We start from the raw sequence: 60,948 nt of genomic DNA, 5'->3' as shown, positions 1-60,948 counted from the left end.
AATTTTGAATTTTAATTAAGTGAAATTTTATCTCCCCAAAACAATTCCATTCCTTTTAGTAAACTTGCCTTACAAAAAATTATACGCTATTAATATTATATTTTGAATTTCATCAATGAAAAAAATTTGGAAATTTGTTTTCTTATTATATAATCACCTGCAAAATATCCCCAATTTTGCCTCTTGATTTGCAAAGCCTAAAATATCTTCTATCTGGCTTCTTATAGAAAAAATTTGCTGACCCTTGTTCCAGGCAAAGCTTGAAGACCTTGAATTACTGAACAATTGCTATGGGTATTAAAAGAAATTTTCTCACAGGAGTTTCTTACACCAATAAAACCACAGGTTTTTTTGGGGGAGGGAAAATCAGTTTCTTACTTCTTTTAAGACTTTACTCAGGCATTTAATATAATATTTGCTCTCAATTAATGTTTACTGACTAAATTAGCCTTTATTGTTATAAGAGCATCATCAATGCAAACTACATCTATTACCTCATTCTGGGAGAGCAAATCCAAAACAACTTCTAGCAAAAGACTTTACCTATGAGATATATCTTATATTTAATTTCTACAGTATATATGATTTGGGGGTGGCATAGTGGATAGAATGCCAGACATGGAGTCAGGAAAACTCATTTTCCTGAGTTAAAGTCTGGCCTAAGACAAGTACTAGCTATATGACCTTGGTAAGTCACTTAACCCTGTTTGTTTCAATTTCCTCATCTGTCAAATGAAATGGAAAAGGAAATGGCAAATCACTCTCCAGTATCTTTGCCAAGAAAATCCTCAATGGGATCATTAAGAAAAAGGAGGAAAAGAAGATACAAATCAGAAGTAGTAATGGTGATGGATCTTGTTAGCTTCAAGACACAAGGTAGGTAGATAGGTTTCTATCCACCTGTCACCTATTTCAGCAACTATTCTGCTCTTGTAGACAACCTATGAGAGAGCATAGTCAGGAGATCTGAGCTGAAGTCCTATCCCTGACACTATTGTGTATGACTTTGCAAAAAAAACACTCAAACTCCCTGGGCTTCAGTTAAAAATATTTGATACACTGGTAGAGTTGGAAGACAGATTGAAAAGTAAAAGTTTCCAAACTTTATGTAATGACACCTTTATGTAATGACATCTTGTTTTAGCTCATAATTTATTCAAATAATAGTAATGCTTTATTACCACTTTTATAACACAAACAACTTTAATATAACAATAAGAATAGCATATATATAATGCTCAGGGGCACCCACCAACTTGCAGGTTGAATGTCCTACTGGACAACTTACCTGAGATTCATAGTTCTGTGTGAATTTGAAGACCTTCCAGTGGTTTATTTAGACTGCTCTATTAAAAAAAATCCATTGAAAATTTAGATTTCAGGGAGAAATTTTCATCGTAAAATAAATTAGCTTCACCTTTGTTATTATCACCAAGAAAAAATGACAATTCTTCTAACTCAAACACGCATCCATATCCTTTGGCATGAAAAAAATTGTGTGCTTTACCATAATATAGTTGTGACACCATTCTGGGGTACCCTGCCATACCCATTTAAAGTAGCTGATTGCGTCATCAAGGACTCTATATGTCCACACTCCTAATACCATGTGTTCACAAGTTTCTACCTATATATTTACCTTTATTTCAAGTGTCAGTTAAAATTCTACCTTCTACAAGAAACCTCTCAGTTCCTCTTAATGTCAATGCTTTTCCTTTTAAGACTGCTGGCCATTTACACTGTATATATTTTGTAATTACATAGTTGTTTACATGCTATCTTCCCCAATACATTGTAAGTTCCTTTTTTTTTTTTTTTTGTCTTTAGACGGTTTTTGTCTTTACATCTCTACTGCTTACCACACTGCCTGACATGTTATAAGTGCTTAACACTAGAAATTCCTGAGTCTCAATTGATATGAAAATGTTATTGTAATTTTGTTTGAAATATTTTTCATGCTATCTCCTTTTTTTTTTTTTTTAGCTTATGGAGTAAAAAAAAAATTATGTGCTGCATCAATCAACACATCTTGGTCTTTCCAAATACTTAGATTTGGATCCTTCTTAACAAATGTTTGTTGACTTGAGTCTCGTCAGCCATAGGACCAATTGCTCAAGACAAAATAATTTATTGAAATGGTATAATAACCATTACAACATTTAATGTACCTGATGAGCACTTCTAACAAATATTCAAGGTATCAATGGAAACAGGAAATACTAACAGAGTTCATAAGTACATGCAAAGGGAATATAGGTCAACAAGATATATTCAAAGTGGGGACTCTGGTGGGGGTGGGGGTGGGGATGATGGGAACATTGATGATTGATATCCTCCAACTCCTCCTATTAACCTTGTTTCCCAGGCTCTGCCAGAATCTGATTCATTGACTATCACTGCCTCTAACTTTAGGATATGATAACATTTTGCTCTAAGGTATTATGGTGCATTTTTATTTTTTTAATAGTAACTTTTTATTTTCAAAATACATGCAAAGATAGTTTTCCATATTTACAAAATCTTGTGTTCCAAAATTTTCTCTCTCTCTTCCTCCCATCTCTTTCCCTAGACAAGTAATCCAAAATGAATTAAACATGCAGTTTTAAACATTTCTACATTTATATGATGCATGTTTAGAAGAAAATGGAGACCCAAATGGAAGACCAGAAAGAGTGCCATTTCTGGGGGCTGCTGTCTCCTGAATGGAATCTCTTTCCTAAGCAGTTAACTCTTGATTTCCCTCCTTGATATGCTTAGCTAGGTTCTGCTGGACTCCCTTCTGCCCTGGACACTGGCATGTTTCCTTTTCAAGTTGCCATTACTGTGGGGAGAGGATATACCTTTCTTACCTATCTACTGCTATTTTATAATGGGAGCAAAGGCAAAGGTAAAGAGCCTTTTCTGAAGCTGAGTTTTTCCTTCATGGTTGTTTCTCTTATTGACTGTTACAGCTGGCTAATTTACTTTATAAATAGTTTCAAAGGTCAGAACCAATATTTTCAGTATACTGGACTTTGAAATCAGTTCATTCAATGACTCATACTCATGCTAGAAATAAAACCCTACCAGGCTAATTGATCAACTTTTCCCTATATCCTAAAGGAGTAACTATCTCACCTAGGTCTACACCTAGGAGTATTCTATCCAGATCCCATATCATCAGGCAATTTTGTAAAGAGATTTCCTTTTAATTGGAAAATGAATGGATGCCCATCAATTGGAGAATGGTTGGGTAAATTACGGTATATGAATGTTATGGAATATTATTGCTCTGTAAGAAATGACCAGCAGGAGGAATACAGAGAGGCCTGGAGAGACTTAAATCAACTGATGCTGAGTGAAATGAGCAGAACCAGAAGATCACTATACACCTCAACAACGATACAGTATGAAGACATATTCTGATTGAAGTGGATATCTTCAACATAAAGAAGATCCAACTCACTTCCAGCTGATCAATGATGGACAGAAACAACTACACCCAGAGAAGGAATACTGGGAATTGAGTGTAAAATGTTTGCAGTATTGTCTTTCTACACAGGTTACTTATACCTTCGGAATCCAATTCTTACCAGGCAACAAGAAATTTGGTTTTACACACACATATATTATATTAAGGATATACTGTAACACATTAAATATGTATGGGATTGCCTGTCACCTAGGGGAGGGAATAGAGGGAGGGAGGAGAAAATTTGGAAAAGTGAATATAAGGGATAATCTTATAAAAAAAATTACCCATGCATATGTACTGTCAAAAAATTATAATTAAAAAATTAATTAAAAAAACAAAGAAAAAAAGATTTCCTTTTAATGAAATTTAAAATTAATTACAAGTTAAATAATACTTTTAGAAATTGTTTCATAGTCCCATCTCAGAAAGGATATCCCTTAAAGTCTGGCAAAGAGATAGGGTTTTGCAGAGACAAGAAACATAGGGGATTCTAGCTAGGACTTGAAGTTTTGACTCAATTCTACATTACTCTCTTTGTTCTCCTTATCCCACTTTCCATTCCTTTATGATACATATATGTATACACACCATATGACATCTATCTATCTATCTATCTATCTATCTATCTATCTATCTATCTATCTATCTATCTATCTATCTATTTATCTATCTATCTATCTAATCTACCATCTATACACACACACACCATAGAGGCAATGTGGCTTTATGACAGCCAACCTTCACTACAAGGAAGAATCACATTCTGATTCGTTCTGACACGTACTAGCTATATATATGACTCTGGGAAAGTCACTTCATCTCTTAGTGTTCTAGGTGACATTTCTTCTGCCTTACCCCCTTTCTCCATATCCCCAGGGTAAAGCAAGTATCTAATAAATACTTTTGACTTGGTAGCTATAAATTGCAGAAAATAGGTTGCCTTACAATTACAGATAGTTTCCTCTGCAAGAATTTTCTATGTCCGTGTATAGATAATAGAATCATAAATTCAGGACAGGAATGGACCTAGCCCAATTCTTGATTTTACAGGCTTATTTAGACATTTTAAAAATAATATTTTAGAGATACAGTGTGAGAAACAAACTAGGGTTAAGTTTTCACAGAACAGTTGAAATTCAATTCCTTAGAAACCTTGAACAGACAATGAAAAATAATGAAAAGTTAAATTTTCACAGAATGTTGTAAGTTTCAAGGTAATGTAAGATAATAAGTATCTCTGACCAATGAGCTTTCAGAAGAAGAGGCTAACTTGGCTACATATTTTTGATAAAGGGGTCTAGGCTAGAAACTAGCTTAAACCAGCTAGGGTCAATGACCAGGAGAAGGCTTTTCTTTATTGAGCTTGCTTAATAAAGCTCATGAATAATATCTTCTCCGACCAGGGGAGAGCAATAATACAAATCTAGACACAAAGGGATGGGCAAGAGGGCGTTCCTAGGCACTGTTCCTCTAGTCAATTAAAGGCTAAGTGGGAGAGGACTAACTAGAAGAGCTTCCACTGGCTTCTGTAACGGGACTCTCTCTCTCAGGGGGATGTGTCCCTTTCTCCCTTTCTCAAGAGAGTCAAAGCTTGCGTCCTTCAATTTCTCTCACTCTTTCAAAAAACATCGCAGCTTTTGAAGCTGAGTCAGAGGTCTCGTTTCTAACAGGAAACCAAGGCTCAAATTACCACTTGACAGTACCGGAGAGTGTTGAAGGGATATGAAACTGCATCCCTCTAATGACCAAGTTAGTGTTCTCTCTACTATAACACAGCTAGTTAGTTGCCTCCTACTCCATCAGGACAGAGAAGATGTCCTTTCTTAGACTGATTTCTATACACCGAAGCAAAGATGAGAAAAGGTCATCTTGACCTGAAGAAAAGTTACCCCGTTCCCTGTTTAAATGGGCTGCCTAGAAACAAACCTCAGAGTACTGGAGGCAGTGAGTTCTGCGTCTGAGCTCAGGGAACTTTTAATCCTGACAGCCCTCACACGACCTGGATGTCATTAAATGAATGGTTTCACCGCTTTGTACCAAGTTTTTGTTTGGTAAAAGGAAGCTAGTTTGTTCTAAGGGCACTTCCAGCTCTAAATTACAAGGGTAACTTGAGGGAATTGGGAAGAGGTTTGGGATGGCAAACGAGTATTAAGATTAGGGAAGGACCTGCTGGTTCAGGTGGAAAGGACTGTCAGAGTTGGTTGGGGTCTCCAGAATCCACTTAGTAGCAATTGATAATGCAACTGAGAAAGGCCGTCTCTTCTTTTCCTAAGACTCCCATTTGGCTGATGTGTCTCTGCCCTTCCTCTTGATATCTTGTGCTGGGGAGAGGTTGTCCCAATGTCGTCCAGCCTATGAAAACATTTTAAAAACCTTCTTCCTCATTAGTTCAACAGGAAATAGTAAGAAACAATATTTCTCCAAACCACAAGTCTTCCAGACTTTCCCCCTTTAGGAAAGTGGGTAGAAAGAACTAAGGTCTTTTGTAGAGGATTATGTTGAGTGACAAGTAAATTTAATTTGTTTTAAAGTAAGAACCTAGCACCCCCACTCAAGTCAAGTAAATGGCACTGTATCTAAGGGTAGTCTCCCCTTTTTCATTCAGGATTAAGGTATTGATGAAGGCAAGGAGGGCAGAGGAGGGGAGGAAGAAGGGAAAGTAGGAAGTAAACTTTTTTAATCTTTGAGAGGTATGGTCTAAGAAGGAACTGAGTAGTGACTATTCTGGAGTGTTAACCCCAAAGTATGTTTTAACATTGTATTCTTGTCCTTGTTCAAAATTCCTATAAATTCTACCTCGTGCCAACTTGTGGTTGAGAAGTGTCAGAGATATGCCAATTGGAACAGCTCTCTCTTTTAAAGTTCTTCATAACTTGGTCCCCCTCCTGTTTTTCAGTTTTCTTTGATTTCATATCCTCCGCATACTATTGGATTTAGTGACACAAGCCTTTTCAATGTCCCTTGCAGCAGATCTTCATTTCCGGGCTGCATTTTCGTAGGCTGTCCCTCCCTCCCCCTCCTCTCATCCCTGGAAAGCTCTTCTTTCCTTTTCTTACCTTTCTTAAAGTTCAAATCTTACCTTCTGCAAGAAGCCTTTACCACTCTTCCTTAATGTTAATGTTTTCTCTTTGTGATTACATATATGTATGTATATAGTGAGACATAAATATATATAGCGTGTGCATATATATATATATATATATATATGCATACATATTTTGCATTAGAATACACGGATTTTTGTGAATTTTTATTTTTATTTTCACCTTTCTGTGTATTCTAGGTGTTTAGTACACTGCCTGGTACATAGTAGGTGTTTAATAAATGTTCGTTAGTTTCGCTAGAGTGTTTTGTTTTTTTTTTATTATTTACAAGATATATGCATGGGTAATTTTTCAGCATTGACAATTGCAAAATCTTTTGTTCCAACTTTTTCTCTCCTTCCCTCCACCCCTTCCCGCAGATGGCAGGTTGACCAATACGTGTTAAATATGTTAAAGTATAAGTTAAATACAATGTATGAATACATGTCCAAACAGTTATTTTGCTGTACAAAAAAGAATCGAACTTACAAAAAGAATCGGACTTAGTTTCGCTAGAGTGCTAAATGAAATATAAATTTTCTGGCTTGTGTTCAAAAGGAGAATATTGATATTTTCCTTTAACAACTCCCAAGGCCATCCCCGCCTTGCCACTCCCTCCCCCACGTGATTTCCCGTAACTCTTCGGTGCCCTCCCCTACAGCTAGTTTCATTTCCCTCTCCTCTGCTACGGTCCTGGAGAGTAAGTTGTCTTCCTCGAAGGCATCTATCTGGTAAGGATCACGATGGCCGGGCTGCAGCCCCTGGCTGATGAACTGACCTGCTCCATCTGCCTGGAAATCTTCCAGGAGCCCGTTACTACTCCGTGCGGACACAACTTTTGCTCGCGCTGCCTGGACGAGACCTGGACGGTCCAGGACTCCCAATTCTTCTGCCCCCAGTGCCGGACTTGCTTCCAGGTGCGGCCACAGCTGAAGAAGAATACGGTGCTGTGCGCAGTAGTGGAGCAGTTGCAGCAAGCCCACAGCGTCTGGGATTTGGGGGCGTCTTACAGAGAGTCTCAAGATGGCGAGTTCTTGGACCCGTCGTCGAGGAAGGGAGGCCAGGCGAAGGAGGTACCCGCAAGGACCGTGGCCTGCGACCATTGCTTGCGGGCTGTTGCCATCAAGACGTGCTTCACCTGCATGGTATCCTTCTGCCCCGAGCACCTGAAGCCGCATCTGGACAACCCTATGTTCCAGGGTCACGAGCTGCAGCCGCCCGTCTGGGACCTGGCCAGCCGCAAGTGCCCGGAGCACAGCCGCCTGAGGGAATTCTTCTGCTCTCAGCACGGCCTCTGCATATGCTGCGTCTGCCTGGTGGGGCACAAAACCTGCTCCCCTGTGACCCTGGACGTGGCCAGGGCCGATTTGAAGGTAGGTAGAGGAGCACCTGGGAGAGGGAGGGCGAAAGAAGTCCTGAGCTGAGCAGTTGTAAGCCTGGACCAGAGTCCCACCCTAAGCCCCCTGCGAGAAGCAGGGAACTACGCCCGACTTAGTTTCAATTTCCCGGTGCCAGACTTAAAAGGTAGGGGGCTTGTAGACCAGGGCGAGAGCGGCTCAAGAATCTCAGGGCACCTATTCTCTGTGTTCCGCGGGTTACGCAAAGGCGTTTGGGTTCCTTTTCTGGGTGAGCATGTCAGTTTCTTGGCCTAGACTTGGTAGGAGAAGAGGCGTCTATCGGTGTGAGAGGACTTGCTTAAAGAATAGGTTTTTTGGGTTCTAACCCTGCCTCCCATACAGCAAAGCTTCTTAAACTATGGACTATGACACCATATGGAATTGCATAACAATGCATAAAAATTTGACTATAGTAAAAGGTATCAGATATTCCGCCAAGATTTCATCTTTATATAAAAATAAACAAGCACATCTATCTCATTAATATACACAATTGTGTATGGTTTTTTTTTTTTTTTTTTTTAGTAAAAGGCAAAATTATATGTATAGCAAGAGATTGTTTTAAAATAAATTGCGATTTATCAGTAAATATTAGATTTGTATATCTATTTTATATACCTGTATATTTGGGGTCACGTAAAAATTTCTCATGTGGGTGGAAAGAGATCTAGAGTGAAAAAAAGTTTAAGAACCTCTGCAGTATAGTAGGACAGAACCACCTCAGTGCCCTACGTAACTTATAGATTGCAGAGTTAATGCTATTTTGCTTTGATAGAGGGATATTCCTTCCCCAGAATTTTCTGAGATACTAGGTGGATCCTGAGATCTTTCCCTATCTATGAGTCATTATTGCTAAGCCTGAGAAATCGAACTTCCCAATATTATTTTAAAATGTCTGATGGGGAAATGAGGTCTTGATTGAAATGACTGCCCTAAAATCATGAAGCTGAGTTGTTTCCTTCGGTCTTCATAGGACCATAGAACTTAAAGAGTTGGGATTTCAAAACCCTTTCATCCGTACTCTTTATAGATGAGAAACCGAAGTCTAGTGACTTGACAAGGGTGACACAAGTAGTAAATATTTGAGGTAGCGTCTGAACCCGGGTTCACTTTAAAGCCAAGGCTCTTTCCCCTGTTGGCTTTCAATTTTCTCACATGTAAAATAAGTGGGTTAGATTAGGTGATTTCTAAAGTTTCTACCAGCTCCAAATCTTATGATCAGGAACTCAGTCAATCTATCCTTCTATAAATCTTTCTGTCTCTGTGTCTCTCTGTCCCTCTGTCTCTAGTCTCTGTCTCTGTCTCCCTCTCTCTGTCTCTATGTGTTATGTGTATGTATATATGTATGCATGTCTTTCTCTTTTTCTGACTCTCTGTGTCTGACTTTCAGACCAAAAATGCCTCAAATTTTCTCTCAGTGTTTTCTTTTTGGAAGTTATTTGTTGTATCTTCCAGTAAAAGGTTAACTCCTTGGCAGCAAGAACAGTTTTTGTGGTTTTTCTTTGTTTATTTAGTACCCAAGAAATAGTATTAAGGATCTAATAAATTCTTGAATTAGACTATAATTAGATCTTTGAAGCTCAGCATTCTTGTAAACATTCTTTAAGTCTTCATGAACTTTATTCACCTTCTTCTCTCCCTTTTTTCATTTCAGACATATTTTAATCTTTTATTTTTTACCATTCATTTTTAAAATTTTGAGTTCTAAAATTTCCTTTTCCTTCTAGCTCCTCCCAAACCCATTGAGAAGGCAAACTAAGATATCCATTATATTTGTGAAGTCATGTGAAACATAACTTTTCTTTTTAATAATGAAAATTGGTTTGTCTACATACATTCCTTTTTTCTTACTCTAAATCTTCCTGGGTTTTGAGGAAGTTTATCATGGCTGCATTAAAAAAAAAAAAAATGTTTTTTCCCAGTTACATGTAAAGACAGCTTTTAACACTCATTAAAAAAAAAAAAGAGTTCCTAATTTTTTTCTCTCCCTTTCTCACCTTTTCCTTCCCTAAAATGGTAAGCAATCTGATATAAATTATACATGTTCAAACCTGCAAAACACATTATCATATTAGTCATGTTGTGAAATAAGATACAGACCAAAAGGAAAAAAAAACCAAAAAACTGCACACACACACACACACACACACACACAGACAAATGTGAAAATTGTATGCTTGCAACTGCCTTCAGAATTAATCAGTTCTTTCTTTGGAGGTGAATACCATTTTTCACATGAGTCCTTTGGGATTGTCTTAAATCACTATACTGCTGACAATAGTCCAGTTATTCACAGTTGAGCATCATGTGATATTGTTGTTACTGTATACTGTGTTCTCCTGGTTCTGCTTATTTCACTTTGCATCAATTCATGTAAGTCTTTTTCTGAAAAATAGGTATGTTCATCATTTCTTATAGCACAGTATATTCATTATAATCATAAGCCATTCATTCATTCAGCCATTTCCTAATTGAGGGCATCTCCTCATTTTCCAATTCTTTGTCATGACAAAAAAGTGGCTGCATTTTAACATTAGTTTTTTTAAAAAACTTGAGTTCCAAATTCCCTCTGTCTTTTATCTTTCCTCTCCCCTCTGAGAGAGGGCAAGCAATTTGATGTAAATTAGATGAGTATAGTCATGCTATTAGTCACTTGCCAAAAAACCCTTACAACATACAAACAACAGTAACAAAAAAAGCAACCTAATCTGTAATATAAAGGAGATTAGGTAGTCTTTAAGATTGCTTCCAGCTCTAATATCCTAATTATGACTTGTTCAAGGTAACACTGCAAGTTAATATCTCTAAGTCCAAGAGTCTATCTTCTGAAGTCCCTGACAAAATAGCCCGAGTTTCCCTCTTGCATCATGGTTCTGTGGTTTACTATTTTGGACCCAGGTTTTATTCAAGAAATGGGGCTTTTTGTTGTTTTTGTTGTTGTTAATCATCTAATATGGCACTGTCTTGTAATTGGGCTTTAAACAGTAGGATTCTCAGTGATCTGCTTTTAGAGTAACTTTATCCTGACCTTATTTTTGTATCATATTTATGTCATCACCTGACTGAAAATTTTGCTTTAAGGTCAGGTTCTGAATTCTGGACTGAGTCAAAAGGGTTGACTGTCAGTCAAACAGGTGAAATGAAGTTCTTCCCTGGGTACCCAAGGGATTATATGCATCCTTATTGACAATAGGTTTATCTCCTTTCCCCTTCCTATTTCTATGTCTATGCTTTGTATGAGCTATGAATTTGCTATGTGACCTTGGACAAGGCACATTAAGAATGTGAGAACTGCAAATAATCTTAGATGTCCTGGAGTTAGAAGACTTAGCCTTTTTTTGTATATACCTCATATATAAGCTTGTGCATACTTTCTCAGAATGTTGTTTTTAGATATAAATAATATATAGGTTTATATATGTATAGATAGAAAGATATAAAATAATAGAATCATTAAAGAAACCAATTATAGAGAAATATAGTTATCAGACTACTAAAAGAATAAGCTTCTCAGACCTTAACACCTAATACATGGGAAAACATTTTTTACATTCAAAGGTTCTGATAAAAGCCTCATTTCTAATAAATATAGGGAATTGACTCAAATTTATAAGAATTCAAGCAATTCTCCAATTGATAAATGATCAAAGGATATGTACAGACAATTTTCAGATGAAGAAATTGAAACTGTTTCTAGTCCTATGAAAAAGTGCTCCAAATCACTATTGATCAGAGCAATGAAAATTAAGACAATTCTGAGATAGCACTACATACCTCTCAGATTGGCTAAGACAACAGGAAAAGATAATGATGAATGTTGGAGGAGATGTGGGAAAATTGGAACACTGATGCCTTGTTGGTGGAGCTGTGAAAGAATCCAGCCAATCTGGAGAGTAATTTGGAACTATATTAAAAAAGTTATCAAACTGTGTATACCCTTTGATCAAGCAGTGTTTCTACTGGGATTATATCCCACGGAGATCTTAAAGGAGGAAAAGGGACCCATATATGCAAAAATGTTTCTGGCAATCCTTTTTGTAATGGCAAGAAACTGGAAACTGAATTGATGCTCGTCAATTGGAGAATGGCTGAATAAGTTATGCTATATGAATGTTATGAAATATTATTGTTCTGTAAGAAATGACCAGGAGGATGAATACAGAGAGACTTGGAAAGGCTTACATGAACTGATGCTAAGTGAACTGATTATACACAGATAATTATACACAACAACAAGAAGATTATACAATGATCAATTCTGATGGATGTGGCTTTCTTCAACAATGAGATGATTCAAACCAGTTCCAATTGTTCAGTGATGAAGAGAGCCATCTACACCCAGAGAGAGGAACTAAATGTGATTCAAAACATAGCATTTTCACTCTTTTCATTGTTGTTTGTTTACATTTTATTTTGCTTCTCTTTTTTTCTTGTGCAGCATGATAATTGTATTAATATGTATACATATATTGGATTTAACATATATTTCTATCATGTTTAACATAAAAAAGTCACCTAATACAGTCTCCCTATTTTGCAAGGAAGACTAACAAGACCCAGAAAATTGAAATGACCTGTCTAAGGTCTTGCAGCAAGTCAGGAATTTGGACTATGTTTCTTCATCTGTAAAATGGGAGAGGTATTCTACACCCAGATCACAAGATTGGGAGATCAAAATGAATTACTTTAAATGAGAGAGGCAAGGCAATGGGAAAGTGTTTTGAAAAAGAATTCTTTTAAAAATTTGATTAAATTTTTTACTAATTTTTCATTCTGAACTTAACCCAAAAAACCACCCTAAAATGATCATATCTATATACATAGAAAAACAGATAAAGAGATTTGGCATTAAAATTAATTCTTTACAAATATATAGTGTTTGGGATATATCAGGGGATTTGTCAACTTATGGAAGCATTTATGGATTGGACTGAAAATCACTGCTGATCAGTCACTCCAATTTCTCTTTTTATTTTTAATTGCAGCTCAAGATGAAGCAAAAGCTGACAACCATATATGACCATATCAATAAGGCTTCAAATGCATTGAAAGATGTAAAATCGAAACAACATGCAATCCAAGTAAGTAAGCAGTGTCTTTACCAATCATTCAAGATTAGATGACTATTTCCCTAATTCCAAGATGTCTTATTTTTAGTGAAGATTTTGACAAATTGGGGAATGCCCAGAGGCTTCCATTCAGGATTACAGAGATCCATACCCCAAATCTTTTAACTCTTAATTTGAGGATTAGTGTTTTCAAATATTTGGAGGTCTATCTGGGGAAGATGGATTAGACTGATTCTGTTTACAAAGAAATGGCAGAACAAGTATTTGGAAGAGACTATTTCAGCTCACTGGCATTCCACTCCACTAATAAAAACTGCCCACCAATTAAAGTCTTCTCTCACTGGAATTGATTGCTTTGTGAAGTAGTAAGCCCCAATACCACTTTTGGAGATTATTGTAGAGTGGATGAGATTGCTTTAAATGACATCTAAGGGCCTTTGAATCCAAAGATTCTATGTTTCTATAGGTCTTATGAGTTATTCTATGTCTCCTGGAGAGCTGAGAATCAAAGTTGAGATTGCAAATCCTAATTACAAGTCAAAGAGCAAATCATTTAAATCATTTTGTAAAAAGGTAGCTTTAGAGACTTGCACCCTCTTCCCTTTCTGCTTGCTAGATAAGGACATTGACAAATTGGGGGACATGTCTAGAGGCTTCCATCTAGGATTAGAGGCACCCATAAATGAATAGTGATTAGAATCTTCAAATATTTGGAAGTTTACTATGGGGAAAATGGATTGATAGGTTGCCCTCAGCTTGTTTTAGGTTATCTAGCACTACTCTGCTAAATGACTCTGATGGTGTAGGGAAATAGTTCTCTAGAAGCATTGAAATTCTCAGGGACTTTTCTATTTTAGTTAAAGCTGCTACAAATCAAAATATTTCTTTGGATCCCTTAGGAAACAGCAGCCAGAAAGATGGAATTGTTGAAACGTGAATATGAAGAAATGAAAATCCTTGTTGAATCAGAGGAGAAAAATTCTCTGCGGAAACTGAAAGAGGAAGAAAAGAGAGTTTTGGACAAATATGATCATGTTCATCAGGTCCTGCTCAAGAAAAAGAGTGAAATTGAATCTATGAAAGAAGATATTGAACTTTTGCTCACAAAAAATGAAGAGATTGACTTTTTGGAGGTGAGTCCTCAGTGGGTCAATCCACAAGAGTTGTACTGAATGCTTGACTTGCCAAAGTCTTGCTGGGCTTACTGCTCCCCACCATTCCACTCTTTTCAGAGTGTCACTGTTGTTCTGGACTTGTGATTTCATCAGTGTAAGGAACTCCCAATGTGGAAATTTCTAATGTAGATGAGTAAGTGATCTATAATTTAGCTTCAGGATTACTCTGAGAAGTATATATCAGAGGAAGGCTGACTCCTTCCCATTGGAATGCAAATTCTTCAAGGGCAGGAATTTTCTTTTTTTTTCTTTTCTTTTTTTTTTTTGTATTCCCAATCATAGTGCCTGGCCTTAAACATCTGTTTGCCTTATTGTACCTCATTGTCTCTCTAGCCATTATAGAGCACAAAAAGTATAGGAAACCATGGAGCCTATCCTTTAAAAAAAATAAAAATAAAAATGTTTTCTTGCCTCTTATATTTAAGGCACCATCATTTCAATACCCTTTCTATTGCTCCAAATTGAACCCTTCCTTGTGACAAAAATCAGTTAGTAAACATACTTTTTATGAACTACTTGTTTTATGAACTATGAATGGATAAAGCATGGGTTGGGAATCAGGAAGACTTATCTTCCTGAATTTAAATCTGGCCTCTGATACTTAATTAGCTGTGTGACCCTGGGCAAGTCACTTAACCTTGTTTGAAAGATAAAGCTCTTATTTATTTTTTAGACTGAGACATCTATTATTTTGGTAGTATGGCATGGTAAAAGGATGATTGAATCTAGAGAAGAAGGAGATCTTCTTAAATCAGATCCAAGACTGCCTCTCTGATTTGGGGCAAATGACAGCCTCTTTGGGCCTCAGTTTCCCTATCTGTTGAGTGATAGAATTGGATCTCTGAGGTCCCTTCAAGCCTTCAAATGTATAAGTCTATGATTTTCTTTTCTTTTTTTTTTCTTTTTTTAAAATTAATTTTATAAATATAACTTTTTTTTGACAGCACATATGCATAGGTAATTTTTTTTTTTTACAACATTATCCCTTGTACTCCCTTCTGTTCCAAATTTTTCCCCTCCTTCCCTCCACCCTCTCCCCTAGATGGCAGGCATTCCCATACATATTAAATATTTTATAGTATATCCTAGGTACAATATATATGTGCAGAACTGAATTTTGTGTTGTTGTTGCTAAGGAAGAATTATATTCAAAAGGTAAAAATAATCTGGGAAAAAAAAATGCTCACAGTTTACACTCATTTCCCAGTGTTCCTTTTCTGGGTGTAGCTGATTCTGTCCATCATTGATCAATTGGAATTTGCTTAGTTCTTCTCTATGTTGAAGATATCCACTTCCATCAGAATACATCCTCATACAGTATCATTGTTGAAGTGTATAATGATCTCCTAGTTCTGCTCGTTTCACTCAGCATCAGTGATGTAAGTCTCTCCAAGCCTCTCTGTATTCCTCCTGTTGGTCACTTCTTACAGAACAATAATATTCCATAACCTTCATATACCATAGTTTACCCAACCATTCTCCAATTGATGGACATCCATTCATTTTCCAGTTTCTAGCTACAACAAAAAGAGCTGCCACAAACATTTTGGCACATACAGGTCCCTTTCCCTTCTTTAGTATTTCCTTGGCATATAAGCCCAGTAGTAGCACTGCTGGGTCAAAGGTATGATTTTCTATGAAAGTAATCAGTTGGTGCACTGGATAGAGCAACTGGTCTGGGGTCAGGAAGACTAATTAATTTTCTTGAGTTCAAATCTAACCTTGGAAACTTAATAGCTTATATGTGACCCTGGAAAGTCATTTAACAATATTTACCCTAGTTCCTCATCAGTAAAACGAGATGGAGAAAGAAATGGCAAATCACTTCAATGTCTTTGCCAAGAAAACCCCACATGGGGTCATGAAGAATCCTATGCAACTGAAAAACAACACGCAAGGGAGGGACCTAACATGGGGACTGCCTCTGGTATATAACTTTCTATCTTAGGAGTCTTCTGCCTCCCATTTTGCTGGGAGGAGGTAGATATATTATCTCTTCTAGCTGATCAGATAGTATAGTAGATAGAACTCTAGCCCTAGAATCAGGAGGACCTGATTTCAAATATAGCTTCAGATACTTGTTAGTTGTATGGCTCTGGGAAATTCATTCAACACCTGTTTGTTTCAGTTTCCTCACTTGTAAAAATTGGGAATGATAATAATAACACCTACTTTCCAGGATTATTGTCAGGATAACTTGAGATAATGTTTTGAAAGTTATTTATAAAACTTAAATCACAATCTAAATGTTAGCTATTATAATATAGTAGTATTATTTTTCAGTCAAAATTCTGCTTCCTTTTAATTTTATTTCCATTTGTATTGTTGTAATCGCTGTGTATGTGTTACTCTTGGTTTCACTTATTTCATTCATTATTAGGTCATAATTAGCTTCCTATGTGTTTTTGAACTCACATTTATCATTTCTTCCTGCACAATAATATTCCACTGCCTTCATGTAGCCTTTCCCCAAACAATGAGCACTTATTTTTGTTTCCCATTTTTTGCTACTAGAAAAAAAGGGCTGCCATGAATATTTTTCTATATATCAGAACTTTGTTTCCAAATTCCTTGGGCTTTTTGCCCAAAGATCTCTGGGTTAAAGGATTTGGATAGTTCAAGCACTTTTCTGGAGTAATTTCAAATTGCTCTCCAAAACAGTTCCACCAACAGCATATCAAAATACTTATCTTCCCACAGCCCCTCTAATATTGATTCTTTTTGGGGTATCATTTTTGCCAATTTGCTTGATGTAAGATGAAACCTCAGTGTTGTTTAAACTTGAATTTTTTTTCTATCTATTGATTTGTAATATATTGTCAAATGATTAGTTACAGTCTGAAGTTCGTCTTTAAAAAAAACAAAACTTTATAGCCTTTGACAATTGGTCTGTTGAGGAGAATGGTTCTTGGCATTATACATTTGTGTCCAAATCCTAGAATATTATTGAATAGTAAGAAGTGATGAAAATAAGGAGTTTGGGAACATATGGGGAAGATCTGCATGAAGATGATGTGGCTGTCCTTTTTCAATATCTGTCTGATAAGTTCTCAAAATCATCTGCCATCTTTCTTATAATAGCCTATATCATAGTCAATTAGAACTTTCCTAGGCAGTAGCAATTCCCCAGCTCCTTACACTCACATGCTCTTCTGCCTGTTTATAATGCAGTTTTGTTTTTTTTTTTTTGATCTGTGTAGTTATGGGGAGGGAGATCCACAGACTGATTTGTTCCAGGTAGCATAGAATTGAGTTCTGCTCTCCCCTACCCTTGCAAATTCCCTAATTACTTCCAGTACAACATTTCCTTTCATCAGGAGTTGTAGGATAGTGGAGGGTTTCTTGAGGTGATTTGGTTTTTACCTGGTTTCCCTATGTGTCTCATGCATGTCCATGAAGATGGAGTTGTGTGAGAGAGAGTGTGGATAGTGGATAAAGAGCTGATTTCAAAGCCAGGAAGATCTGGAGACTCACAAAGGCAACTCTGTGAATCTATAAGTTGCCCAGAAGGTACTGATCTAGTTTGGCAGGGGAATTTTAAGTACTAAATCTCAGGCCTAGCCTCTGTCCTCATCCCTCTTACTCAGGTTCAGGGTATTTGGTACCTATGATATAGCAAAGATACCTAGACCTTAAAGGATGAACTCTGGGATATTAGGCAAGTTGCTTTTTGTTTTTTGTTTTCTGAGTTTCAGCATCCTTGGTAAAATTCAATTCAAGAAATATGTGATACTTGAACACAAAGAATTAATGAAAGGGAAGAGCTTGAGATAAGGCTGAAAAGGAAGGTTGGAGGCAGATTATTTAGTATTTTCTTTCTTTCTCTCTCTCTCTCTCTTCCTTCCTTCCTTCCTTCCTTCCTTCCTTCCTTCCTTCCTTCCTTCCTTCCTTCCTTCCTTCCTTCCTTCCTTTCTTTCTTTCTTTCTTTCTTTCTTTCTTTCTTTCTTTCTTTCTTTCTTTCTTTCTTTCTTTCTTGCTTGCTTCCTTGCTTGCTTTATAGCTGTATAGCTTTATATGCATAAGTAAAAAGATATATGCATAGGTCATTTTTCAGCATTGACAATTGCAAAACTTTTTGTTCCAACCTTCCCCCCACCCCCTCTCCCAGATGGCAGGTTAACCAATACATATTAAATATGTTAAAGTATAAGTTAAATACAATATATGTATACATGTTCAAACAGTTATTTTGCTGCGCTAGAAGAATCAGACTTTGAAATAGTGTACAATTAGCCTGTGAAGGAAATAAAAAATGTAGGCGGACAAAATTAGAGGCATTGGGAATTCTATGTAGTGGTTCATAGTCATCTCCCAGAGTTCTTTCGCTGGGCATAACTGGTTCAGTTCATTACTGTTCTATTGGAACTGATTTGGTTCATCTCATTTTTGGAGAGGGCCACACCCATCAGAATTGATCATCATATAGTATTGTTGAAGTATGTAATGATCTCCTGGTCCTGCTCATTTCACTCAGCATCAGTTCATGTAAGTCTCTCCAGGGCTTTCTGAAATCATCCTGCTGGTCATTTCTTACAGAATAATAAAATTCTATAACATTCATATACCACAATTTATTCAGCCATTCTCCAATTGATGGGCATCCACTTAGTTTCCAGTTTCTGGCCACTACAACGAGGGCTGCCATAAACATTCTTGCACATACAGGTCCCTTTCTCTTCTTTAAAATCTCTTTGGGATATAAGCCCAGTAGTAATGCTGCTGGATCAAAGGGTATGCACAGTTTGATAACTTTTTGAATATAGTTTCAAATTGCTCTCCAGAATGGCTGGATGTATTCACAATTCCACCAACAATGCATCAGTGTCCCAGTTTTCCCCCATCCCCTCCAACATTCTGCTTATTTAGTATTTTCTAAAGCACCCTATGAAATTTACAAGCAATGGGTGGCCAATGAGTAGGGGAGTAATATGATCAGGCTTATGCCATTAGAAGATGATTTTTGCAGGGTGGTTTGGAGAGAGAAATGATTGAAAGCTCAGAGACCTATTAGGAAGTTATTATAGAAGTTCTGCTAACAGGTAATGAGGGACTAAAGTGATGTGGATAGGGAGGAGGACAGGATGAGAGATTGTGGAGGGTTAGGTATAGTGACCACTTGCATATAAGGTAGGGAGCTAGGAAAGAGATGCAGTAAACATGGCTTCTAGATTGCAAAATTGCATATCTTGGAGGGAGCTTTTGAGATGTTTCAGTGCATACACCTCATTTTCAGAAGAAAAAAACAGGTCCAGAAATGTTCAGTGAGGGGGTTGGGCAAGGTAGTTCTTAATTAATATTCATTTTGTGATTTTCTGAAGTTAATTAGCCTCGTGAATATTTCCTGGGTTAACCATCTGGCTTCTTTTAGAAAGCCTCGAAAATGCAAGAACTTGTCATCAAGGCTGTGTTTGTACCAAAGAATGAATTAAACCAAGAGATGATGCACAGCGTTTATCAAAATGCCTTCTCCCTTAAAGAGGTTTTAAAAGATAAAATAACCAATCCTCAAGAGAAGAAAATAGAAGAGGCAACTAGTCCAGGTAATTACTTTAAAACATATACAACTCTTTTGATCTTAACAAAAAATAAATTCTATTGGGATTTCCATGTTTATAGTAAAATAGAAAAATGTACATTTAACTGAAGACTTTTATTATATACAGCTTGCTTTGTTTTAAAATATATAATAAATTCACTATGTAATTTTCAAAGCTGCCTTGCTTATCTGTGGTTCTTTCTGGCCTTTCCTTTGTTTTCTTCTTTGCAATGAAAAAAATACCTACATGACTCTTTTTCCTTCTTTTCCTTCCTTCCTTCCTTCCTTCCTTCCTTCCTTCCTTCCTTCCTTCCTTCCTTCCTTCCTTCCTTCCTTCCTTCCTTCCTTCCTTCCTTCCTTCCTTTCTTCCTCCCTTCCTTCCTCCCTCTCTCTCTCCATTTCTCCCTTCTTTCTCTCCTTCCCTCCTTTCCCTAACCCCTTTTTTCTCTCCCTAATCCCCACTGGAAAGAACAAAAAAGATATGCTTTTGTGATGTTTTACATAGTCAGGCAAATCAAATTCCCATATTAATTGTATCTGAAAATGTATATCTTATTCTTTATTCTGACTCCCTTTCTTTTCTGCCACCAGGTAGGTTTTTACTTATCAGTCTTCTCAAACTGTGATTATTGCATTGATCAGAATGCCCAATTCTTTCAGATTTGTCTGTCTTTATAATTATCTTGTTATTTAAAAAAAATAAAAAAGTTCTCTTGGTTCAGTCTACTGCATTCTGTATCAGTTTATATAAATCTTCTAAAGTTATTCTGGAAGTATCCCTCTCATCATTTCTTACTAGCCCCAGAATTAATAGTCATTATATTTGGAAGTAAATTTGTAACCTGCATGGTAGGGTAGAGGTAGTTGGAGGTTTATGTGTTAGTGGTTTAGGGCAGAACTGAAAAGTCCTCTCCTTACTGGACAAGTTGAGGAAGAAAAGGAGAGTTGATCACTTTTCAAAACTCTCTTCCATTGCTCCTGTATGATGTTTAAAGCCAACAGCCAGGTTTTACTCTACTTTTCTACCCTTATTACACATTGTTCTCTTTCTCACATTCTACTTGCAAGACTGGCCTTCTACCAACTCTCAAATCTCTACCTTTGCATAGGCTATCTCCCATGTCTGGAATATATTCTCTCCATCTCCAATTCTTAGAATATCTATCTTTCTCCAAAGCTCAGCTGAAACACCTTTATCTTCTGCATTGTTAATTAAGCTTCTTAATTAATCTTTCCCCTCACTTTCCAATTACCTTGTATTTTAAAGAATCACAGAATTTTTGAGTTGGAGTACTCTTGGTAGCTATCTTGACCAATCAATACACATAATGAATCCTCCAGAGAAAATTAAATTAATGCTAGCTTGATTCTATATTGAATTAATTTTATATTGTAATTGGATCTGTATTTGCCTAAAATTACCTATGTCTTTGAATTATGCTATGAGTTAAAGTTATAATTAAAAGAAAAGTTGTTTTCTTTCAGACTGGTAGCTCTTGGGATACTTCTGTGACATCTTTTTGTTCTCTTGAAGCCCTACAAGTTAACTTGGCACTACCCTCCAAAGATATGCCATTGGACCTTGTGCAATTAAGGGTTTTTCTCTCTTCTAAGGAGACAGTGAGTCTGGTAGTTTTGATCGCTTAGCAAAGATTACAAGATGCAGATAGGTCCTACTGAGCAATTAACATTCTTTAATTGTCAGAGAGGGTCAGAGATTAGCCTTATGTGAATGTCAGTCTACCTTTCTCAAGTTAGCCAGTTGTAAATTTCCTGCCCCAATCCTGTAACCTATCTTTTTCCCCCCATGTCTACTCTCCCAATAAAAAGGGTCACCTTTTTCTTACTTAGGTTGCCAGTCTGCCCCACTTTATTAACAGTTAGACACATCACTGTTAATAAACTTATTTTGCTTGGAGCTGTGTACCTCACTTTACCTTTATTATTTTATTTGCCTCACCCTATTCCAATTTTGGACATCTCTAATTATTATGAAGTTTTTCTTGCTATCATTCCTAAATATGACTCTGTAGTTTCCAAACCATTATTTCTAGTTCTTCTCTCTAAGGTTATAAAGAGCAAGTCTAATTCGAAATAGGTGGCTAATGTGTCCAGCTGGAGTCAGGAAGACTCTTCTCCCTAAATTCAAATCAAGCCTCAGACAAGTGGGCAAGTTACTTAATTCTGTTTGCCTCAGTTTCCTTATCTGCAAAATAAACTGAAGAAGGAAATGGCAAATGACTAGCTGTGTGATCCTGGGCAGGTTACTTAATCCTGTCTGCCTCAGTTTCCTTAATTGTAAATTGAGCTAGAAAAAGAAATGGCAAACCATTTGCTATGTGATTCTGGGCAGGTCACTTAATCCTGTTTTTCTCAGTTTCCTTATCTATAAAATGAGCTGGAGAAGGAAATGGCAAATTACTTTAGTGGTTTTGCAAAAAACAAACAAACAAAAAACTACCCTCCAAATGAGTCAGACACAACTGAACAACCACAAAACAACAAATCCGTGTGATACTCCTTCAGATACTGGAAGAGAGCTAACAACATGTCCTCCTTGAGGCTTCTCTCCACTAAATATTTTTATCAGCACCCTGAACTGATCCTCATAAGAAATTGATTCAGGGCCCTTTATTGCTAACCAGTGTTTTTCTTAAACGGTGGCAACAAGAACTGAATACAGTATTCCAGAGGAAGAGTGTCTAGGGCATTACATAGTGTCCTTATCACATCATTATTCCCGGAAACTATTCTCTCCTAATGCAGCCCAGGATTACATTAGCTTTTTTTGCCTCCCACATCAATCATATTGCTGACTCATATTAAACATGTATTCCCTAAACTCCCAAATCTTCTAAAGAATGATTGCTGTCTATCCATGTTTCTCCCATCTTGAACTTGTAAAGTTTTTTGGTTTTTTTGACCAAAGTGTAGGGAATTTTGCTTTTATCTCAACCAAATTTCATCTTATTACATTCAGTCCACTATTCTAGGCAATACAGTTTTTTTGTTTTTTTTTTTTAGTCCAGAGATTTTTGAATCCTCATTTTATCATTTACAATCTTAATGATCCCATCTAGTTCTGTATTTATGGAAAGTTTCAGGAGAATTTCATTTATGTTGCTTTAGATCACTTTTCAGTTTTGTCTAACTCTGACCCCATTTGGGATTTTCTTGGCAAAGATACTAATGTGGTTTGCATTTTACAAATGAGGAAACTGAGACAAACAGGGTTAAGTGACTTGCCCAGAGTCACACAACTAGGATCTGAGTACTTCATCTATAAATTTATCTAAATCACGATAAAAAATGTTAATTCTGAAGGGACAAGTACAGATCTATAAAACCCTCTCTTAAACACCTACTGCCTTAATTAAATTGAACTAGAAAATAGATATTCTTTGAATCAGGCCATCCAATAAGTTATATATCAATCTGATTATCTTCTTGTCCTGTCTCTCCATCTTTTCCAGAAGAATAGTATGAGCAAAGGTGTGCTGATAATTGTGTATCATCCAAAGTGGGGGATAAAAGAAAGTAAATTTAACTTATATTATTCAAATTTTCTCTGTCACTTTAAGTCTCAAAAACCAACAATCAAAAAAAAAAATCAACCTGATTTGTAATGTTTGAGATGTGAATGAATGCTTACACTGAAAATTTAACAGTTGGCTCTTGATAATTGATTGGAGCTGTTGCCAGCATGCTCCTGAGTTTGAGTCACTTTATCAAGAACTTTGCTAATATTCAGGTAAATTATATTTGTGACATTCCTTTCATCTCCTTGTTGGATTATCCTGACCTCAAAAGAAAAGAAGTTACTCTGACATGACTTTGTTCTCTGAATTCTGATTCTTTGAAATTATTTCCCAAAATTCACTGATTCTTTGATGATCCATCTAAGCTCCTTAGAAACAGAAATGAGTTTGTAGGCTCTGTTCTCTTCCCCCCCCTCCCCTTTTAAAGATTGGGATATTTGTCATACTTTGATCCTCCAATATCTTTCCCTCTTCCTATGATCTCTCAAATATTACTGATGGTAGAAAAACAAGTACGTCTGCCAGTTCTTTTAGTCTCCAAGAGTAGAGTTGCCCAGGGATGTGTATTCATCAAAATCAACTAAGTTCTCTGGCCAGTGTCTTCCTTGTTTGGATATCAGTTCCTTGTTACTTATTTTTGCTTTGTCATTTCCTCTGTAAAGGTCATAGACTTTTTTTTTTTTTGCTGAAGCAATTGGGGTTAAGTGACTTGCCCAGGTCACCCAGCTAGGAAGTGTTAGTGGCTGAGGCCAGAGTTGAACTCGGGGTCCTCCTGAATTCAAGGCTGGTGCTCTATCCACTTCGCCATCTAGCTGCCCCAAGGTCATAACCTTTTGTCGACAAAAGAGAAGTAAACTATGCACCAATCATTTGTACCTTAGTTTTGTGGTTAATTATCATCTCAGTTACCCTCAAATAAAGGTTTTATCCCTTTGTTCATTCCAAAATAGTTTTTTCCCCCTTTGTTTTGTCCCCTGCTTCTTTTTCTCTTTTTTTTTAAATCCATTTTTTTATTAATTGTAGTTTGCTCTGAAATGTAGCACATGTGACAATACTAAGCTTGTTTTTTTATGATCTGTATATCACACTTTTATATATATCTTCTGTAACCTGACATTGGTTCCTTTTCTACTCCCCTCCCATTCTCAGTTGTTCACTGAGTTCCCTGTGCATACACATCGTTCCCTTCAGATCAATCTCATTTTTTCCTCAGCTCTAGTACTGTTTGCCATTGATCTATAGAATTTTATCCTTGAGAATCTCTTATTCTTCTTGAGCTGAATTTCTTATATCATTTTACTCTATGGGATTCTAGCTAACTTTCCTTTGTACCCATTAAAATTAATTTTTCCAGATCCAGGGTGCATGGAAGACTATGTCTGAATCTCCCCTTCTTCTTCTTCATTCTTCCCCTTAGTTCTCCTGTTATTCCAGTAATTGGTTACTCTTAATTAGATAATCAGATTTGGAATATAATTTCCTCTTGTTATTTCTTCTTTTTTTTTAAAGGATGAAATAAATCGTTTCTTTGAAAAGTCAATCACTTATTAGCTGCTCTGCTTCTTACAGAGAAATAGAGCTCCATTAGAATTCTGAATAATTGAAATTCCCCATCACTATTATAGTGTGCCTCGAGGTGGGTTTCATTCTCCCAAGTCTCAGTGATACTTATGAAGTTAAATTTACGCTCCTTACATTAGGATTTTATTTTGCTTGTTGCCTAAACTTTGGGCATTAAAAATCTGAGGCCACAGGTTTTACTACTGGATCCTTTCTAGTGTTGTGACTCCTGTGAACTTCAGGGTAACTCAATTGGTTTTTTCTCTTCATTATAGCTTCAGTATATATTATGTAGTTTGAGGGATATAAGTAGTCATTCTGCAACTTCCTCCACCCCCAGTATAAAGCTCATGTGAGTCAATTGGCAAGACACCCAGTGAATTTTCAGCAGCTGGAGTGACTTAGTGGATAGAGTGCTGGGCCTGGAATTGAGTAGATCCTAAGTTCAAATCTCTTATACATTTATCAGCTATTTGGTTTGGATGAAGCTGGATGGTTCGGCATTATAGTGCTGGGCCTGGAGTCAGGAAAACCCGAGTTCAAGTCTGGCCTCAGATACAAGCTGTGTAATTCTGGATTGGTCACTTAGCTTCTATTTAATTCTGTCTAATCCATTAGAGAAGAAAATGGTTAACTTCTAATTTCTTTGCCAAGAAAACCCCATACAGGGTCACGAAGAATCAGACACAACTGTATGAATGAGTAACTCCATCCCTGCCCAGAAATATATATATATATACACACATATACATATAGTGTGTGTGTGTGTGTGTGTGTGTGTGTGTGTGTGTGTGTGTGTGTGTGTTCCTTTTTTGGCAAGTCAATCAGGATTAAGTGATTTGCCTAGTACACACTAGTAAATGTCAAGTTTCTGAACTTGAACTCAGGTCTTTCTGACTCCAGGACCAGTGTTCTATCTACTATACCACCTCGAACTGCCTCTGTCTATATAGGTTTTAAGCCATGGTCAAGTTCATATATCACTTTCAGATAATACCTTATTGATATCTCAAATTAATTTTTTTCTTTTGCATCCCTTTCAGTTAGGATACAATAATGGAGAAAACAAACTTATGTCACTTCAGTTTCTTGTCCACTTTCTTAATAGTTACCGACAATACTTTTTAAGGTTCCTTTTTTTTTTTTTTTTTTTTTTTTTTTTGTTGAATGCAGGAAAGCTTTATTTTACTTTCTTTCAAGAATGGGTGCCTGGGTTAGTAGACACCTTTGAAACTCCAAACACAAGATTTTATTTCCTATCCTGAAGCATCAGTCCCTCCCATGATTCCCCATTAGTTGTATGTTATAGAAGAATCTCCACTACTTATTACATAGCCAGACCCTGTCCCCAAGGAGCTTACATTCTTTTGGGGGAAGATAACTAACCTCTATGCTTGATTATTCTTTGATATACTTAAGGGTTTCAATTTTTAAATTTGTTTCTTTTCTCCAATTTAATTTTCATAAATGTGGAAACCAAATAAATGCCTATCCATTTCTCACAATTTACCCCTTTTAAAAAAGCAGGCTAAGAATAGATTGGTGGGATTGATGGGAAGGGGGTTGCTTGCATCATTTTGGGGAGTTTGCAGAGTGGCTGATGTGTTTCTTTGAAATTGAGATGTGTTCTAATCCCTGTTGAATTCTATTTGAATAGATGTTTCTGGAAAAGGTTTGCCTTTCTCTATACCAACATATCCCAATAAAGAGTCTCACCAAACAAGACGGATCTACAGTAAGTGATTCCTCCTAAATCTATACCCTGCTGTGGTGATGCATTTTGTTGGAAGAAATGGCTCAGCCTGTTACTGGTAAGATACTTACAGCTCTATTTTCATCTCTTAGAAACGGACAAAATAGGCGACAAATCACATTTCAAATTGCCAGTGGGTCACCAGCAAGAGAAGAGTGGAGCTCCAGACCAGAGTAAGTAAACATGGAAAAACAAAAAGAAATTGGGATTTCTTTTTTTAGTTGTTACTGGCTTTTTCTTTTTTTTCCCATCTCCTTCCAATAGACAGTCACTGAGGAAGGTAAAAGGATTTCATTTTAATCAATAAATGTTGGGTAGTTATTCAGTTCAACTCTCTCATTTTACAGATAAGAAAACAAGACAAGAGAAATTTTTTTAGTAACTTGTTCTAGGTCAAATTAATAGAAAGTAGCAGAGTGGCTAGTTTAACCCAGGTCCTCCAATGACCTTTTATTTAAACTTTATAATGTTTTCATATTTGGGTTTGGGGAGGAAAATACTTAGTACTTTTAGATACATTGATTGATACCTTTTAGTTTTTACATCACAATAATTTCTGGAAATATCCTTCCTTTCTCCTACTCCAAACCTTCAAAATTGAATCCTCTTTTGCTACAAAAACAAACAAAAATATCCACCAGGTGACAGCATTTGATAAAATATCCAATATTTTTTCCTGTTAAATCACTGTCTCTTAGCTAGGAGGAAGGAGATAAGAATGCTACTTTCTCATAAAATATTTGAGAGTTAGATGAAGATATTTGTAGATCATAGAAATAAATATTTGGGAAGAGGCTGGGAGAGTGGGGGGTGGAGTAGAGGACTGTAAAGAATAGGAAAGAAAAAAAGTCACTGAAAGTTGTTTGTTTTTTTAAATGCACACAGGATAGCCAGAAGTAATCATAAATAAGCAAGACATGTTTATCTTATTTACATGTTGGATTTTTTACATATTTAAAAAAACTATATTATATATTATTATTTATGTATTACATATTTAAAAATATGCACTTTCATGTACAATCTCCTTTTCTTTTCTACTACATATATGGAAATACCTATTATTTTTTGTTAAGTTCAGAATCTTTTTTTTTTTTTTAAGTAATTTTTAGGGGCAGCTAGGGGGCGCAGTGGATAGAGCACCAGCCTTGAATTCAAGAGGACCAGGGTTCAAATGTGGTCTCAAACACTTAACACTTCCTAGCTGTGTGACCCTGGGCAAGTCACTTAAACCCAGCCTCAGGGGGAAAAAATAAATAAAAATAAAAGTAATTTTTAATAAGAAAAATGGGGGGAGATTAATTGGCAAGGGTAGATAAGAAATCTTTTGTTTAAAATGTAAATGTGAAGTCAAAGTTTTTAAAAATATGTAGTTGTCTTACTTTTAATGTGCAAATGTGTGTATTGTGAATTTCTAAATGGGAACTATAAATAAAATAACCAGACTATGAGGAACATGGAATCTTGAGTTAGGTCATGTGTGTAGTTGTCCTTCAGAGTAGATAGGAAGGTACAGAAATAATTCTGGTTCTTCATTTTATGTAAACATTGTTTATTATTGTAAGGAAAGTCCATTTAGTTCTATGCTTTTTAATGTCTTTGAAATATATTTTTGAATTCATGTCTTTCTGACTTCATGCCTGGCATTCTATCTGTTAGGGCAGAAGAAACCCCAACAAGATTAGAGTGTTCCAGTTGGTGTCCTGGGTCTGGTGAAAGAATTTGCACTCAGTCTGTCTCCAAGTTAAGGCGCAGAGATTTATTACAATTACAATTGTAATGCCATTGAAGCTTGCTGAAGTTCCAAGGGAATCTAGCCAAGAGTAAGAAGATAATTCTATAGGAAAAAAGTAACAGATATGCTAATTTTATGACTTAAAAATACAGTTGAGGAGTGGTAGGGAAGGGGTAGTTTCCATCTCAGCTCCCATCATTGAATTCTGTGGCTTACTGACTTGCATTGTTTGTGGTACTTCCAAAGTGGGGTAACCCGCCTTAAGAGTTTTTCTGGAATTGCTTCATTCTCACACCTTATCACTCTGCCATGTAGCTGTCTACCTATTTATATTTATACATTACTTTTACATTTATATTTTACCCAATGTATTTCTTATTTTTCTCCTTTCCATAGAGCTATTCCATGTAACAAATTTTTTTTCAAAAAATAAAGAAAAGTTTTAGCCAAACTCATTAATACAAAAATCAAACCCTGATTTGCCCATAAGCCCTTATTCCTACCCTCACTTCTTATAAAAACAGAATGTCATTTTATATCTCTTCTTTGATATTAAGCTTGTTCTTGACAATTTTGCAACATTCTTTTTCCAATGTCTTGTTACATTGTTTACTGATTTATTTTTTTTTTTACTGAATTTTTTCCTCACTAAGCATGTGGTTTCAATTTTACTGATTTTTTTTCTCTAAACTTTTCCCACACTAAGCATTTGGTTGTTATATTGTTGTAGTTATTTTTGAGGTTCAGAAAGAGACCCCCAAATGTTAGGGTTGTAGAGTGGTGTCGTGAGGTATTTCAAAAGAATTTGCAGGCTTGAACCCATTTCCAAGTTAAGGCAAAGTTTATTATAATTGTAATGCCAATTGAAGAGAGCTAAGTTCCAAAGGATTTAGCAAAAAACCAGGGGCAAGAAGACAAATTTATAGGGAAAATTAAAGAGAGTTGAGCTTCATGTTACTTATTTGCTGGCTTACTTATTTTATGGCTTACAGGAAGGTTTGAGGGGTGGTCTATTCATTACTATCTCAGGAATTTGGTTATCACTGACCAGCAGATAATCTGACGGTCAGCAATGTTTGTAGGACTACCTTAAGGCCAGAAGACTTTAGAATCATTGACAGACTGATTGTTAGAACAATAGTACTCTAAGGTCAAGGGACCTTAGGATTACTTCTGTATTTACCAATATTTCAAGCAGTTTGAACCCCACATTCATTTGGGACAAAGGGACGAAGGTCCCATCTTCTGAAGCTGCTTCAGGCTGACAAGGGATGTAGGGCTGGCTCTGCCCAGTGGGTTCCAGATTGAGGAGAGGAGATAAGTGATTGAAGTGGTGGCAGCAGCATCCAACAAACCAGCAATCCAGCTGATTGTCAGAATCAGGTTGCAGGTGATATTCAGTTTGACCAATATTTGGAATTTAATGGTTTGGAATCTGGAAGAAACAGCTCTCACAAGCAGATGAAAAATGCAGAGATCAAAAATGAGTGAAAAAAAGAATAATTAAAAATTGAGTTAGTTTGGGAGTTACTAGGGACAGTAAGTAACCAGGAACTCTACCTAGAGGAAGACTTGGGGGGAAGTAGATGAAGCTATCATGAATGTCTCTCATCCAAACAGCTTTTCCTAGGATATATACTAAAGAACATCTTCTCCAAATCCCGGCTTTTGTTTTCTCAAAGGAGTATGGCATTATACAGAGTGAAAGGAGTGCTCAAGTGGCCTAAGATGCAAGCACCATAATGTTTAAAAGGCATTAAACCTTGTGTAGAGAGGTGCAGAGATGATCCTTTTCAGTCTTTCAAGGAAAGGCTTTTACTCAATTAGTAAATTGTCAACAAAAAACCAAAAGCAGTTAGAAGTCCTTGCAAGGAGGCATTTGTGTAAAATCTATCAGCCAGTCCCTCCTCTGGGTGGGCTTCAGGATGGGGATCTAACAGTCTTTTCAGGATTTACCTGGGCACAAACTGGGCAGGACTGACAGACCTGTTTAATGTTTCTCCTAGCTTGTGAATAGTCAAAATAGGTTTCACAAGGAATTGGGGAGCATTTTTTATTTTCAAGTGAGTAGTTTCATGGAGAAGTTTCCACTGGCTGATTCTGGGATTAGAAGTTGGCCTGAAGGTGTTTGAAAGAACCCAGAGGGAAAAAGTGTGTACCCCCTTTTCTTTAACAAAGGCTTGTTCCTGGGAGCTATCTGAGGGAGTGTAGGAGTTGTGGAGCTGGGGAATTAAAGGTGCCATGGTCAGGGGCAAACAGGCTGCAACATGGGCTGCTGAATCTGCAAGCTTGTTTCCCTTGGCCTGAAGTGAATCCCCCTTCTGTCATCCTTTACAAAACATAACAGAAACCTCTCTAGGTCCATGCACAACTTGCAATAGTTGTAGAATTTCCCCCGCAAACTTAATGGGGAAAATTTTCCCCCCAAAGTCCCTTTTCTTTCTCTGTGGTTCCATGAGTAGGCAAAATACGAAAGGCATATTTGGAGTCAGTATAGATGTTCACTCTAGTTCCTTTCCCCAATTCTAAAGCTCTGGTGAGGGCAAAAATGCTCTGAAGCTGGTGGGGAGTTAGAACCTCCTGTAGCTGGTCTAGGATGAGCTTAGAGGCTTCCTTAGTTAGAAGAGCTATGGTAGCTACCGTTCTAAAGCAGGAGGGTCACCCCACAGATACCTCATTTCTTTGAAAAGCCTACAAAATCCAGCCAGGCTCAGAAAAACACCCAGCTGTTTCTATGAGGAAGCTTCAGGGAGTGATAAGATTGTCTAGTTTCTCTCCACTGTGAGCAAACAGGAGGTGGGAGTTAATGCATGGCCCAAATATTTAACAGACTGATCAGCAATGTGGGCCTTTAGACAAAGAAACTATCACCCCAGGAAGCCAGAAAGTTAAGGGGTTTTATAACTGAAGCCAAAGAAGCCTCTTGGGTTGGGCTGCAGATCAAGATCTTATCCATATATTGGATATCCGGGGCATATCCAAATATGTAGGGACTATCACAGAAGCCCTGAACTACCTTCATATTATGGACATGACTGCTCATGTTAATTGGTAGAGATTACATTCCCCTGGATTTGCCCCTTCAAAGACAACAAGAAATTATCTTTATACAATGAAATGCAAAAGAAAGCATCTTTAAGATCTAAGGTAGAAAACCATTGTGTCTCCTGGGATACTTGTATTGGGCTCATGGCTTCTACTGACCATTTGCTCTGATTATAAAAATTTGGTATAAGAGGAAAAATCAGGGACATAATTAAAATAATGTCAAAACAGATCCTTCAGAATTCAGCATGAAAGCACATACATGACAGGCTAAAGCATAGCTTTGCTTGACAATCAATCATGTAGTAAAAATTCTGCCTCCTAGCTAGATTCAGGAATAATCAGGTAGAAAACAAAACAGAACTGGGAAATTGAGTTTGAGCTTGAGCTCAACAGCTTGAGCAGAGCTTAAGGTTGTCCTCCCATCTCTTGCCCAGTAAGACCTCCAGGAAGACATCCCTCTGAGTAACATGCCATTTTTCTGAAATAGTGGGTTAGTGACTTAATGATCATCAAGCAATCAAAACTCAAAAGAATATCAGTTACAATCCCAAAAGATTTTATTTCTAATAGCAAATTCTACTAAAGACAGCTTAGGGCTAGATACATTTTTTTTTTGTTTTTATTTACCAGATATATGCATGGGTAATTTTACAGCATTGACAATCCTCAAACCTTTTGTTCTAATTTTTCCCCTTTCCTCCCCCCACCCCCAGATGGCAGGTTGACCAATACATGTTAAACATGTTAAAGTATAAATTAAATACAATATATAGATACATTGGTGTTTTTTTTGGTTTTGTTTTTTTTTTTTTGTTTTGGGTTTTTTTTTTTTTTTTTGGTTTTTTTTGGTTTTTTACCAGGACTTACACACATAGGAGATTTTGTTTAACATGTTTTTCTTTTCTTTTTCTTGAGTTTAAACTCATCCTGGTGCAAAGGATCAACCATTAAACAAGCTTATGAATTCTTGGTAAATACATTCCTTATTTAGAAATTATACATCCTAAACAGAGTCATGTTTCAGAGCTGATGATTATTTACCCTGATGGCTTCAAGAAAACTGGCAAGCTTACAAATTAAGAGGAGTTGACAGAGATCCCAGGGAAGGGGCTAAGCTTGCTGATGCCCATCCCAACTAGTCTTAGTGTTTTCATGGGTGTGCTGTTTGATACTTCTGCCCACTCTGTGAAGAGGAAAAAAAAGGTGTTGCACACCCTCCTACTTAAAGATGAACTGATAAGGCTTTCACCTCAATCCTCTTGTTCCACACATAGTAATTATCAATTTTAGGTTTAACATGATGACAACAACTCCAGATAACTTAATTAATAACTTCAAAATTTTCCTAATAGCCAAATACTCTTAAGCTGTAATTTCCTTTTAATTTTCTAGCAAAGGTGAAAATATTTAATTCCCTAAATTACATTTATAAATATTATAAAATTGGTTTAGCAAGACTAAATAAACTTTCCACTTCTTTTAGTTGTTCAGTTTATTCTGTCCCCAAGCTGTTGCAGCTTTGGAAGTTCTTAAGGAAGATTTCTGTTCCCTTAAATAAGTTTCCCTTTTGTTTTAGGGAGAAAACAAGACAATTCTTAAAATTGAGATAGTACAGATTTTAAAATTGACTTAACTTCTGTTCATTAGATTCCCTAAATTGAAATTAAGAGATTGACTGGCTTTCTCAGGTTCCAGGGCTCAGGGAATGCTGACCATGGAGCCTGATCCCCATTCCATAACTATCCCCCCAAGCTATATAGGGGAGGCATTTGGGGAAGGTTGTCTGGGGGTCCCATGTCTACAAGTGAAGCAGAAGTTGAGTTTCCCTACAGTTCTTTAGCATTCTCTTTTCTTAATCTGATTTGAGATGAGAGGAGTTTGCAAACATAGGGACTTGGGCTATATTGATTTTGTTAGTAATCCCCACAACCAAGATACATTCAGTACTCCTAGGAGTAGAGCATACTGAGTAATCAGGTTGTGGAATGGGTCCCTTAATACCTTCTGGATTGCTTTCCCAATGGAGCAGAAGGGGATTCCAGACAAGATAGGCATCAAGAAAGGGTTAGCAAAAAGTTGCTATTTGCCTAATTTTTATTTTTATTTCTCACTTCTTTCTTTCAGAATGGAGTAAATTGCTGGAAATATCCTCAATATTTTAGGAATTTTTTCTTGCAATCTCAAAATTACTAATTGCCAAACTCCTTAATCATTGCTCTCAAAACCTTGAGAATTTGCTAAGATGTTATTTTAGCAGTTCTATAATTTTAATTAGCTACCTTTATTATAAGCTTGGCCAGACCTGGGGTCCACTGGAATGTTATGTTTTTTCCCAAATCTTTCCAGGATTCTAATGTCAGCATATAATTTTTTTTTTCTGGCTGCATTTTAAATCTTTCCAGATAACAAAATCAAAGTCACAGAACAACCATGACATAGACATACTGCACTGAGACACAGATACAGACAAAAAATTATGTGGAAGAGGACTGCCCTATATTTGCCAGAAGCCATAAAATTTCTTTGCCAAAAGCTATTCTGTAGCTCCTCATCTCCTCTGGTGTCCCAGAGAAGGTGGAAAGGTAGCAAAAGGCAAAAAGTTCCCCAGGAACTTTGCTGAAAATTGCAAGAATTTCCAAGTCTGGGTATCCCAGTCAAAGAAAATCTAGAAGTGGAGCTTAAGATAACTCAGACAAGTTTTTCCCCAGTCTTTAGGGTGTCCCAGCTATAGGTTTGAAGGAGAAAACAAACGGGGAACTTACCTTAACAAGGAGGGGATAAAGCCAGCGGAGGCCAGCCTTTCCCCATACAAGTCACCAAAAGTTGAAGTCACAGCCTGGTGTTGCAAGGTATCCCAAAAGAATTTGCAGGCTTGAACTCATCTCTAAGTCAAGAGACAAGTTTATTATGATTGTAACATCAGTTGAAATAGGTTTAGTTCCAAAAAGATTTAGCAAAGAACCAGGAGCAACAAGACAAATTTATAGGAAAAGTTAGAGAGACCTGAGCTTCATGTTACTTATTTGCTAATTTTATGGCTTACAGGTAGGTTGAGGGGTGGTCTGTTCACTATTGTCTCAGGAACTTGGTTATTACTGATCCACAGATTATCTATCTGATAGTAAGCAACATTTGGAGAACTATCCTAAGGCCAGAAGACTTTGAATTACTTATAGACATTGTTAGAACAATAGTACTCTTAAGGTCAAGGAAGTTCAGGATTACTGCTATATTTCCCTTAGAAGCTGTACCCCCTTCAGTTCTTGTGTATATTCTTTTCTTGGTTCTGCTTGCTTTACTTTGCATCGGTTCATGTAATTCTTTCCATAGTTCTCTATATTGGTCATATTCATCATTTCTTACAGCACAGAATATTCCACTTTATTCAGGCATTACAATTTATTTAGTCTTTCCCCAGGTGATAGGCATCTATTTATTTTCCAATTCTTTGCTGTCAAAAAAGGGAATGGATATAGGGCCTTTGTTTTTGTCAGCATCTTTGTCATCTTTTGAATACCTCTGTATTTTGTTCTAAAATATATTAATGCAATAAATTGTATTTTTTTTTCCAGAACAGAAACCTAAAAAACCTGGTAAGTATAAGCAACTTCTGTACTTTTTCCTCCTTCTTTCCCTTGCAGATACAAATTTAAGTGCTGCAAACTTGTTTCTTGACCCCAAAACCTAGGTCCTTAGTTGGTAACTATAATATGGCCACTCCCTCTGCTCCCACCCACTTCCCCTGCTAGTATCTTCCTAGGTGTTCTGAAAGAAATGAGCCACATAGTTGGGACCAAATGGGCTTTGCCTTGGGCTTTATATATGTATTTAAATTATTTAAGCCCAAATTATTTTTTGAAAGGAAATAAGGAGAGGGTTGACCAAGTCTTGCCTTGTCTTTTCTACAATCACCAATTTCATTTTCTCCTCATTCAGCCCCTGCTACTGCTTCGACCCCCAGTCAGAATTCCAGCATGGGATCTTTGACAGACTTAACGAAATTAAAAACTGCCCTCCAAGATAGTGAGTACTTTTGAGGATTGGGGAGATGTGTGCTTTTGGCTTTTGCCTTTTGAATGTTTTATGCTGTTTATTTTGAAACAATGACAGACCTCTCCTCTTCAGCTACAGAAAAAGTCAATGCCTTACCAAATAATTCACGAAATCAGAAGACACAAGTACTAGAGGCATTCTTGGCAAAATCCAGAACAGAGCTTCTGCAATGTAAGTGCCATTATCACTGGAGGAAATACCTGGCATTGTGTAGCTGTCAAGGCTCTTAGAGATCATCTCAACTATTCCTTTATGTCCCTTACCCTCTATTCCTATTTTACAGATGGGAAAAATGAGGCTCAGGGAGGGATCATATGATAATAGATTTAGAGTTAGAAGAGACATTAGAGGTCATCAAGTCCAAGCCCCTTATTTTACAACATTGTAGAGAAAAGTTTCCCAGAGAAAGAAAGGACTTGCTCAAGATTACAAAGCTAGCAAGTGATGGAACTTAGGAATTGATCCAGAGTCATCCTCAAGTTACAAATGCAGGACTTTTTCCACTGTACTATGTTGCCTGTCACTCGTGCTGGATATCTTCCCAGAAAAGTTACTGGACTTTTATTATACTATTAGAATTTGATCTTATTAGTATCATCAACGAAGAAATGTTTATTTATTAAGATCGCTAGAAGAAAAGTGTTACCAATAATGGTTCTACTATGTGCCATCCCTAAATATAAAATTATATCCTCTAAATGACATTTTTAGGAAAGAAGATCATGTAAAAAGAAGCTACATAAATTTGTTAGGAACTCAAGCCAGCTTGCTTTCTACCTAAAACCAAAATTCCTTAATCCATTCTAAGATCATTCCCCCCAAATCTCCCCTGACTTTGCTTTTACAAATCTCCCAACTCTTGTTTTTCTAAATCTCCCCTGACTTTCTTTCTCTAAATCTCTCCCTACTCCTCCCTGACCTTATCCTTCAAGCAAAGCATCTCCCCAACTGTCAAAATGACTCTCCCAGTCTCTCCCCTCTCCTTCTGTTTATAAAAATCACCTCTTCCCAAAGCATGACACAAAATCATAATTGTATTTTGTCCGAGACCTTTACTCATTAATAAAGGTACCTTTTGGCAGGGAAAACACCTCATTGTGATTCCTCACAGTCTGTACCCCACCTTTGCTCTCCCAAATCTCATCACGTGACATCAAAATTATGCTATTTTTAAAAAATCAATAGGCTTTTTTGTTTATTATATTTTGCTATATTTTAATTATTACTTCTTTCCTTGTAGGAATGATATAGTAAAGAGAACACTTAGTTTTGGGTGTGACCTTGGACAAGTCACTTTGACTGCCCAGGACCTCAGTTTCCTCATCTGTAAAAAAGGGAGAAGATGACCTCCAAAGTACCTTCAACTCAATGATCTTTATAGCTTTCATTGTTGTTTCCTTAGATTGAGAGCCATAAGGGACCCTTCAAGGTCAACTAGTCTAACCCCCTCCATTTTGTAGATGAGGATTGCCAGAGATGGGCAATGACTTTAACATCATGAAAGTACCAAGTGGTTGAGTCAAGATTTGAACTCAATTCCAAAGTCAGTGTTCTTTCTCTTTTACTAAACTTATTTTTACTTAATTTGTTACCTTAGTATAATTTTAGATCCCAATGAGTTGTACAAGATAGGTGTAGGAACAGATTCCAGACATTATTTAGACTAATAAAATAGTATCACTATTTTATAAATGAGGCAATGAAGGCCCAAGATAGACTAAGTAGCCTACCCTGGATCAGTAGTCAGCCAACAAACATCTGTTCATCCATTCATTAGTTTATTTGTTTGTTTATTTATGTTTTCAATAAGTATTTATCAAGTGAATTTTTATGTTAGTGGCACTGTGCTAAGTAAGTACTAGGAGGCCCCCCTCCAAAAAAAAAAAAAAACAGCAAAAGACAGTATCTGTCTTCAAAGAGATCACAATCATCATATTTAGGATTTGAATCTAAAATTAATAACAATAACAACATATATAGTACTTTAAGATATATAGATGTTTCATTTAAATTATCTCATTTGATTCTCATAACTCTGATGTAGGTACTATGATTATTTACACATACACACTCTCATAATTATGTCATAATATATGTAAAACACTTTCTAGATTTGAACGTCTATTTACTCTTACTATCTCTAGTTTACAGATGAGGGTACTAAAGTTAGGAATTTAAATGAATTTCCCAGGATCTCACAACTCTTTGATGTCTTAGGATTTGAATTCAGGTACTCCCTGACACCAATTCAGGTATTCTGTTCATTCCACTACCTAGATTCATCACATGGTACCAGGTTCCTGCTCTTTAGGAGCTAACCATCTAAAATGTACTTGGTGTTTTATAATGGAAAGAACAAGAATAGTCTTGGTCACCTGAACTTCAATCTTGGTTCTGTTGCTTTTCAACTGTGTAATCTTGGAAAGTAACTTCCCCTCTCTGAGCCTCAGTTTTCCTATTCAATAATTAATAACAATAATAATAAATATATTATATATATTTGTATATGTATATATTTTTGTGTATATATGTATAACTATATAGCTAACATATATAACTATATATTTGCATATACATATAGCTAATATATATATATATATATATAGTGATATATATATGTATATGTATATCTATCTATCTATCTATCTAAAACTTATGATGTGCTGAGCTGTGCTGAACATTTTACAATCATTATTTCATTTGAACTTCACAACCGTGGCAGTAGGTTCTATTATTATTCCTATTTTACAGTTGAAGAAACTGAAGTGAACAGAGGTAATTGACTTGGCCAGAACTATACAGTTAGGAAGTATCTGAGCCACATTTGAATTTAAATTCCAAATCTTGCTGTTTTCTGGCTTACCATTCCATGATAAAATGAGTGGATTGACCTAAATGATCTTTCAACTCCCATATAAAGCATAGAGAAATAATATAAAAACAAAAAACTTCCCTTTAATTTTAAGTCAAGTTGCTAGGTAATTATATTGAGGACAAAGAAAGGTATATATTGGGCAGGATTTGGGTATATATATATATATAAAGGTATATATATGGAGATGGGAAAGAAAAATTTTTTGAACTCAATCTTAAAAAGCTTATTAAAGAGAAGAGATTTCAAGAGTTATTTGAATGATTCAGGGATAGATAAGAACTAGAAAATACAGTTAATATTTTATTTTTATTTTATATATATAATAAATTTTAAATAAAAAATAAGATAATACTTCATCATTTCAAGAAAACTTCTGTCTATTCCTTTTAGTTTGTTCTTTGCACTCTTATATCCAAGGATTTTTGTCTCTGTAGATGCTACTCGAGTGATTTTGGACTACAAAACTGTCCACTCTAAAGTGGCTTTGTCAGAGAACTACACTGTAGCATCTGTGGCTTCAGTCCCCCAGAACTACCCATACTGCCCCCAGAGATTCACCTACTGCTCCCAGGTCCTTGGGCTGCACAGTTACAAATCAGGAGTCCACTACTGGGAGGTGGAACTGCAGAAGAACACCTTTTGTGGCATCGGCATCTGCTATGGGAGCATGGATCGCCATGGTCCTGCCAGCCGACTGGGCCGCAACAGCTCCTCCTGGTGCGTGGAATGGTTCAACAACAAGATCTCCACCTGGCACAATGATGTGGAGAAAAACCTGCCTCTCACTAAGGCCACCAGGATTGGTGTGCTCCTGAATTACGATGACGGCTTTGTCATTTTCTTCGCCATCACGGACAAAGTTCACCAGATCTATAAGTACAGGGCAGAGTTTTCAGAAGCATTGTTCCCTGTCTTTTGGTTATTCTCCAGTGGCACTACTCTATCCATCTGCCCACTGAAATAGGAAGTCATTTAATCAAAGGATGGGACCCAGGGTTCATCCCCCCCCACCCCATCCAACTTAGGCTACATCCTGTGCTGAGTTCAAAAAAATCAATTATCATTTTTGAGCTAAGGCTGTCTGATTATGGGAGAAGCAACCTGCTTCCTTTTCATGATGGCTTTCTTTGGATAATTTTACAGATAATTCTGTGTGAGACTGGGAAAAAATTTTGGGAAGGGGGATGAGCATTTGGGTTGATAATGGGGGTTCAGTTAAGCTGAATTTTAAGGCCTAAAATCATATCATCTTTAGATAAAATGGCTTCTTAAAGTTGTGTTAGCAATACCAAGCCATTGGTCAGTTTATGGAAGCTTAGATTGTTGGTACTTTTTTCTAATCCCCAGTAAATATAATCAGTCCTACAGGTTGCCAGATATAGGCTATATATTTTGAAGAAATTCTTCAATAATTCTTTATCAAAGGTCCAAAATTTTAAAAGAAGAGGTCTTTCTTTTTTCCTTTTTTCTCACCCTCTGTAGAGGAAAGATATTTTTTAAAACTTTTGCTTTCCATGGATGTATCAGGGTCTTAGATATGACTCTGGAAGAGATTATAAAGCTCAATTTGCCTAGCCCCTTCATTTTATGAATAAGGAAACTGGGACTCTGTAAATTTATGACTTGCTCAGTCACACAGGTCAGGAAATGAGTAAGGATTGGTACCTCTATTCTCTTACTCTATATGCAGTACATTTTTGCTATATCAGGTAGAAATAGAACCTTTATTACTATATCTGCCTTCTTAAGATGAGAACAAGTATCATTTTCCTTTCTGACTATAGAGTATCCCTTATTCAATTCAAGGCTCTAGAGTTAGGTCCAAAATGAGCTAATGGGCTGTGGACAGAATGGTTTTTGGCTTTGGACAAACCAGTCCCCAGCTTCTGAGTTCTTAGTTAATATTGGGGAAACTTTGATTACCACTCTTTTGTCTCAGGCTCACAGCTGCTGCAGCTAACCTGAGACCTTTTCTGCCATGGTACTTATTCATAGGAGGAGAAATAGCACTGATGTTAATCCCAGTCTTTTGGAAGTACATTAATCTTCCCTCCTCTCCTTTAACCTGAGTTTAACATGATAACCATGATTTTGCCGGAGTATTTTTCATCTCTTTCATTTGTAAATAACTCATTTTTGTCTATATTTTCTCAATAGATTAATGAGTTATTGGCAATATGTAGACATAATTAGTCATGGAAAAAACCAGGTATGTACAATATCTGAATCTTCCATGTGATTGTGTCTCTAAGAAACTGCATTCTGGTGATGTTGGAGTGTTAAACAAGAATGTGTACTTGAACTAGACTCCCTTCTCCTGAAGAAAATAAGTAGTCATTCATTCACATTGAGACCACAGGGAACATAAATTAGACCCTGAAGGCACTGTAGATGCTGTGAATTCTGGCCTCCAAATTTTACAGATGAGGAAACTGAGACTTATTGAATTTAAGTATCTTGCATAGAATCACACAGCTACTTAATGTCTGAGGCAAGATTTGAACTCATATTTTTCCTGAATTTCAAGTCTTATGCTTTAGTCATTATACCACATCAGTCTCCAGTTTTTGTTTTTTCATTCCTTCCATTTTGAACTTATTGTCTACATTATCTAGTATAATATTACCAGATAATTTGGTCACAGAATGTTTTGGGATTTGAAATTCTTGCTTAGAGGTAATTAGGGGTTTGGGGGATCCCAAAAGAAAAATTATAAACAAAAATAAAGGAAATTATCAATTTTCATATTGGAAGATTATTGTCTATGATAGGTATTTCTGATATGTTTTCACATATGATGTATCTTTTTTTAGAAGGGAAAATGCTATTATCAGTGAAAGCATTTCACAGAAATCTCTATCTATGTACTGTGTAATAGTCTAATAGCTTGCACAGAACTTGTCACAAATATAAAGGTGTGGGATCTTTTTCCCAATGACCTAAAATAATGACAAAGGTTTTGTGGAATAGACTTCAGGACACCAAGGGAAACTTTATTCATCTTGGTCACTAGAATGAAAGCTCCAGAGTCACTCTCTCAACTTTTAAAGACCTTCGTAGGTCCTCTGAGACAGAAGGCTTGCTGTGAGACTTCAAAATTCCTGATTCCTAAGGAAAGATTCTCTCTTACCCCCAATATAGAGGTAAAGAATTGTGTCTTTCTTGGCAAGACTCGCCATTACTTCTCTACAAAGTTGCTCTGTTTGTGAAAGATTTATAAAGCAGAGTTACTCTGTTTACAAGAGATTATTGGATACAAATGGTTGAAACTTCTCTACATATATAGATTATCTTGAGAAGTATTCTGGGAAATACAAAGGTTTACTTAATTACTATTCTCCAAGAGCTTTACTTAGGGGAAAAGCCTCTAGATCTCTTTCCCTACTTTCTCTCCACTTTATAGTGATAAGTAACAAATATGTGTAGAATAGGGGGGAAAATGCTTCCGTGAAGACTAGGCTTGGGGATACCCACCACCTTAGGAAAGAAGATAATGCAGGTTTCTCCCTACTATTTGCTGTTTCAATAAATGGCAATTGAAGCTCCAGGAAACACGTTTTTGGTTTCTTTTTTATATATTTCACTAAGCACACGCTAATGTTTAGGATTTAAATGTTAGGAACCTTTTCAACTGGAGGCTTTGAGCTATTGTGATTGTATTCCTAGCTTTTCCTTGAACATAAATGTCACAGAGCCAGGGGTCAAGACTGTGGGGACCTGAGGGACCATCATTTTGTTCCTGTCCTTAAAAAACAAGCTAATTGTTATAACAAGGTGTGGCTGATTAAGGAAGAAAGAGCTGTCTCAAGGTCAGACAGTTACACTCCTCTATATTACCACCCCAAGATTATTAATGTTACAAGTTAGGGGCAAAATGTTGTATATATTGCTATAGAGCCACTCTCTTAGTTTTGCTTAGATGGTTTTCCTAAAAAGGAAATAACCATCCATTATTTAGCATGAAGTAGCAAAAATTGCAAGCTATTACAGTGTAAGCTTAGAGCTAGAAGATCCTTAGAAGTCAGTTTATCTAATCTCCTTTTAGAGATGAAAAAATCAAGTTCAGGCAAGTGAAGCAGTTTGTCCAAGGTAACATGGATAGCAATTATCAGAGGTGGAATTTGAACCCAAACTCTGACACTTTATCCCATGCTGCCCTTAGCATGGGTTTTGCTGTTGAATTCTCAATGCTTAGCACATAGTGAATGCTTAATAGATACTTGTGAAATTGAATCCATTTTTTCATCATTGATTATCTTGAGATGGATTTCTAGCCCATAATGAATCCTTAATGTGTAAGGTTTCCTCTATTGATCTCTATTAATTATTGTAGAAACTGATTTTTCATGTCCTATGGGAATTGCCCATCCTGTGATTATCTAACATAACCATGGTTAAATTCTAACCCATAATTAATCCTTAATCTGTAGGTTTTCCTCTATTCATCTCTGTTGGTCATTGTAGAAAATTATTTTTCATGTGCTATGGGAATTGTCCATTTTGTGATTATTTGACATAAACACAGTTAAATTCTAGCCCCCAATGAATCGTCAATCTGCAAGTTTTCCTCTATTGATCCCTGTTGATCATTATAGAAACTGATTTTTCATGTCCTAATGAGAATTTCCTGTCCTATGATTATCTGGCATAACCACGATTAAATTGTTGCTTCCTTTGAATGAGTCCAATAAAATTTCATCAAAATAGAATTCAATAAAGTTGTATCACATCAGAAATGGACTATGGGTGAGTTTTTATTCCCTTGTATCTATGTGTTGGGGACATGGGGATTCAAAGACATTATGGACAAATAACATGGACTGGTAGAGAAAAAGATACCTTCCAGAGTTATTCTAAATTTTCTTTTCTTGTAATATGTGAAACAATTTAAGTCTTTTAGAAATAGTGGGGAAAGAGAGATATAGTAATAGATATTTGTAATTCCTGCTACCAGGAACTCTGAAACTGGTGGGTCTTTTGATCTTGGTAGTTCTGAACTGTAATAGGATTAGAGATGATTGATGATCCACAGATCAGAAATGGTGCAGGAAGAAGGGAGAGACAAAGGAGAGGAGGAGGAGGAGGAAAAGGAAAGATTGCGGAAGGATAGCAATGGAGAAAAGTTACTAAATTATTCATAATCCACATACACAGTAGGAGACCAAGAACAAAAAGGTCCCTTTTGTTGTACATTGTGATTTATTTCAGGATTCCAAGTTGCTTTTAAAATCATTTTTAGGGAGTCCAGTGATTCCCAAAGATCATTAATTTATTTTTCTTAATATGTTTTCCAGGTCAATTATTTTTAATATGAGACCTTTTATATTTTTCTTAATTTTTTTCACTCTTTGATTTTATTTGAATATATCTTGCTATCTCATGGAGTTCTTGATTTCTATTAAAAATTAATTTTCATTAATAATGTTTGTTTAGGGGGCAGCCAGGTGGCGCAGTGGATAGAGCACCAGCCCTGAATTCAGGAGGACCGGAGTTCAAATCTGGTCTCAGACACTTAACACTTCCTAGCTGTGTGACCCTGGGCAAGTCACTTAACCCCAGCCTCAGGAAAAAAGAAATACTGTCTATTTAATTATATCATCCAAAAATTCCCTAATATTTTTAATGTGAAACCTTTTATATTTTCTTTAATTTTTTTCAGTCTTTTGATTTTGTTTGAATATGTTTTGCTATCTCATGGAGGTTCTTGTAAAAAAGAAATTTCCATCGATAACTTTTGTTTAATTATATCGTCCAAAATTTCCCCAATTTCCTTATTCCTTCCTCTTCCATGGAGCCATCCCATATAGCAATTTTTTTTTAAAGAAAAGGAGAAAAATAATCATCAAAACTGATTAATGTATTGAACAAGGGTAAACATATATAATGTACCCTTCCAGAGACATTTTTACTTCTACAAAAGCATGGGGTGGGGATGTTTTCCTAAATCTCTTCCTATGCTTATTCATTATAAATTAGCAACATTATCTTTTTATTATTTTGTGATTGTTCTTTGTATTTACATCATTATGGCTGTGAATGTGGGGCAATGGGTAAGGGACTAGCCCTAAAGTCAGGAGGACCTAAATTCAAATGTGACCTCAGATATTAGCTGTGTGATCCTGGACATGTCACTTAAACCTGTTGCCTCAGTTTCTAAATCTATAAAATATTTCAGAGAAAGAAATGGCAAACCACTTCAATATCTTTACCAAGAAAACCCCAAATGGAGCCACAGAGAATAAGACATCATTGAAACAACTCAACAACAACAAAAGCTATGAATATTGTTTTCTTGACTCTGCTTCATTCTGCATCACTAGATATACCTTTTTCCATGTTTCTCTATAGTTGTCATATTTGTCATTTCTGAAGAAGGGACCCTGAAACTCTCTAAAACTCCTTGAAGGACAGATTCTCCTTGAATGCTAGCCTCTGTAAAAGATCCATTGATAACCCATTGATACACTCACTACTGATTAAACTTCCTATTGAATTAAAGAGACTCATTCAATTCTATTCAAATTCAGCTCTATCTGGACCCAGCCCCATCAAGAGCAACTCCCAGCTTATAGCCAAGGCTTATAAAAGAGCCAATCTAAAACCCTCTCTTTGCAGAGGTCCTAACATGCCATGCCAGGCCATGCTATGCCAAGGAAACTTCTTCCTATTGGAATAATATTCTCTTCCAATGCTTTATACCTCTCTGTCAGGATTTCTCTAAACTTTACTTCTCTGTCAGACTTAGCCTCTAAGGAAGTCAGTCTTTCTATTCATACATAGCAAAGGCTGACTTAACAATGCCTATAACAAATCTCTTTGATCCATCTAGGTTTTTGGGTTCATAAATTCCTTTATGAACAATCTCTGAGCCTTCAGAAGGAGGTTCCCCAAATTCCCTATTGATGTGCTAAATCCCAAGGGGGTGTAAGGGAGCCAAACCTCTCCATTTGGTTCCTGAACCCCAAATCTACCACTAGACCTCATCATTTAACATCCTGACCACGAGGAACCCTAATCTCATTTTGGTTCCCTGAAATCTAATTTCATTTTGATTCCCTGACAACCCTAAATTTAGATCTCATCATATTTTGATTCCCAGAACTCCAAAACCTAAACCTCATCAATTTCCTTTTCTTTCTTCTTTTGTTTCTTTTTTGGCTATGCAATTGGGGTTAGTGACTTGCACAGGTGGTAAGTGTTTAGTGTCAGATCAAATTTGAACTCAGGTCTTCTTGACTCTATATCTGGGTCCTCTATCCACAGTACCACATAGCTGCACCATATTTATCATTTTTTAAAGCCAATAATATTCTTTTACATTCATATACTACATTTTATTTTGTTATTCTTCAGTTGATAGGCATCCACTTTCTTTCCAATTTGCTATCACAATGCTGCTGCAAATATTTTGGTGCTTACGAGGACTTTTTTCTTATTAATGTCTTCTTTGGAATATAAGCCTAGTAGTAGAATTATTTTTGCTGTGCAGATCATAATCCAGGCCTCATAATTCTTATTTTTTTCTTAAATCATTCAGGAATATTTTATGGTGATTCTGTGCTCTCTAAGGGAATATACTAACAATTCTTCTACCTTATCAGGTATTAATTCATTTTCCTTCATCTTGTAATATCTATTCTTAGGTAGCTGTACTTTTTTAGATTTTACCTTCTATGATTAATCTGTTCTGTTAGTTTATCTGCTTAAGGTCTTTAGTGTTGCTTTCTTACTCTGGAAGTCTTTGTAATTTCAATCTTTCCCCCCATATTCCCTATCACTCACTTTCTAAGAATGGAAAGTTTTGAGGTTTTCCTATAAAAACTGTCTACCTCCTCCCTTGCTGGAGGAATTCATTTTTACTGACCTTAGTTTCTGCCCCAAGTGACTTCTTGGGGGACTGAACTTGCTTGAGTAGCTCTGTCAAAGCATAAGAGCCAATGGAATAGGTCAGGTGTATGTGTGTGTGTGTGTGTGTGTGTGTGTGTGTGTGTGTGTGTGTGTGTGTTGAGTAAAATCTCAGAAATTAACCTTCTCTCCTGTTAATTTGTAGTTGTCTCTATGGTTCTTGGTGTCTTAAATCATGGATTCAGCTGAAATTCCTGAATCTCTTGTCCAGATTTTTTATTTTGGAGAAGTTTGAAAGATTGTGGCCATTAGAGAAATCTAGTCCTCCATCTTGTTGATCATATGACTCAGAAGGCATAGATGATCTGTTTTTCACCTTGAGTTCAATACTTCTTTGTTTTATTGTAGGACCTCTAGAAAATCATTTGGTCATTGCTTCACGAGTGTTCTTAAGTTTTTCAAAGTTGTTTTTCTTTAAATATCATAATTATATGAATTGTTCCCTTTGTCTTACTCCCCCTTGTCTCAGTTATTATTTTTCCAGTAATCTCTGAAATTGTCTTTTGAGTTTTTTCTTCCGAAACAATGATTTTCTATTACATTTATATACCATAATTTGTTTAGTCATCCTCAAATTGATGGGCATCCTCCAAGATTCCAGTTCTTAAACTTTTCCTTTTTTCCCCTTTTTCATTCTTTCAGAATCAGTAAGTTTGTTCTGCAAATAACTATTCTCTCTCCAATGTTATCCTACCTCTAAACCCTGCTTTCTTGCAGGGGACTTTTAATGGATTTTGCCTTCACTTTGTCCTCTTGGTCTAATAGTTCTGGGGTAGATTTAATTTATGATTTTTTGAAACACAGTATCCAAGATTTGTTTTACTTGTGAATTTCTGGAAATTTAATTATTCTGAAATTATCTCTTAATCTGTTTTCTAGCAATTGCTTTTGATATCTTACATTTTCTTCTATTTTTTTCGATCGTTTGATTTTTTTTCCTGCTGTCTTGTGAAATCAGCAAGATTTCTGGTTGGTTTATTCTAATTTTTCAGGGAATTTGTTACTTAGGTAATGTTTGCCACTTTCTGTTCTAAGCTTTTTCTTCTAATTCTTTCCTCAAGAGCTTTTATTTCATTTTTGGTTTCTTGATTCATTTCTTCTTCACATTCACAATCTTCATGAAAAATTTCTCTCTCTCTCTCTCCCTCTCTCTCTCTCTCTCTATCTCTGTCTCTGTCTCTTTCTCTCTCTCTGTCTCTGTCTCTGTGTCTGTTTCTCCCCCTTCTCCCCCCACCCCATGTCTGCCATCTGTTTCTGTCTCTCTGTGTCTCTTTGTCTTCCTCTGTGTGTCTTCTCTCTTGAGTTTCTCTGCTTGCCATTGTTATGACTTCACTCCTTTACATTGAATTTTGGACCACTATGAATCTATAACAATATGATAATTTCATATAAAGATTATTGTTTTCTATAGTTTAGTTATCTCTGCACCCTGAATTGGAGCTCTTTACCAGAGCTAGTATCTGCCTTATACTCTGGTTCACCTGGGTCCTATGCTGACCCCTGCAGCCCAGGCTTTGACCCTGGATCTTTGAGGTCTGAAGCACTAGTTCACTAGGGCCATTTCTGGTGTGTCAGTACAGAATTTTAGAGATTTGGGGCAGTGTCTGGTGGGCATTTCTCACTATTGTACCTTTACTGGTTGCCACTGCACCCTGGGAAGATACCCAGCTTTTCTGGTGTGAGTTTCTGATCCTGAGGCTTTCTGGAGGAGCCAACTGTTCTAGTGGTCTCCAAACATAGCCATCATATTTCTCTGGCCTACCCCTGAGTGTGCAGATTACAAGTTTGTTTGCCATTGTTGGGGTGGATTTTATTTTCCCAGTATCTGTTGTCTTCTAACATTATTTCTACTTAATCTTAGGGTAGAAGTGATCACTTTCTGTAATTTCTCATTGGATTTCTTGATCTTTAGTCAACTGGTGTGTGAATTGTAGGTTTTTGCTGGAATAGGTTTGGGGAGCCAAGGTTTCTACCTCTGATCAGATAGCCATTTTGGCCATAAGTTGACTGTTTAATAAACAAGTGTAAAGCTGTGATAATTGATTGGAGATGAGGAGAGTGGGGTAAGTTAAAAGATGAATTGAAGGATAGTGGCAGAAGTTGAGTCAAGAGAAGCAAATTGCTGGTGGTGATGGGCCCTATGGTATTCTACCAATTTCCTCATCTGTACAATGAACTGGAGAAGGAAATGGCAAATTACTGTATCTTTGCCAAGAAAATCCCAAATGGATCACAGAGTTAGACAGACCTGAAATGACTGAACAAGAAAAAGCAGCAGAAATGATTTACCTGAAGTCTATAAACTCATTAAAAATAATTTGATAATTGCATTTTAATATAATTGCTTTTTTGTAATTCTACATATTTTATTTTATGCATTTATAAACATGATATTAAGAAGGGGTTTGTAGGTTCACTATACTGTCATAGGGACACAGGGACCCATGACATATCAATACCTGGTTTAGAGAGAATAAACTTGAGATGCTGGCAGAACACCTAGGTGATATTCAGTAGATAGTTTATTGGAGATGTAGAACTGGAGGCACAGAGTTGGGAGTCATCAGTAGAGAGGAGATATGGAAGAACAATCTGAACATGGAAACCAGATCATGCTGATGCAGCAAAGCAACTGAGAGACAAAATCCACTGCAGGGATTGTGTTGGATAAGAGAAAGGGAAACTAGTCTGAAGTTGATAACTCTGAATTTGAGCAAGAGAAATGAAAAGTGTGTGTGTGTGTGTGTGTGTGTGTGTGTGTGTGTGTGTGTGTGTGTGGTGTTTGGGGTCATATGATAAGAAGGATGAGGGTACAAGAAGAGTTTAAGAAAAGTCTTTCCATGCTACAACTATGCAACGTGGCCAGGAATAAAAGTGTGGTATATAGGAGCCAGAAATGTGCTAAGGAATACAGTCCTGCCACAGGTACAACAGCATTGGGCATAGTCTTAACCACATAGATTTGCCACATAGGGCAGAGGAGTCATTGCTTTTTCAAGCATAGTTAATGATAGTCTCTGGACCCAAGTCCTGGATCAAGGATTTTTGATCTTTTGTCATGAATCCCTTCAACAATTGATAAGCTCATGGACCTCTTTCAGAATCATGTTTTTAAATACAAAGTATTTTAAAAAATAAATAAATGCAGAGGATTACAAAAGAAACCAATTATACTGAAATATAGTAATAAATAATTCAAACAAGAAGTTTAGTGATCCCGAGTTAAGAACTCTTGCTTTTAAGCAAGCAAGATTTCTATATTCTTCATAAGACATAGTCCTACTTTTGTATTAATTAAAAATTGGAAATCAAAGTGATGGCCATCAAACGGAGAAGCTAAACAAGCTGTAGTATATAATTGTAATGGAATATTATTGTGCTATAAGAAAGGACCGTTAGGATGATTTCAAAAAAACCTGGAAACAGTTATATGAATTGATGCAAAATAAAATGAACAGAACCAGAAGAACTTTAAACACAATAACAGCAATATTGTTCAATGAAGACTTGTGAATGACTTGGCTATTCTCAGCAATACAATGATTCAAGAAAATATCAAAGGATGTATAATGAAATATATTATTTATCTTCAGAGAAAGAACTGATATTGTTTGAATACAGACTAAAGGATACTATTTTTTACTTTTTTCTTTTTATTTCTTTTAATCAAGTCATCTTGTATAAAATAACTACTATGGAAAATTTTTACATGATTGCACATGTATAACCAATATCTGATTGCTTACTGTCTGGGGGAGAGGAGAAGGGAGGAAGGAAATCAAAACTAAAAACAAAACCCAAAATATTAAAAAATTTTTTTACATTTAATGGGGAGAATAAAATATATTTTAAAAAATAAAATAAAGTGATTTAAAAAAAATAAGACATACTCCTGGAGAAGGTAATTATTGTTTAGTAATAGTGATGCTAAAAATGTTGCATTTTTATCTTGCCTTGTTCCTGCTTTTTAAGGATGATGAAGCTTTTCCATCTGCCTTGGATTTGTGTTTTCCTATATGTGTTGTCTAGATCAAAGCTTCTTAAACTATGGTTCATGACCCCATGTGGGGTCTTTTAACTGAATGTGGGGATCATGAAATTATGATTTATTATCAGTAAATGTTTGATTTGTATACCTATTTTATATACTTGTATACCTAGAGTCACTTAAACATTTCTTGGGCAAAAAGGAATCATAAATAGAACAGGTTTAAGAAGCCCTGATCTAGATCAACATCTTCTTGTCTTTCTATTTGCATTCCAAGAATTTAATCCTTAGAATTTGCACATAATAAACACTTAATAAGTACTTTTTTTCATTTATTTGTTCATCCATTCATGTAAAGCTGTATCTGAAAAACTTAAGTTTGTGTGTCCTTTTGGATGGTATATGCATAATAGCCTCTGTATTGGTAGATTATGTTTTTATTCTCCAGACTTCTTGTTCTTTTGAATTTCCATTAGTTGTATGTTACAAAGTTTTGTTTTTCCAAACTTGACAAACACCAACAAAATATAAGTACTTTTTGCAAGGAGAAGGACTGTTAGCTTGTTTGCTTCTTAAAATAATATAATAAATTTAACATCTTAATTTTCAAGTTTTCTTGCTTATCTGTTTTCCTCTGAACCTCCTTCTAGGAATTCTTTTAAATAACTCATTTACACTTTTTTTTCTTTTTCTTTTTTTCCTTTTTTTTGGGGGGGGAGGAAGGCACCTCTGTTACTAGGTGGGTCTATTCTCCAACTTTAAAAAAAACTCATGATTTATTTTAATAATCAAGCAAAACAAATCTCATATTGACCATGGCCAGAAATATGTCTCATACTATATTTTTAGTTCAACATTTTTCTCTCAGTAGATGGAAAATTTGCTTTACCATTGATCCTCTGGAGTTTTATGATTGGTCACTACATAATTCCAAGGTCTAAAAGTCTTTTTAAATTGCTTTTCTTTATAGTGTTGTAATCACTGTATATATTGTTCTTCTGCTTCTTTTCATTCCATTCTACATCAATCATACAAGTCTTCACAGATTTCTCTGAATCCATCCCTATCCTCATTTCTTAGGGTGCAATAATATTCAATTTTACATTCTTATACTATAATTTGTCCTGCCTAGCTAGTGGTTTCTCCCTTAATTATCAGTTCTTTGCTACAATAAAAAATACTGCTATAAATATTTTTGTACATGTGAATTTCTTTTTCTTTTAACTCACTCATTTGTGGCTTGGGCCCACTATTCTTCTAGCAATCATTTTCTCTGGTAAAGATGGAGGAAATTTCATTGCTACCAAAGGGACCTAGAAACTCTTCAGCTCACATGGCCATCTCCAAGTCTAAATATATACATTTTGTCCGTCTAGGGAACATTGTTTGGTATCCACCTAAATTGGCAAAGATGAAAAAAAGAAAAGTGATAGTTGTTAGAGGAAATGTGGGAGGTAGGCACACTAATACACTGATGAGGGTGAAAGGAAATGTACTTGGAAAATAGTTTCTAATTTCTTCCCAGATAACTAGTACCAATTCACAGCTCCACCATCAGTACATTAATGTGCCTAATCTCTCACTTCTCCTCTGATAACTATCATTTTCTTTCTTTCTTTCTTTCTTTTTTTTTTTGGTCATATTTGCCAATAATAATTCCCCTTAAGAAATTATCCTCAGGACACCAAAGTAAAGAATGCAACAAGTTGAAGAGTATGAAAAATTTGTTGTTCTTCTGGGCAACAATGACCAAAGAGGATGAAAATGACATTAGTATTAGAGTCAAGTTATGATGTGTGCTCCTGTGGCTGATCAGACCAATATGAGCTCAGATCACTGCCACAGGTCAGACACAAATAGTCTCTATGAACATTTGGGATGGAGTCTCAAACTTTGCACATCTTGTGTTTCTTTTGAACTAATTCAATTCTGCTTTGCTCATGGAGCATAGCATTTTCTCTGATGAGAGTATGTTATCATGGATGGATCTGTGCCAGTGCCTCCCATATCATACAATTTTAAAGTGTCCTTGTATCACTTTTTCTGACCACCCTGTGAGTATTTGCCCTCTGTAAGTTCTCTACAAAATAATCTTTTTGGCACATTTGGCATTTGAACAATGTGGCCAGCCCAACGGAATTGTGCTCTCTGACCCTTTCCCTTAGAGACTAGTTTCCTTTAAGATTGAATCCAGTCCAGACTTCATGTCTTGATTTAGAATAGATGGATATTAGTAGAAGGAGAGTGGGTGTAAGGTCCCACTTGATCCAGTAGTAATTCTAAAGATTAGACTTCTTTATCTGTTTTAACCATATCTATTTTTACTGTTACTTTCCTGTTTTTTGATTCATTGAGATTAGATTCTCTACTTCCTCATCTGAATTGTATGATTATTTCAAGTAGACAACATGTTGTTGGATTTAGCTATCTAATCTATTTTATTATTTTCTGCTTTATGTTTATGATCAGTTGTGTACATCTCTTCACCACATCATAAAATCTATTTTCTTCTCTTTTCTCCTTATCCTCTTGTTCAAAAAAAGAAGGAAGAGATGGAAGAAAATGTGATCAACTTTAGTGGTCTGTCATTGAAGCAATCTGCTTTTGATGAGGGAAGCCCTGAAACTTTTTCTCTTTCTCTCTCTCTCTGACTTTGGAAGGATGCTAAGCTTTCCCCTGAGAGATCCACCCTAGGGAATCAAGATAAAGTGGTTTCATTCTGTTATCTGGGTGGGACTGATTGAGTCCAGGACCACTTCCACTTAGCCCGATCTGGAGGTTTCCATCTAATGCTATTGAGTTGAAGATTAGCCCAGAGACATTCATTCAATTCCAAGATTTTCTATTCTGATTCCAGCTCAAAATGCTCCCAGTCCCACCAAGAGCTGCCCCCAGCTTCTAGCCAAGGTTTCAATTATAAAAGGGAGGAGCCAAGCTCAATCATGGGCACTAGAGGATTTCAAAGCAGGAATCATGCCAGGGCAAGGGACCTCCCTTGGCATAGCTACCTGCGAGGTACTCTCTGCCTGCTGAAAGACATTCTCTTTCAGTGTTACTCCCTCTTTATCTCTCTCCTATTTCTCTAAAATGATCTTATTCACTTTCTCTGCTAGGATAGGATTTTTCTGCTAAAAACTTTCTATCCCTCTGTCGGGACCTTGCTACCCAGGAATTCAGTCTTTTCTAGCAAAGGCTGACTTTCCAATGCCAATAATAAGCTTCTTTTGCAAGTTTAACTTTTTGGGTTCATAACTTCATTTATGAAGGGCCTGTGTCACTAGAAGGGGTTCCCACAACTCCCTGCCCTGCTCCAAACCTCATTTGGCTCCCTGCCCAGGAATAGAGGGGAGTCGAACCTCATCATTTTCATGCCACAAGCTCTTGATCCTTCCCCATACCCAGATCCTGATCACTGGTTCCTAACCTTTCTTCTCCTTTTATTTATCTCTTCCCTTTATTATTTACCTTCTGAAGTTTGTCTTGTTATTCTTTTCATAGTTCTTTTCTTCCTTTTAAACCCTTTTCTCACTTTTCCCTATTTCCTTGTTAAACTTAATGTATTTCTACACCAAACTCTAAGTGTTTTCACTCCTATGTCTGGTTCAGTTGAGTGAGATTCATATGTCAATTGCCTCCATCCTTTTTTTCTGTGTTAATGATACTTTTTCTTTTGCATAACATCCCAGTGATGAGAAATAGTTAAGTTCAATGTCCTTCCTCATTTCTTCTTCAGCATGTTTTTTTCTCCCTCTTTTTTCCTTCCTCTTTCAAGATAATCAAAACAGAACAAAATCACATACTTGACCCTCTTAACTTCCTCTTTGAGGATGTTAGAATTCTAAAAGGACACTTGTCACTTCTCCTCCATTAGAATGTAATATTTCAGCATTGTTTAACCCCTCCAATTACTCAAATGAATTTCCCCTTTGAGGTTTCTAGTGATTTTTAGGTTTGTATTTCAAAGTTTCTATTAAACTTCTGTATTTTCCAGAACAATACTTGAAAATCCTGCATTCTATTACAAATCTTTTTTTTTTTTTTTTTTTCCTAGTAGGATTCCATTCATTCTTACAGGCTAAATGCAGGTTGTAAACATTTGTCTTTTGAAATGTTATATCCTAAGTTATTTATCTCTTATAATAATTGCTGCCAAATAGTGTGAAATCCTAACTAGAGCGCCTTGGTATTTGAATTGTTTCTTTCAACATATTTTTCTTTGACCTAGAAATTCAGCATTGACTACAACATTCCTGGGAATTTTCATTTTGGCATTTCTCTTAGGAGAAGACTGATGGCTCCTTTCGTGTTTTTACTTTGCCCTTATTGAACTATCACATTCAGATTTTTTAATTTAGTCATTTTCAGGGAGTCCAATAATGCTTAAATATCTCTCGACCTATTATTTTTTAAAATTTTGCAAGGTAATTGGGGTTAAATGACTTGTTCAGGCTCACACAGTTAGGAAATATTAAGTATTGGGGGTTAGATTTGAACTCAGGTCCTGACTCCAGGGATGGTACTCTAGCTACTGCACCATCCAGCTGCCTCTCTTTGACCTAATTTTTAGGTGTTTGGTAGTAGATGCCTCACATTTTCTTCTATTTTTTTCAATCTTTTGATTTTTATTTCTTTTTTGTTTTGTGGAGTCATCTGGTTCTTTTTGTTCCATTCTAATTTTTAGGTTGTTCAATACTTAGATAAGTTTTTTAAATCTTCTTTCTCAAGCTGTTTATTCGACTATTTTTTTCTCCAGAGTCCTTTTTTCATTTATAATTTCATTTTTTGTTTCTTGTTTCATTTTTTTTTTTGTGGCCAAGCTATTTTAAAAAATCTATCCAAGGCCCTGCTTATAATTGTTGTGAAATTACTGCTTTTTTTTTTTTTTTTTTTTAACTTCTTGGGCATTTCTTGACATATAGATTTTTTAAAAAATATTTTTAAAAAAATCATCTATTATATACACATATATCCAACCTCACTTATTGGTTTGAGATATTTTGCCAGGACCAGGGTCTAGTGTATCTAGCTAGCATTCTTGGATGGGGTGTTTGAATTAATTCAATTTATTGGCCACCTGCTGCTAGCTAGTAGATCTGTTCTTAGAGAATAGTTTCAGATTTTCCCAGAGGTAAAAGAATGAAATGTTTCAGGTTAGAGGCATCAGTCACAAGCACCTTATCCATAGTTAGAATAATCAGAACCTGTAAGTTTCTCATCACTTTCTCCCCCTTCTAACACAATACTCTGGGCTTCCTACTCCACCTCCAAAATAAATGGCTATAAGTTCCAGGTAATTCTGAAGCATTTTGTTTCAGGGGGCTGGTAGGTTGAATTCAATTTTTTTTTTAACCTAGTGCTACCTTCCCTAATAGAACATCCCTGTGGGTTTTTGGCAATCTTCTTGTTCACTTTTTGACTAAGTGAAGGAGCTTACTACTGTTTCTATTTACATCTGTTGAAAATTATTTGATTTGGTTGCCTTTTTAGATCATTTATGGTGCATATGGGGAAAGCTGAGCTTCTATATGATCTTAAACAGAAGCTGACTATTCCTTTTGCTTTCTTTCTTGCCTCTATCATGCCTGAATAAAATTGTTATGGTCAACTCCCTCCTTCCCCCTGCTCCCCACCTTGCTTGCTATTAAGACTGGGATAATTAAGTCAGGAAAAACCTTGAAGCTCTAATCACTTTGCATATCATTGTGTCATAAATTCCAGGTGCATCATTTTAATCTTTCCTGGGATAATTCTCCCTCCTTTTGAATTTTACCCCTCACCTCACTGCCTCCTGTCCATGACTTTCTTATTTTGACCCCTATCCTGTCAGAATTAAGTTGTGATCCTTTACTGGAATTATGGCTTGTCTATTCTCCCAGCATCCCTGCCCCCCTTATCTGCCTTTGTTAAACCCTAGTTAGCTAAAACCCTATATAAATTCCCTGCCTCAGTTCCTCATTGCTGAATGCTTTGGACAAGAGTCCCATTAGAGCCCACTAGCCTAAAATTCTCCACATTAAAAGATAAAAATGAAATTTCTGTCTTGTCTCAGTTTCTGTAGTATTACACCTCCCTCCCTCCCTCCCTTCCTTCCTCCCTGCCTCCCTTCCTCCTTTCCTCTCTTCCTTCTATCCCTCCTTCCTTCCTTGCTTCTTACCCTTCCTTGGTAATTTTTTCCTAAGGTCATATAGCTAGTCAAACTGCATTAAGATGATAGGAGCATATGAGCATAGATTTATAGCTAGAGAGGACTTTAGAGGACTCCAACTGAAACTCAGAAAGGTTAAGCAGTAAATCCTGTATCTGACTGTGTGGAATCTGATAAGACTACCTTTCTGAGTCACAATTTCTAGTTTACATCTGGCATTTGTAAAATGAGAAGATTGGACTAGAGATCCCTTCCAATTTAAAATTTATGATTCTTATTGGAGCCCATTTTTGAACCTGATAAGTTCAAAGCAGTAGTAGTCTCTTACTGCCTCTGCCTGAAAGGTGAGGGCAAGCCAAATTCCAGTGGGGCTTAATTTTTAATCTTTCCATTTGGATTTTAATAACTCAAATTTCTATGCAATACTTTCAGGTTTATAAATTATTTGTCCACTAGCAATCCTAGGGTGAGATAGGGGAAATAGTAATGTTGTTGAAGTATATAATGATCTCCTGGTCCTGCTGTTTTCACTCATGTAAGTTTCTCCAGGTTTTTCTGAAATCATCCTGCTGGTCATTTCTTACAGAACAATAATATTCCATAACATTCATATATACCATAGTTTATTCAGCCATTCTCCAATTGATGGGCATCCACTCAGTTTCCAGTTTTCTGGCCACTACAAAGAGGGCAGCCACAAACATTCTTGCACATACAGGTCCCTTGCTCATTGGGTGAAGTGTTTCTTTAACTTTGAGAAGTCAGTGACTAGTAAGTAGGTTAAATATTGGGGATATATAAATGGAATTAGAGAAGATGATGGTAATGAGGAACCCAGGTTCATACTATCCAGAGTTTTTAATAATTAGATTTGCTAAATGTTCAGTATGGGGCTGATAGACCATAGATAATTGATAGGATGAATCAGTGTGAAAAACTATTTGTCCCTACACTAAATAGTTCCATTTAGCTATGCTTTTTGAATTCTTGTGTCTGATTTTTATAATTTTTCTGTTTTGTCATTATTTAGAGAACAATTATTTTTTGTCACCTCTTGCTGCCCTGGATATGTTTAGCAATCCTTGACCACTCTCTCATTTGCTGTTTTCTAGTCTGCTGTGGGTGAACAGATTAATAAACTTGCAAGAATTGTATTTAAGTTAAGAACCGTCAGTTTTTGAAGTGGGACCAGAAGGCATATGACTTTTAAAAGTTAAAAAGTTTTATCAAAATTTTAACATTAAATCACAATTCAACTATTTTCTCCTCTTAGGGTTTTAAGAATAAATAACCCTTAGAGGCTGGGGAGAGGGTAAATTTCTAGTACTATTCCTCATGATTTCCCACTGGTGTGATCTTCCATTATCAACTTCCTTGCTTTTAAATAAAGAACAAGTTAAAATTCTCCTCAACAAGTATAACAAATAATTATCTCTCTCTCTAAATATATATGTGATGTAATATGATTTTGTGGTTCCCTGATTTTAGGGAGCTTCTGTTCTAACAATTAGTCACTAGTCCTAAATCTTCTAGTTTTGGAATTTGCCTCAGGAAACCCCCACACCTAATCTGTTTGATCACTCCTTAGTCAGACAGTTTCTAGCTTCAGGAAACTCCCTCTGCTCAAACTCCTGGAATAGTGAATAAGACCACTCCTCAATTCATTGCTAACTGATAATCTTGTCAGTAATAATCTGGTCACCCTAGAACCACTCCCTCCAGAGACCACTCTTTCCTACCTATGAGCCAAAGAATTGGTGTATCTATAATTGAAAACTGGATAAATGTTATCTCCTTTCCTCAGTTTCTTTGCTGAATTCACTTATTCATCCCACTGTGTAATGAGTTACTATTACAATAAAGCTTTTCCCCTTGACAAGGAGATGGTTCAAGCCTGCAAATTCTTTTGAGACACCTCACAACACCAGTCTGGGACCCCAAACTTTCCCCCTTTCCCAACCTCAATGAGTTGTTTCCATTTGTTGTTGAATTTCCAATTATGTAAAATACTGATTTGAAAATCTTTTCAGTGAGAGAGATGTTTGTATTTTTGTCTTGGATAACCCTTCCTTCCTTCCTTCTTCCTTCCTTCCTTCCTTCCTTCCTTCCTTCCTTCCTTCCTTCCTTCCTTCCTTCCTTCCTTCCTTCCTTCCTTCCTTCCTTCCTTCCTTCCTTCCTTCCTTCCTTCCTTCCTTCCTGCCTTCCTTCCTGCCTGCCTTCCTTCCTTCCTGCCTTCCTTCCTTCCACATTTATTTTTTTTACAAAAATTTTATGCAAAGGTAATTTTTCAGCATTGACAATTGCAAAACCTTTTATTTCAACTTTTCCCCTCCTTCCCCCCTCCCCCAGATGGCAGGTTGACCAATACATGTTAAATATGTTAAAGTATAAGTTAAATACAATCTATGTATACATGTCCAAACAGTTGTTTTGCTGTACTAAAGGAATCAGACTTTGAAATAGTGTACAATTAGCCTGTGAAGGAAATAAAAAATGCAGGCGGACAAAATTAGAGAGATTGGGAATTCTATGTAGTGGTTCATAGTCCTCTCCCAGAGTTTTTTCACTGAGTGTAGCTGGTTCAGTTCATTACTGCTCTATTGGAACTGATTTGGTTCATTGGATAACTCTTTCAATGAAATTACTGTGTAAAGGGTATGCTAAGGCTATATCTACCAGAGGTCCCCTTCCTTACTATGGGTTAGAGTGTTTTTTTCCTAAGAGGTGTTGACAAATTTAAAACTTAATTGGTCCTTTAATAGGACAAGGTTTAGCCTCTGATTGGGCTTCCTGATGACCTAAGAGCATAAAAGGGCCCACCCATGTGAAATCAGGTCCCTTTAGACTCAGCAGGTGTCCCAAGAGTGCAGATCACCACACCCCCACCTGCTGACAAATGAGTTTCTATTTGGAGGCAAAAGAGTCATGCCCTATTTGACCTAAGACCTGTTTCCTTATTGAATTTGTTCTTGTTACTGCAGACTTGTTTCAATTATGTCTCACTCTTCATGACCCATTTGAGGTTTTCTTGGCAGAGATACTGGAGAGTGGTTTGCCATTTTCTTCTCCAGCTCATTTGATAGAGGAGGAAACTGAGGCTGATGTGGTGTAGCCCTTAGGAATTTATCCCCCCTCCCCAACCTGGCTATCTTATCTTAGTTTACTTAATATAGCCAGAATTCTTACTCCAAAAGATTGTTAGTCTTCAAATAATAGCCAGTGATGATGTGTTCCTGAGACTAATAAGCAATAATAATGCTGTGCTTAAAGTTAATGCTGGCTCAGAAGGAAATGGGTATCTGCCACTTGTACCTCTAAGCTACAAAATTAGCATATCAGTGACTTGAAGCATCTGGTTTCTCTTACTTTTTCCTATAAATTTATCTTCTTTCTTCTGGCTCTTTGCTTTCTTTGTTCTTCAGGGCAGGGTCCCTCACTGAATTTAGCCCACTTTAACTAGTGTTACAATTATACTTTGTCCCTTCACTTGGAGATGGGACTGAGGCTGCAAATTCTTTTGAGACACTGGTCTGGAATCCCAACATTTTTGGGGTGCCTTTGAAACTCAACAGGGAAAACAGGGTTAAGTGACTTTCCCGGGGTCACACAACTAGTAAGTATCTGACACTGGATTTTGATTCAGGAACATGAGTATTTCTGACTTTAGGTCCACCACTCTATCTTCTTCGCCACTTAGTGGCCCATCCTTGTTAAATATCAGGGTGTAGTAAATCATTTATTAGCAGTTCAGTGACCTATAAGTACGTCATTTCATTCTAGCACAGATTAGGAACTAATAATACTTTGGCTTGAGTCAGGGCTGTTCCTATTGTGTGGGACAGTAGCAGCCACAAAAACAATCAGACTCTCCAAGTAAGAAAAAGCAAAAAGGGGTTTATTATGATCTCTCTAGAAAAGGCATTTCCCATCTGACAAGGTGTTTGTCAATAAAGGCGTACAAAGCATAAACTGCAAAACACAAGATTAAATAGAACAGAAGTTCCTCCTCCACCCTTTGAATTTTCTTCCATTATTTGGGAGAGTCCAAGCTTATGCTTTAAACACTGAAATCTATCTCAGAAACAAAAGAATAAATTGCCTTTAAAAGAAATAGTTAAATGCTAACTAAGAGTTAGTAATGTGTGGTACGGAAATGGTGAAGGGTCACCATTTAATAAAAAAGCTGGAGAGAGCTCTAGAGAAAAGCAAAGTTTATTGTACATTCTCGCGAGAAGGGCGTCCAGCTCCTCGAGTAGACTATCGAAGAGAGGAAGCGCCTCCTGTGGGCAGGACAGCCCCTTTAATCCCTAACGCAAAAAACGCCCCCTCCCACCACTGACCCTCATCCTCATTCGCTGAGAGTCTTACATTCTAAACGCGAGATCTACCCATGAAATTGAACTTGACCAATAAGTACATAGTTGCCCATATTTGGATGAAATAGGGAGATGTCAAAGGAGGGGAAGGCAATGCCCTTCAGAGTCCTTCAGGCCTACTAGAATTCTGAAGTAGATGAAGCCTTACTCGATTTTCACAACTGTCTTGAAAGATCTCACCTCATCTCATTCAGTCCCTCCTCTTATTTTGTACACTGAGATCTCTTCAAATTTTTGTAACATAATTTCACATTCCC

General features: G+C 36.5%; 1 protein-coding gene across 2 annotated transcripts; it reads left to right on the top strand.

Moving 5' to 3' along the window:
• Positions 1–7,172: 7,172 nt before the first annotated feature.
• On the top strand, positions 7,173–43,017 carry TRIM25 (tripartite motif containing 25). Of its 2 annotated transcripts, XM_074261852.1 has the most exons (11): positions 7,173–7,721; positions 7,890–7,910; positions 12,920–13,015; positions 13,903–14,136; positions 19,547–19,718; positions 26,471–26,548; positions 26,659–26,739; positions 34,922–34,942; positions 35,286–35,372; positions 35,475–35,573; positions 38,712–43,017. In XM_074261852.1, the coding sequence occupies exons 1-11, from the start codon at positions 7,281–7,283 to the stop codon at positions 39,239–39,241; spliced, it is 1,860 nt and encodes a 619-aa protein (XP_074117953.1). In that variant the 5' UTR covers positions 7,173–7,280; the 3' UTR covers positions 39,242–43,017. The 2 variants fall into 2 exon arrangements, with proteins under 2 accessions (XP_074117953.1, XP_074117952.1); XM_074261851.1 differs by having other exon boundaries at positions 7,173–7,910.
• The last annotated feature ends 17,931 nt before the right edge of the window (positions 43,018–60,948 follow it).

The sequence above is a fragment of the Sminthopsis crassicaudata genome, chromosome 4, assembly GCF_048593235.1.
Source record: "Sminthopsis crassicaudata isolate SCR6 chromosome 4, ASM4859323v1, whole genome shotgun sequence".
Lineage (NCBI taxonomy): Eukaryota > Metazoa > Chordata > Mammalia > Dasyuromorphia > Dasyuridae > Sminthopsis > Sminthopsis crassicaudata.
The sequence above is the reverse complement of the archived record's forward strand: the minus strand, read 5'-3'. Positions and strand labels throughout refer to the sequence as shown.

What these genes read in the sequence shown, in the direction of transcription:
- TRIM25 (XM_074261851.1), top strand. Translation starts at nt 7,281, where the DNA reads ATGGCCGGGCTGCAGCCCCTGGCTGATGAACTGACCTGCTCCATCTGC. An exon ending in CGAAACAACATGCAATCCAA is followed by an intron (nt 13,016 to 13,902) that starts GTAAGTAAGCAG and finishes TGGATCCCTTAG; the next exon opens with GAAACAGCAGCCAGAAAGAT. An exon ending in AAGAGATTGACTTTTTGGAG is followed by an intron (nt 14,137 to 19,546) that starts GTGAGTCCTCAG and finishes GGCTTCTTTTAG; the next exon opens with AAAGCCTCGAAAATGCAAGA.